Raw genomic sequence first — 72,089 nt, 5'->3', positions numbered from 1 at the left:
GCTTGTCGTGGTAGTGTAGGTTATTTTATGTTTTGATGCATTTTACAGAGTTTTTTTTGGTCAAAGTTAGGGGTACTTTTTTGTACTCCAAGAGACATGTCTTGAGCATCCAATCTCTAATTTGGAAATTCTTTATATTGTTGGAAAGATCTTTCTATTGATGCTGGTTGTTTTTCCAAATTCTACTCCAGGCACATTTTACTTAGTTTTTTGCATTTTTGCATTCTGATGGATATTTTGGTTGGTTCAAATTTGGTGATCAATTTTTTTGCTTTAGATTATTCATCATGGGTTGTACTATCTATTGTATTAGCTTGATGTCTCTTCTAGTCTTTATAAACATCATTTGTATGTATTTTTGCAAATGTACTAAGATAAAGTGCAATATTCCATCTATATTTTTGTTTAAGTTATTTATCCATGTTTTTCCTTCTAATTTGAGCAATGTCATCTGAGGGAGCTTATACATATTTATGTATTCTTGGAATTCATCATATCTTGTGCCTTATTGTACATGCACTTCTCTGATTATGTGCCATGAGGGGGTTGATGTTTTGCCTTTGTTTGCCATCTACCTTTGTCGAGTAGGTGTCCCTTCTATGACATTAGCCTCATGACGTGTCTGAGATTAATCATCTCATAATAATATTATGTACTCTTTTGAGCATCTTGATCGTGGTTCCTTGACATGTAGTTCTTTTGACTCACTTTTCTAGTTGCCTGTCACTTACCCATTGCGGGGGGGGGTGTCTTCTGTTATTTCTTATGCTTCCTTGGTTTGATGGAGTGAGCTATGTATTCAATATTTTGTCATGTCCCCTTTTTAATATAAGATTTTGACAATAATTAAATTTAAAAAAGTATTAAATAAATAATAAAAAATAAAAATTCTAAATTAATGAATAATTAAAATTTAAATAAAAATAAATAAATATTAATAATAAAAAATATTATTATAATAAAATATATATCATTAGTGTAATGATATATTTAATCAATATGATAATATAATGAATGTTAATATACATAAAGTATTATATCTAACTAACCTATTCTAAATATAATAATATAAGTATTTAATAAAAATATTTTATATTGTAATTAAAATATAAAAATATATATTGGTTTGTATATGATTACAAACCAAATTTAATCTTCTATTGCTAAAGTGACTTGATGAAAAGTCTTGATTTTTCACCTACAAGTAAATAATAATATCATGAAGGATCATCGGACTTTTTTTTTGGTTCTCAATTAGAAGGACTTAAATTGGGTCATTGCAAATGGTATCAGAGCATGATCCTACGATCCTGTAGAAAAGAAAAGAAAATTGAGAACAAAAAGATGTTGAATTAGCACTAAAGAGACTTAACAATCATGTCAAAACTTACTGAAGAAATATGATCAATGCTTTCTTTCAAAATTGCACAAATAGAGATGGGTCTGCATTAACTATTAAAGAAGTATCATGTGGCAACCACAATACTCATTTCCAACAAGAAAAATATTCACTTAGACTGATTAAGGGGTCTTATGGTGGTCCCTTAGATTGTTGGTCTCATGGACGTCATTAAAAAAACTTTCTTTCTTTCTTTTTTTTAGCCCTTTGCATCACTAGAGAAGTCAAACGATGTTAGGATTCCATTGAGAAATCACATCTTAGATCTAGTGGTCACTTCACTAAACATAAAGAAAAGACATACCGATAGTCAAGAAAAAGCTTTCATAGTGATTGCGATTGAAAAAACCCTGTTGCAAATTTATCAACATATCAGTCTATGTCCTGACAGAGAACAATATACAAAGAACATATAGGAAGTACACAAGTTATAAAGCAATTCGTATCACCAAGGAACCAATCAACATGCTTGGAGAAGAGGAGAATATCGTGGAACTATAAGTATCATGGGTCGAAAAACATTTTAGTGGTCATGATTGATATTCATTGTGTTATTGTGGAAGACAATTAATACAAACTCGCATATAATCTATTAGAAAATATTTGTTAGATAATAGACAATTATGGTCAAACTTATATCATCCTACAATTAATAATCTATATATTTACTATGGTCAACGATAATATAATAGCTGAATGTAGCAAAGGCGGTCATTATGATAGCGAACAAAATATAGAAGAATAGAATTGGCCCTATATAGAATCTCTATGGGGATACCTCCAAGAAGGTGTTATAAGATTAGCCACATCATCATTGGTATGAGGCGAACAACATGTCATTTTCAAAGACAAAGAAGCATATTGACAATGGAAAAAACTAAGGAAAAGGCAAAAAAGAAACCCTTGCAACAATTCATACACCAAGTGAGAATGAGGAACCCACACTAGATGAGTAAGTATTAAATCAAATGAAGAAGATTTAATAGTATGGAACAAAGTAAGGAGTAAGTGATTAAGTCAAAGCGATGGAGTATCAAAAATCATAGGAAAGAGGTGACAACATCCAATGAGGGAATGTATTAACCCTAAACAACTTATCCTTTGCGAAAATAAAGAGACTTAATTGACAACACTTGCAAAAAAACAATGTTGTTCTTGTACATGATGTAAACATAATTTTCAAATACATAACTTTTAGTCAATTTTTAAGAAACAATGATATTGTAACCTATGGATTAGGGGAATGAATATAAAAACAAAAGATGGGTAAAAAAAGTAACCACAAGAATACTACCAAGTGGAACAATGTGACAATCATGTCATATCGGTCACATCCCATCGGATGACTTAAACATCACACACTAAGACTTGATTCCTAAGCTAAAAGTGTTAAATGGTAAAAGTTGACTTATTTTTCCAAGCTTAATTTTTGCCTTAGTGTGTGATGTTCGTGGCCCTTTCCCACTGGCTTGCGACCCCCAATAACAATGACATTATAAGCATTCATACATTGAGGTAAGTTATTAAAGGTAAGTACTCTTGCGATTATAATTACTTAAGTTTATAAATGAAAATGTAACGAAGTCCTTATGAAATCAATACTTAATATTGATTTAAATTGAGGAACATATTTAATATAGTTATAAACAAGTTTTAAGATAGAATTAGCTTTAAGATATTTGTATAATTAAATTATTATTAAGAATAGAGTAATTTTGACATTACAAGAATAAGAATTTATCTTTTTTATTGTTATATATATAGTTATTCTTTATTGTTTTTAATATTTGATTTTGAATTAAAATATAATTTGAGTCCAATACAATCATTTAATCAATTATGGTTAAGTTTATAAGACCTCTTGCAGTGGATAAGGAGTGTGCACAAGGAAGGAGTAAATAGGTCACATTGGGGCAAGAAAATCCCAATAAGGATTATAGGATCTAAGGGAGCCCCAAGCTAAGCAGGTCCAAAATTGAGCAATAATAGATCTACCATCCATTACAAAATTAAGAACATGCCTAGTGGGTAGGGAGTGTGCATAGGGGGAGGGATAAATTGGCCATGTTGGGGCAAGAGAATCCTAGTATAGATTATAAGATCTGAGGGAGCCCCAAGTTGAGTGTGTCCAGACTTGAGCAACAATAAATCTACCACCCTCTACTGAATTAAGCATGTATCAAGTGGGTAGGGAGTGTGTATAGGGGGCAGAGTAAATTGATCTTGTTGAGGCAAAATAATCCCAATATGGATTATAAGACCTAAGGGAACCCCAAGCTAAGAATGTCCAAACTCAAGCAACAGTAAATCTACCATCCACTACGTAAGTAGGAGCCCTATTGTAGTTCAAGCTAAAGAAAAGTTATTAAAATACACATCTTCAAGAAATTTTGTTTTCAAATAGGAGGGAGGAGCACCACATTCATGATCAAAGTAGGTAAAATATTTCCTTGACCTTTTCTTATTTCCAATTATAAAAAAAAAATCTAACAAAGTTTTAACATTGTACTCTTTGTCTACATCATGTTTGCATCATGTCTTCATGCATTAATGTGTCTACTTTGTGTCTTCATTCATATGTTCTCACACAAGCTATTATGTTCTAACATGTGTACTTTGCAGGTGTTCAAAACATATGCAGAAAAGAGACAAAATTTGTTATATGAATCAATTAAGATCACAACAATTGCTTCAGGACAAGAAAATTTGAGAGAGGTAGACTATTGTGTCTGCATTTTAATATAATATTTTTGATGCAGTGCAAGGCAGGAAAATCCTCAATGGAGATGTCCTAGCCCTTGACAAATAACCACATAGTGGAAACACAACAATTATGCAAGATCTAACACCAAATCACAACTCTTTATTGATAAAATAACTAATTACATGCAATATGCTTGGTTGTAAGGCCTTCTAGGTTAGGGCCAAATACAAACAACAATTACAATACCAATTCTACAAGGTCCCACAAGATCCAACTTACAATCTTAATCCCAACTAGTCTAGAACCACAACTGGATAAGAACACCAAGAAGAATCCACACTTGTACCCTCAAATCCACCAAGCAATCTTTTGGTTCTCAAGTCATAGCTACTAGCTCTTCAAAGTTTGCATCTACCCTTTATCCTCTTCTCCAAGCTGGATGATCGTACTAAAGACTCCACAAAACCCCTGACTTATACAAACTAAGCCACAAGTTGACCCACTTCATTACAGATTAAATTAAATCTCTTACATTAAATATATGTTGAACCACAAGTCGGTTACAAAATAAATTAAATACCCAAAGTCAGCTCACAGACAGCTCAACATCGACAAGAATCAAGACCAAGTTGAGCATTAGAAAGACCAAACTGAGCATCAATATTCTACTAGACATAATCGAGTTCCTTCATTGATTGAGCTAACTTGGGCATTGTTGCAACCCAAACTATGCATGCCAAGCCAAGCTCGCTAATGCAAACCGAGCCAAAGAACACACCAAGTCCTCCAGAAGCAACAAAGCAACTTGAGCAACATTGTAACCAAGCTAAACCAAGCTCCCAGTGTGTGTTGAGCACTCGCAAGCATCACTGAATGTCGATAGTGCATGTTGATCATAGTATCTGTCGAGTAACCATCATATGTCGAGTAATCAATACATGTCGAGCACACAGAAGACATTGAGCACCAACAATGACCAAGCACCACTATTTGTGACTGAGTCCACAACACTTAGTCAAATACCTCCAACCATGTAGGATTGCAAGCCAACTAGGGATGCTCCTACATCAGACACCCTAGGTTCAAAAAGATGTTCTTAATAGTTAGAAGAACATCTTCTCAGATTCAACACATAAATCCCAAACTGGTTCTTCACATACATATCCTCGAAGACTTCAACTTCTACACTCTTTACCTTGTTCTTCTTCTACTTCTTCATATCCATCCTCAGTGTGCTACAAGTCTTCTTTCCATACTGATCTACAACCTTCTTAGAATCTGCCAACTCAACTTGGCTGCCAATACTCAGGTTCCTCCTATTGAGCTCTTCATTCTACAAAGGAATCATGGAATACTTCATGCCACCTTTCTCAACAGTAAACATGTTCTTGACACAATCATGCACATCCCTGCAATCATACCACCAAGGTTTACCAAGCAACACATGACAATTGTTCATGTCCACAATATCACACAACACATGTCCACAATATCACACAACACTTTATCCTTATACTACCCAATCTAAAAATAAAAAAGGAGTTGCTCCCTCACTTCAAACCATGCTCACCTTGCAACCAGCCAATCCTATAAGGATAAGGGTGTCTCACTCTCTTCAAACCAAGTTTCTGAACCATCTCATGAGCAACAAGGTTATTAGTACTACCACTATCCACAATCACATTGCAAACTTTACCACTAGACTTACAACGAGTCCTAAACAAACTAGTACTCTAACAATAATCTAGTGTCCTCTCACCAACTAGTTCTCACTGAGCCAGTAAACTCTCTCCTTTCTTGGGTTGACTATCTTGGACTGTAACCTTATTTACAACAACAACTTTCCTACCAAACCTTGGGCTACCTAGCAAACTAACTAACCCTAGTTCCCATAGGTCTCTCCACATGATCAGTTCTATTCTCACCACTAGATGTAGTAACTTCAAAATCTTCAACTACTTCCTTGTAGCCATATTCAGTACCCACATGCCTAGGTATACCCCCCTAAAGCACTCACAATTTCAGCAATCATGTCACTCTTCATCAATGCAATCTCAGATCTGAATTCTACTCTAATCTTCTCGAAGATCCTTTCCTCCACAGCATCACTAAGATCAATAATTGCCCTAGGGTCCAATCTTCTTAGAGCCATCTTCCAAAATTTTTGCAAACCCAAAGTAATAGATCTACCAATGTAGAAGATCAATCAGCTCCACAAGATCAACCTTCTCCAACCCAAGATCTTGGTGCAAAACTGCCTCAACTTTGGTGACCTATCCACACACACATGAAAAACTAGTCTCTGATACCACCTGATGCAATGCAAGGCAGGAGAACCCCCAATGAAGATGTCCTAGTCCCCAACAAATAACCACATAGTGGAAACACAACATTAATGCAACAACAATGCAATATTTAACACCAAATCACAACTCTTTATTCATAAAATAACTGATTACATGTAATATGCCCAGCTGTAAGGCCTTCTAGGTTAGGGTCAAATACAAACAATAATTACAATACCAATTCTACAAGATCCCACAAGATCCAACTTACAATCTCAATCCCAACAAGTCTAGAACCACAACTGGATAAGAACACCAAGAAGAATCCACACTTGTACCCTCAGGTCCACCAATTAATCGTCTAGTTCTCAAGTCGTAGCTACTAGATCTTCAAAGTTCACATCTACCCTTCATCCTCTTCTCCAAGCTGGATGATCCTGCTAAAGACTACACCAAACCCCCTACTTATATCCAACTAAGCCACAAGTCGGCCCAATTCATTACAAATTAAATTAAATCCCTTACATTAAATATATGTTGAGCCACAAGTCAGCCGAAACACAAATTAAATACTCAAAGTCAGCTCATAGACAACTCAACACCAACAAGAACCAAGACCAAGCTGAGTGCTAGAAAGACCAAGTCGAGCATCAACATTCTACCAGACATAACTGAGTTCCTTCATTAACGGAGGTAACTCGAGCATCACTGCAACCAAAACTATGCAGACAAAGCCGAGTTCACTAGTGCAAATCGAGCCAAAGAACATGTTGAATCCTTCAAAAGCAACCAAACAACTCGGGCAACACAATAACCGAACTTCACTGAGCTCCCAATGTGTGTCGAGCTGCCTCAAGCATCATCGAATGCCAACAATGCATGCTGAGCACAATATCTGCTAAGTGACCATCAAATGTCAAGCAGTCGATACATGCCAAGCACATAAAAGACGTTGATCACCAATAATGATCGAGCACCATTGTTTAGTGACCAAGTCCACAACACTTAGTCAAATAGCTCCAACCATGCAGGATTGCAATCCAACCAGTGATGCTCTTGCATCACTTTTGATATTTATTAAATTAAAAAAATATTAAATTAAAAAAAAAATACTAAATTAATGAATAATTCAAAATCGAATTCAAATAAATAGATATTTATAAAAAAAAAAAATTATTATAATAAAATATATATCATTAGTGTAATGATATATTTAATCAATATGATAATATAATGAATGTTAATATACATAAAGTATTATATCTAACTAACCTATTATAGAAATAATAATATAAGCATTTTATTAAATATTAAATATTATAATTTATATACATACACACACACACACACACACACACACACACACACACACACACACACACACACACGTGTGTGTGTGTGTGTGTGTGTGTGTGTGTGTGTGAGATTACAAGCCAAATATAAGATCTTCTATTGCTAAAGTGACTTAATGAGAAGTTATGATTTTTCACCCACACACATATGTTATAAAGGAACAATATTATAATGAAGGGTAATAAGACATTTTTTTGGTTCTTGATTAGAAGGACCAAAATCGGGTCATTACATATTTGTTCCTATGTACTAGGCGGATGCGGAGGTTAGACCTATGCATTTCAGTGAGATGGATCATTGACCATATATACACTTTTCTTTTCATTCCTACTTTGGTTGTAGCCTTCCATGTTCGATTGATCAACTCTTTAGGCTTTGGTGTTTTATGCCATCTGCACCTTTGAGTTTAGTTGTTTGCCTAGGTGCTTCTCCTTATTCAAGTAGTGTTTTATGTGAGCACTCATGTGGATTATAGTCTTCTCTACCTAGTCAGGTTCTATTTTAGTGGAGATTCTTCAGATCAACTGTTATTTTTTGATAGAGCTTTGCAACTTCTACATGCTTCAGTGGTGTTCTTCATGATCATCTTTTGTTCCTATCTTTTGGGACATTCTTTAGTTTGGAGGCTTCTTTAGTCCTTCACTAGTTCTTTCAACATTATTTCCATCTCTTCTTGGAGTAGGGTTTTTCCCATGTGGTTTTCTCTATTCCTCCTCTTTTCAAAGATTTGGTTGTGCTTGGATACCTCATAAGGCCTTGTTGTCAGGACCTAAATTTACTTTTAGTAATAGTTTCTAGGTTTTTAGCTATTGCCTAATTTTATCTTAAGGGGGGTGTTAGAGTAATACAATATTTTCTTATTATGTCTATTTTAGTTAAGATAAACTTTAGGCGTATAATAATTAATTCTTATCATGCAACCTAGGTTTTATCTTTTCGGGTTTTGGATCTTCTTTTATAAGGATTGATCTATCTTTGTAATTTACAAAATTCATTCACTTTTTGATTGATAACAATTTATCAATTTGCTCATCAAGAATGTCTCCTCTATGGATTTGTGAATTCTAGCCTCCATAGTTTTTTGCTTCTCTCTTTTTGTGATAGGTGTTTGCATGCAAGTGATTCTTGGGAGCTATGGGGATGATCTTTTATCAACTTCAACAGTAATAGATATCCAAAATCATTAACTGTAGTATAATAATAAAAGTGTTTAGCCAACATCATGAGGTACATCATTAATAAGCCAAGGTACATAACTTTAAAATTTAATAAGTTAACTAATCAACATTTTAAGTACAACTACATGTTGACATGAATTCAATAATCATCCATACATAAAACACATCGCACCTTATGTTTTCATTCTCTATAAATGTAGGATAAATTCTTGAATCATTGGTAAAGAAGTCTAACATCTCACATTACAATATTCACTTATCCCTAGGTTCAGAATGAGTTATCCCTCACCTTGAGCACTTCTCATCCTAATGCATAGCCCACCTAAAATTTCCTATTGATTCTACCATGGCTGAGAATCCCTATAGAAATTTACATTAAAATAAGTATCATTTACGAATCTAGCATTTGATTACCATTTCTTCATCATCAATTCATAACTCACGCAATTAAGTAAACTAACACCATCTTGAGGTAACTCCTTGCATGTAATTATATATGCATATAAATGACCTTTAAGTAGTAACATCCAATTTCTACCATGGTCACTTCTCAATGTAATATGAATCTTCTAATAAATTTATGTGAAATATAATTATTCAACAACATCACTAGGGTAAATGCTCAAGCTAACTACTCCTAATGCATGCCTCAACATTTGAGGAGATTTATTGAGATTATCTGTATTGCACACATTGCATGATATTTTTATATTGTATTATTTTATTATATTATATAATGTTGCACCTAGGAGCACCTAGATGGCTGTGCAACATGTAGAGATTCCATGGGATGTACTTGATTAGTTGTATTGAAACATTGTGATAATATTTGATATAATTATTTAATATTGGAGAAAAACAATTAAAAGCCCAATATTAAATGTGGGGACCAATGGGTTAGGTAGCACATGGTTTATGTAATACCACTTGGTTGTTTTGTGGGACTTGCTACTATATAAGCAACCACAAGGGTAGTTGTAGAGGCACAAATAAAAGGCAAAAAGGAAAGTTAAGTGAGAAAAAGCTTGACAATTTAACCAAGGGAGAATTTGTGAAGGTTGGAAACATGGCATGGGATGTGTTGATTCATGTTTATTCACATGGATTGCTTGGTTATGGCTATGGTTTTGAAGGCTTCTATGGTTGTATTGCAATGGTTTTTTGCTAAAAAAACATGGTGATGGATGCTTTTGGAAGTTGGATTTTTCCCCTCAATGAGGGTTTCCCAAGGTATATTTTGTGTCACATTTTTTGTGGGTTTGTTGTTTATTCTCTTGCATGTGGATTTAATTGCATATTTATTTCAAATCTATTATGGGTATGTGGAAACAATTATATTTTTCACTGCAAATTTCCTTACAAGATCATCATTTAAGCATATAACGTTTAAGTTCGATACTCTCACACCCATTCTCATCTCATCATCATACATATCGAGTAAATAATTTCACAACCCTATTCCACACGAAGCATCCAAAATGATGAGTATAACGAGAAATTTACACTTGATATCCAATTAACCTCTAATCTCCTCCAAAATATAGTTTACAATCCAACATGAAATCCAATACTCCTACTGTAGTACCCTAATTTTTTTTTAATGTATATTAGAAGGTCATAATGCATGTACTAAAGTATCATGAATCTACCATCAAGACCAAATCAACTAGAGTCAAATTCCATTATGTATCAACATGATGAGTGTAATAGGAAGTATATGATGAAAGTGATTGAAATACCATAATAGATAAGAATAAGGTCTCACACACTCGAAACCATGTAAGAGATACAAATGTGCCAACATAAACCCTAAGGATCTCCAATTTATCATTATCCTTAAAAAAGTGCATAAAATCAAATCCCCACAAGGATAAAGGTATATGGTTTGTATTTGAGTACTATGAAATCCAATAAGGAAACCATAGCAATGCATCCAATTAATTCCTCATCGAGCACTCTCCTAGTTCATTATATTTTCCTATAGAAAGATATATCTAGAGGGTTAAGATTTAACTAAGTACATGACCTGAAGGGTCTTACGCTTGTTTATCTTCCACTTGCTTGATTGCAGAATGATTAGTCACTGTTCTTATATTATTGCTTATGCATTATGATTAATGGATGCACTTTTATCGTGATGTCTATTCCATGTTAAAAAAATGTTTAGTGCATTTTTGAACCTATTTTTTTGAGGATTCCCTGATAAGGAATACCATTATGTTTCATGGAATTATGGTTATTTTTATTAAGTTTTTAAAATTATTATAAGGACCCAAATAACTTTCATTATTGAATAAAAGGTAAATAAAGCTTTTAGTGTGAACTTATACTAATGTACTTACAAATTTGAATTCAAAGGTTAACCATTAAAGAATGTAATTGTAAACTCAAATAAAGAAAGAGACCAACATGTCATGATTAACATTAGATTTAAGTGGCGAAACCCCTTAGGGAAAAAATGCATGGAAAAGAGAGGGGAACATATTATACTAATCTAATGATATATTATAATATAAATAAACTTCTCTAAAAAACTTTGTAGAATATGCCAACACTTGTTACTTGCACAACTAAATAAAACTTGATAAAAACACCAGTTGAAGGTCCAATTTTACACAAATATGTGGGAGTGAACACCATTAGAATATCACTAAACAATAGGCACTAAATCCAACTAGAAAATTCCCATACCTACCTCCCAAAATAATCACTTATAAATGCTTTGGGAGATCATAAGGCATCTTACTGGTAGAGGTGCGTGTGGACCAAAATAGTAGTCTTTTATCACTGACTCTATTATAGCGACTCATGAAGACTTCCATAACCATCATACATTTACTTACAACCCCTTACAAGTGTCTAAGAACCTCAAATTAGGATATTGCAAAGGAGAAATCTAGGTACTTTATCTTTCTCATAAATGGCAAATGTTAATAGTATTTTTTCCTTGACATGAGCTCTTCACTATCATTAGTCAAATAATTTCACCCCAATGGGTAAATTACACATATTATTAGCCAAATAAAAATATTGAGGGATTCACCAGGTTAATTACACCTAAATCCCAACATGCATAACCCGACTCTTGTAGTTAGTGTACGAAGTTGTTCTACTACCCTAACTTCCTTGCAGGTTCAAACCTCTAGTGCAGAATTGTAAACTATATAATGTACAATAATGAAGAAAATAAAACATCATGCAACTCAGAAGGGTTGAAATTCTAATGAAGTCCCCATTGTACTTAGTGTCATACAAGATCAAACATTTGACCATGCATTTTTGATGCAAGACCAAGAAAATAACAAAGTTCAAGATTATGTTTCTATCGTGCCACTTTAAGAACAAGATTGAAAATATCACCATATCATACATGTGAAGCTATTCTAACATATTTTGGAAACAAAGAAGAGTAAATCATGTAAACAATTGCCATTAACACCTCCTACATGATCCATCTTATATTTTCATTTGTTTATAATGATTTTGGTTTTAGCTAAAATAATATCAACAAAAACAAATTTTATATTGTAACAACAATATACATGCACAACATTGTTGCAAAAATCACATTTTTATGTTTCCTTAGTTAGTAAGCATCTGTAGTTTAGGGGGGCAAAAACTCCCCTGCAACTCTAATACTAAGTCAATTACAAAAGTCATGTAAAGGGAACTTCAACATAGCCTCTTGTTTCACACATTTCATGCTCAACAAGGCCCTTGTAATCCATAGTTTCATACAAGGGGTTACCATCTTTATTTAACACATTCATACAATCACATTGCTTCTATCTAGCTACATACATACCAAACTCTCCTTATTACATCATTCCCTTCCCACCCCTCTAACATTGCTATATGCAACCATTAAATTATTGAAGTAAGTGGCTATTTTATATGGAAACTTCAATGTAATGAGCCATAATAACATTGATCATACAATGCTTTCACTTGTTATTTAACACTCACAACAACTATAATGTAATGCACAATACCTGATTGAGTATGATATTTGCAATCATTATCAAACTTTTCTTATTTTATTTTATTTTGGTAATCCTATTAAACTTATTTACTTATTTGTGGGTATTAATATATAGATCCAAAATTTCAACTAACACTCATATATCTTCCTTGACCATTCAAAATGTGCGTAGGCACAACCAGTGCTTACATTATCAAGAGGACTTATGTGTTTATTAATAAAACACATTTGCATTTATCAATTAAAAGTATTTGGTTGAAATGTGAAAATTTATTTTTTTATAAATGAGATAATTCTAATAATCAAATAATGCTTATGACATTTTACTCATTCATTTACTCATTTAGTAACCATGTAATTTCAAGTCAAAACTTATTAATCAACATTTCACAACTATTGGTTCATGGAAATCCATATCTCATGAATACGAATGACCCATTTAGCACTTATTTCATCTAAGTGGCCTCACATGATTGAAAGATTGAAACTGTAGAAGAGGTCGCCCATCTCATTATTACTCAAATCTCCCATTCCTTCATTACTCTATCTTGAGCACACTTATCCATAAAATTTCTTTCAAGACCAAGTCTACTTAATTTGTTCACCCTTTGCTAAACCTTCAATAAATTTTGTTTATTGTAAACAACTCATTATGTAATCCATTTAGATAATCTACAAACAAGTAGAAAATATTTTCCATACATCACATTACAATATTTAAGAAATTTTAATTATATAAGTGTGACTAAATTTTTTTGATCCATTTTTTTTATAAATTATTATTTCCACAAATACATCTCATGTAATATAAATGGCCTACTAAACCACAAAAAATATTTAATAGTCTACCGTAAAAGACAACTGTATACGTCCGTATGGTTGACTGTATAAATAACACTAAAAAAACTTGCGACCAGGGCAGGCGAAACCCATGAAAAGTTAGGGCCCATTTGGTTGCTGGAATTAACCTGGAATAAGGAAACGAGAATAGGAAAATTGGAAAAAATCTATTTCAATTTTGGTCCAATGCAAGAATAAATCTAATTCCAAAAATTGATTTATTCTTGAAAATATTTAATAGTCTACCATAAAAGACAACTGTATACGTCCGTATGGTTGACTGTATAAATAACACTAAAAAAACTTACGACCAGGACAAGCGAAACCCATGAAAAGTGGAATTAGATTTATTCTTGTATTGGACCAAAATTGAAATAGATATATTCCAATTTTTCTATTCCCGTTTCCTTATTCCAGGTTAATTCTAGCAACCAAATGGGCCCTTTATCGTGTTGAGAATGAGTTTGAACTTACCGACATTCACAAAACGTTGAACGAGGCAACAGTCGCCAAGTTTGCCCGACAGGACCCGTAGGTTTTATCTGCATGATGTTCATTTAAATAAACACGTGTTGCAGCGCTCCTCCTATGTCTCGCGAGCGAATTGAAGGCTTAGGCAGCAGCAGAGGGATTCGATCCATGGACACCGCAGCGGACAAGGATCGCTTATTGCCCATCACAACAGGTGATGCAGATGAAAGTAAACAACCTCCTCTTCGGAAGGGCACCGCAATGACCAAGCGTGGCGCCTTTGCTGCCCTCTCTTATATGGCCAGCGCGGGTAGGACTTCATCTTCCTTAGAGGGTTTGGTCTGAAGTAATTTTTCGTAATAATTGATATATATTTTCTGTTCCTTTAGGACTTAATATGTGCAGGCTCCTGTTGGGGCTAGTATGCACGGCAGTGTCCTTTATTATCCTGGGTCCCATAGGCTGTTTGGTATTGTGAATTTTATTGATTTTTTTTAAAAATTTCATTTCATCTGGAAAAGCTCCGTTGGGTTTCAAAGTGTAAAAGATAAAAATGTTCCTTTATATGTTGGAAAAGATAAAAAGGTTTTGTTTCAGGCAGTCAGAACCAGTCGGGGCTGTAAAAGGCCCTTTGCCGAAATTAACACAGGCATGCCTCGTTGTTTACACTATGTACTCGAATGCTTTTCTGTCATAGTTCAGGATCCACAAAATATACCTAAAATTAATGTATGTGAAGTAGTCACATATCAGAAAGTAAATGCTAGTCTATTTCAATTGATCTGAAGTAACAGTATGAAGATTAGAGTGGAAAGGTGCAGGGCTTTGGGATGAGTGAATTAGAATGACACAAGTCTATGAGGTTACGAGTTCATGTTAATTAGGAGATGATTTAATTCGGTGAAGCAAAACAAACATGGGCCTTGACTAGACTGAAGCAACACTTTATTGCCACTGATCAAGAATTGATGGGGCAGTGAGGCAGTGGTGATAAGGGCAACGCAGTGCCAAATAGAAATGGATCTATGGAAAAGGCCATGCTAAGTACCTTTGTGCCACATACATGTTACACTAAAAGCTCCCGCAAGTGCAATATAGTGAGACCTCCCTTAAGTACAATTTAGTGAGAAATAGAAATGGGTCTTTGCAACAATATCATGCTAGCGACCTATGTAAAAAAATGCTCTTCAAAGAATGAGAGGACTCCCTTGAAGAGAGAGAATACGAAGACAGGTACTAGGTAGTCCCCTCTCATTTTTGCTGCCTTTGATATTAAATAATAAAAATAGAGGGATGATTTTGAATGTTGATGAAGATTCACTTTTGTCAAGCAATATTTCTTTGATTTGCAAAATTTGGTCCTATAGTTACATACAAAAGTTCTTACCAGTTCATGAAGGAATATGAGAGAGAAAAGGATTATCAACTTTGCAATATTTAAATTGGTGTTCACGTCAATGCATGGCTGTGTCAAATATTTGATCAAGAGTAGCAATATCAGCAGAAAATGACAAACTCATGGGCATGTGCTATGTGAGATAGAATGTGTAACAAAGAGGAAATATAGGCGCTTAATTGTGTCCACTATATCTGGAAGGTAAGATTCACAAACAATTTAAATGAAAGATCTATCATGTAGGCAACCCCGCTGCAGTGAATTAGGCAAATATGAATTAGCCTACTTAAAAAAATCATTGCTTGCATTCAGAGAAACAACTCTTAACTTCGTAGAAGCAGCATGAGATGCTGAGATCTCAATGCACACCTTTATAAATTGATAGTTCAGATGACTGGTTTTCTTATCCCATGCTTTACTCATATCGACTATGTGTATATGAACATTTGTAGTCAAGGCATGAGGAGGAGGATTAGTGGTTGTTTCAGTATCATCTACATTTGCAAGGCTTTATGAAAAAAAACATAACAATTATTGAAGGAAACATCAGGGTTATATGGATGAAATGAAAGGGCACTTAGTATGCATTCTGATGTAAATATACTTGGAAATATAGACACAGTTGTTTGTACACCATGCTGTTTTTTATGGCCTTGCATTTTATTGTTCAAGATCATTTGGCTCAGGGTTTAGTCCAAGGATGGTAATAAATCCTGATCAAGGCACTAATTCTTAATTCTTTCACTCCAAATAAATGGTTCTCATCATCCAACATGACAATAAAAGAGAAAATTACTAGAAAACATGATTGAAGCCACCCTAGATTGAACTTCATGTCAATTCATTGCTTACAAGATCCGGGGATTAATGATTTGCATGAACGTTAAAGACAAGGAAAAGAGTGCCACTTTATAAGTGGCGTTATTGATAGTACATCTTAATAATTGTAAGAATGTGTTTTGAAATTTCCTTAACTTGCCTTAAAATAAATAACTCCAACTCAAATAATAATTGGATAGTTTGTTATAAATAATGATTTATTTTAATATAAATATAATTTGGATTTAAAGCTCATGATGCACCTATTGAAAATATTAAACATATCCTTTTAGCCTTTATTGTAATTTTAAAAAAAAGTCGCTGCAATCTCTCTTTTCAGAAATGGCTTTGTTCCTGAATTTTTGCGTAAGTTAGGGGTTTTAGCCCTTTAATTTCTAATCTTTAGGGGTTTTGTCCTCAGGTTACCAAATCCTTAGTTCCTATGCCACAAGGAAACTCGGTAATGTCTTGATCAATTGATGCTTTTTCTTTCCTCTTGGTTTTATCTTCCTTCATATACCTCTAAGATTTTCTTTTTAATTGTTAAGACCCTTCTTTTTGTACCATTGACCCTTTCATAATTCAATTAACTTTTTTATGATATTACTTGTTCCTCCTTGATTGCTCCTAGCATAGGTGCCTGTTAGTGATATATTTTTGTGTGGGGGCATTACAATCTGCCTTCCCAATCTTGCTTGTCCTCCTGCAGTAACAGCTTCAGAAACCTTTATCCACTTCATGCCAAGACATGAACATGGATCCGTGCTCGTTGATCCTGGGGACTGCAATAAATAATTTATCTTCTTTTGCAGTAATACTTTACTAATTTTAGTTTCCACATTGGCCTTGCTTCCTTAATGATCTTATCGTCATATGTATATGCTTCAACACCATGAGCAGATTTTTCTTCCGAAACATTTTTGTGAAGTTTACCTTTTCATTTGTTAATTATGATAACCCATGATGCCCCCTCTGGAAAATGGCTCAACACAGACAGTATTAGTGTGTACAGGTGATTACAACGGTGACATTTTACTTCAAGCTTCACCACTGACACTGTTGACAATCCTGGGATGTACATACCCATACATTTTTAAAAATTTGGTATCAGTTGCTTAACTTTTAGAGGAAAATGTTTCTTTCATATCTGTTGGTATTAAATTGCCTGTTAACTGAAGTATTTTTCTATGGTTGTCATTTTGCTTTTCCTTGCTCAGAAATAAAGAAATGTTCGATGGAAACCGCCTTGCATCATTCCTCAATGCTTCCTCAAGGATTTAAAGTTGGGAGATGCATTTTAAAGTCCTCTGTATGGCTGTCCCAAATGGGCGGGGAAAGCTTAGAATACAAGTAACAGCATTTGGGCATTCATGAAAGAGCAACCATCCCCTTCTCTTGAATAAAACAACAAAGATATACCAAGAGAAAATTCTAATGTTGTTTTGAATTTAAACTAGTGATTGGAAGGCTCAAACGGTTTCTTATGCAATGAAGATGTCTCTCCTTCACCTCTCATTTTAGAAGATGAAGATAGTCATGATCCTAAACCTGAGGTAGCTGACTGCGGCCCTGAAAAGCATATGAGCATAAGAGGAGTTGTAAGAGAAGTTTGGTAAGAAGTGCGACATTCGGGAATCAGAATTGGTCCATCATTTGTTGGAAGAATATGCATTGGAAGCTATGACTCATATTGAGGTAGACCTTTTTTATTGATGCCATTGTGGAGGAAGCGGATGGAGCAGAATGTTTGCAACAAGAATGTTTGGAAAGCCTTGAGGAAAGCTATGAAGATGAGTTGTGCCTAGGAAAGGTAAATGATGTTTCAATTTTGAAGTTTCCTCTTTCTGAAAGTGAAGATATGCAAATTTTACCTTTCTTTCTGGACTTTGATCAAGAATCTCTTTATGAAGAAGAGAATACTATGATGGTGGACAAGTTGATAGTTCTAGTGGATAAAATTGACATTGGCTATTGTCATGATCTATATAAGGGATGTCTTGTTCAAGACGTGCAGGACGCTGTTGTTAATGACTTTCTTTATGTAGATTCTTTTCAGCTTGTGAATGTGATATGGATGCTCTCTTGCTACCTCTAGAAGTGTATTATGAAAGGTGGCTCTTTCATCATGAGTCCTTGCCCCATGTTTTATTCTTTTTTGATAAGTTGGAGATATTTTCCACCACAAGGGAAATTGTGATATTGCTATCGGGATTCAACTATGTAGTTTTTCAGTATGTTTTATGAGTAGTAGTTCACACGAACCCATCTCTCATGAGGATGAATGGGACACGTAGCACTCATTGGATCTAGATGATGCTCATTGAGGTGAAGTTCCAAAACTTCCCGAGAGGTCACCATCCCAGTACTACTATAGCTCTAGCGCGCTTAACTGTGGAGTTTCCTCTATGGTTTAACCCACACCGAGAAACTCCATTGTCAACTAAGCTTGAGCTAGAGTAGCATTGGAATGGGTGACCTCTTGGGAAGTCCTAGAGCTTCAACTCTGTGAGCATCACCTAGATCTAATGAATGCTAAGTATTTGTTCCATTCATTCTCATGCTAGATGGGTTTGTGTGAACCACTACTCGTGAAACATAGGTCAATGAGTTTGACGCAATACTACACATTTGAATCCTGATAACAATATCACAGTTTGACTTGTCGTGGAAAATATCTCCTACTTATCAATTGATGAGCTCAAGGGACTTTCTAATGAATGGTTCATAAGGCACAACACTTGGTGAAGGTTTTGCAAATAGGGTTGCAAGTAAAAGTGTGTTAAACCATGTAGGAAACTCCGTAGTTAAGTGTGCTTAAGCTAGACTAGTACTGGGATGGGTGACCTCTCAGAAGTCCGATACTTTATTGATGTGAGCATCACCTAGATCTTATGATTGCTAAGTGTTCCATTCATTCTCATGAGAGATGGGTTTGTGTGAACCACTACTTATGAAACATCGGTCAATGAGTTTGACTCAAAAGATACATAGTTGAATCTTGATAGCAATATCACAATTATTTGTTTTTGTTGAATGCCCATTTAGTTGCATACCAATCATGCAATGGATCCTACTTCTCCTAGCCCATTAATGGCTTTTCTTGAGTATTTTTTGGTTTGCGGCTTGGGGTAGGGTATCCTTGGCATGTACCTACATTGTAAACAAGTTTTGTTGTGTTGTAGGTATTAGGTTATTTTGTCTTTATGTAAGGTCTATATAAGGGATGTCACATTCATGTTGTGGTGTAGACAATGACTTTCTTTATGTAGATTCTTTTCATCTTGTGAATGTGATATGGATACTCTCTTGCTACCTCCAAACACGTCTGATAGGTGGCTCTTTGGTCACGAGTCCTTGCACCATGATTTGTTGTTTTTGTTGAGTGCCCATTTAGTTTGGATACTAATTTTATGTACACAATTGCTTTATGGGTCTACATTCCTTTCTTACAGTGGATCCTACTTCTCCTAGCCCATTAATGGCTTTGCTTGAGTACTTTTGGGTTTGCACCTTGGGGTAAGGGTGTTTCTGGCATGTACTATATGTAAATAAGTTTTGTTGTGTTGTAGGTGTTAGTTTTTTTTGTTTTTTAATTTTGGTGTGTCTGTTTTTGGCTTGTGCCTAGTCCCCCTCGCCCCGTTGCATAGCAACACCCTGTATTCTTGCTATGCCTTCTAACTCTATTACTCCAATGACTAGACACTGATCTTTGAATGAGACTCCAGGTTCGTTGTATTGTCCTTTGTAGTCCATGTTCCCATTCAAAGCTAGTTGTTGCCAAATTTCTTCTCTTTGTCTTTTTTGAGCTTGAATGAATTTGTTTGTGTTTTATCTCATGCTAGTTGGAGATTTTGGACTCTGACAAGCCATGTGGAACCCTTTCAAGTTGGTGTTTCATTGTAGAATCTTCAATTTGTTAAAGCCTTGTTCAAGCTCAATTCTTTGCATCAGTCCCCAATAAGCTTTTTGGAACTCATTCATACCTTTATTTCTTTGAAAATAAGTCCTTTCAAAGCTCACTTCTAGTGTCACACCCCAACATGGTTCTTGGAAGCATGTAGAAGAAGAAAAACAAACTAAGTGAAGTACTGAAGGGTTTGCGACCAAACATGTCGAATTCCACTTTTAGTTGGTGGACTTTGATGAAGCAAGTTGAGATGTTGAAGACAAAGCATTGTGGCTAATTCTAATTTGAATGTCAATCTTTGATATTTCTTCTTGAACTCATTTTTGTTCAACTTTGCCTTAGTTATTTTCCATTATCTTGTCAGCCTTCGACGAGCTAAATTGAACTACAAAAAGGAAACATTTTTAAAGCATTATAAGGGTTTTTCATTCCGAACAAGACATTTTAATTGTTCCATAATGTGTGTAAGCCTTCAACACCTCTTCTTGAACTTTTAATTGCCCAAATTTGTATAAGTTAGTTCTATTTTCAATGTTAGACTTTGACGCTCTTTTCAAAGTTTAGTGCTTGACTTGAAAGTTGTAAAGATTGCTCTAATGGCAGTGTTGAGTGTTGCCATGCTATCTTTAACTCATTAAAGAGAAGGTATTATGTTTTTTTTCTTCATCAAATTTTTATTTATATTTTGAACTAATGACTAAGGAGATTTAGACCATGTTAGTGGCGTGTATTACTTTTTGAACTAGCTAAAAAGCTTGACAACGTAATATTGATAGCAATCAAAGTAGTTCCACTAGTTTTCTAGAATTTTGACGCTAGCATGGAAGAAATTCGTTGGCAAGGGTCCAAGTGTAATGCCACATCATTTAGGTGAATATATTTATTGCCATCAACAAGCATTTTCTTCTAAACAAATGTGTCAGAGAAATGTGAAGAGTTATGACTTTATTATTTGTAATTGTTTAAAGAATAAAGAAAAGAGAACAATCATGTTTCAAGAAGCAATTACAAAAGCTGAAACCGAAAAGGCTCAGGATGGGAGGATTCTTTAAATATGTAATAAAAAGATGTTACAAGGGTCTGAACTTTTTGATCCTCCTTGTCCTTTGAAGCATGAGTGAGCATTGATTAGAGTCCATGAGATTTTTATTTCAATTTTGTGAAGGGACAACGACATATTTTCTATTCAAGCTTGATCTATGTACAGGGGCAAGATAGTCTTTGAACTATAAGCCTTCATCATGGAAAGAGAGTAATGTATATGGAATCTTTGAGCCGAATATATTTATTTCTAATTGTAGTTGGTCTTTGAGTCAACATGGTCATCTCTGGTGATTTCTTGTACATTTATTATGTTGATGTGTGCTACAAGGTCTTTGAGCCTAAAGTTTGTATACATTTGAATTGGAATACTAATCTTTCCATTGTTTTATCACTTGTGGGTGTGGGGCTGAATGATCTTTGAGTTAGTAGTTTCCATTCCTTTATTCCTAAAGCCCTATCTACATACGTGCCATAGTAATGGGCAGATGTTAGTTTGGCTTGCTTTCCAGTTAGAGGCATATCCTAGAAATTTAGAATTACATCATAAGAGGGAGCTGTACCACTAAAATTCAGATGGAAATTGCTAATCCAATTAACAATTTCTCCAACTGCTAGTGTTGATTAGTCCTTCCTTTTGGGCATATTGAGTCATTTTCCATTGTTATCTCTAAAGGATCATTCTATTTGCTAACAGATGCTTGAGCTCATCAAATTCCATTACAACCACTCTCATTTGCATCATCAATTTCCTTCACCTGCATAGTGCATTTGCAATCTTGTTTGATTTCCCTTTGGCACTTCAAGACAAAGATATATGCCTTTAGTTCAACCTAGCTTGAGTGTTTGGTATTGGAGTTCTTGATGGTTAGTGTATAGCAGAGACTCCTTCCATAACAATAGTGCCTCTATTTCTTTAGGGCTTGAATTATGTTGTAGAATTATTGGTCATAGATTGAGTATCTTCTTTGGGCTCATTTAACTTTTCACTAAAAGATGCAGTTGGCGCTCCTTCTGGACTTAGGATTGCTCTTATAGCACTACCATTGACATCATAATATAGTTGAAAGACCTTGCTGAAATCTGGTAAGGCCAAAACAAAATGCTTCAACTTATGCTTGAATAACTTAAAATTTTTCTGTGCTTTAAATGGTCACTCAAATTCCTTCCAATTTCCCTCATGGTCTCACTCATTGGTGTGCATATGTTATTGAAAGTTTTAATGAACTTCTAGTAAAAATTTCCAGCCCATGAAAATATCCGACCTCTCCAATGTGTATTGGTGTTGGCCATTCCACAATTACCGTCACCTTCTCCGAATCCATCTTCAACCCTTATCTTGAGTTGAAAAGCCTTAGGTAAGCCTACTTTGTTGAAACTATACTTCTTGATTTTATACTACTTCAATTGTTGGAACACTTGTCCGATATGTCGTAGATGTTCATCTCTTGTCTCGCTGAAACTCAGTATATCGTCTAGGTAAACAATGAGGATTATACCTAGGAACTCCTTAAACACCTTATTCATTAACCACATGAATGTGCTTGGTGCATTAGTTAGTCCCAAAGACATGATTGATCACTAATACAACCCTTCATTTGTCTCAAATGCAATCTTTCATTCATCACCTTCTCAGATTCTTATTTGACGATATCCACTCTTGAGATCAATCTTGGTGAAGTATCTTGCTCCGCTTTAACTATCCATAATGTCATCTATCCTTTGCAAAGGAAACTGGTACTTGATAGTGATTGTAGTGGAGGCTTTGGAATTTGTAGAAACCCTCCATTCGCTACCCTTGTTTGGTGCCAAGAGAAAGGTATCACACATCGACCCTAGTTTTCCTTGATTAGTACTACTTCATTAGTTCTTTGGGAATGAGGTCAATCTGATGTCTAATGTGTGTGTGTGTCTGAGAGAGGGAGAGAGGGAGAGAGGGAGAGAGAGAGAGAGAGTAGCTGACAATTAGAAATACACAATCACACCCAGAAGCGAATACAAAATTTTATGGATTGTGGAAATCTGTTACAATTAATTAGAAATATTTGTATTCACATAGTGATAATTGCAAGAGTGTCTACACCATAACAACTAAAGACATCTCTAATAGTAAGAATATAATAATAGGTTACGTTATTCTAACATCCCCATTTATGAGTAAATTGGAAGCAATATCAGGTTTGCTCTATAATTCATTAGTATCAAGAGGTTTAGTCAGACATTAGTGGACTCCTCTTCAGATGTTCAAAAGTGGAGATAACATTTGCATGCTATTATTCTAACATCCCCATTTATGACTAAATTGGAAGTAATAACAGGTTTGCCCTATAATTCGTTAGTATCAAGAGGTTTAGTTATGACATTAGTGGACTCCTCTTTAGATGTTCAAAAGTGGAGATAACATTTGCATGCTATTATTCTAACATCCCCATTTATGACTAAATTGGAAGCAATAACAAGGTTTGCCCTATAATTTGTTAGTATCAAGAGGTTTAGTCATGACATTAGTGGACTCCTCTTCAAATGTTCAAAAGTGGACATAACATTTGCATCAGCAACTATCATGCAATTGCCACTTGAAAAGGATTTGAGAAAAGAGCAAAATGAACATGCTTGGTTATTGAATGACAAATCATCAATTTATTTGCTTGTCCTATGAGTTTATGCATTTGATTGGGGAATTTCATGTAATGCCCTCCCAGGAATCCTTGGAACACAAGGAGAAAACATGCACTAAATAATTTTTTTCTTATAGTAAGCTACCTAAGAACAATATAAAGTAACTAAGTGCAAAAGATAAACATCTAAATATGATATGAAACTTAGGGAATATGGCACAACTAACATGTTCGCATACACAAGTGGAAGTCTTTCCAACAGTCCCAAAGATTCCCAAGCCACTAACTAGATACTTGAAACAGAGAACACTTGTTCTCGAGATGACTCACAGGAAATTTGGATAACATCCACCAATTATAAGAGGGAGGTACTACACTATCTATCCCAAGTAAGATGTTCTTTTTAAGCCCAAATGAAGGTTCCTACAATGGTTAACCATACGAGTTCATTTACCATTCTATCTATAAACCAAAGCATTACTTTTGCATACAAGGAAAAGGTATACTTCACCAACGAATACAAATCCAAAATGTTATGAAAGGGGTGGTCTCTACTCAAAAGAGGGTATTTGGAATGTTAATTAGGTTTCTCGAAAGATGAGCAAAAGTTCCCACTATTCTTGTTACGAATCACAATGGTATGCACTAGAGGCTATAACTTTTGCATCTGGCATTTGATTGACTCCATTCAAATTGCATCAGTATGCTCTTGACGAGCTTTATGACAAAAAGGACCTAAAGCCATCCTAGGACATCAACATTTTTGTGACCACCCCAAAGAATCAAGCAAGGTCTCAGAAAAGACATTGTTGCCAAAAATGCAATGAATTGGGTTCCCAACTCAACAAATGGGTGGCAACATACAGCACGAAAAGAAAGCTAGCTTCACACCATGGAGTATCGGGAACATGCATATTGAGGCATCACTTACTCGGTTGCAAATCAATGACATAGTCATAAGCTATACTAAGAATCAAGTACATGCATGATCAATAAATACCAAGAGCATATATATATCAATGAAACTAAAACTACCATAATTGAAAGCATATAAACACATGCATAATGAGTCAAGTGAAACACTACACGGAGCTCTCAATGCTTGATCACTCTTTAAGTCTAGATTAAGCCCACCACTTGTACATCGGTCCCCAACAATGGTATAGTATTGCAACTCCACCCAAACATGTGGAACCCTTAGGCCCACCTCTTTGTGCTCATGAAGATAGTAGCTCAACAAAAATAAGGCAAACACTCAAGCAAGGCGTGGTTAACACACACGACAAACATATATATAATCTCAAGATATATATATATATATATATATATATAATCTCAAAATAGGTACCATGACCCAAAGCAATACACATAAATGCAGAGTACAATAAAACATGGAGAATACTTAACATGTGGATCAACGTCCAAGGTGCATACTAAGTACACTCATAGTACACTAGGGTCAATACTCAGTACTAAACAAAAGTTCGGTGAAGAGCCTCAAGAGTAGGAGTGTCATTGCATGGCACATGAAGGCCCATGTGGCTTCGAGCAATCCTTCTCTCATCAAGGAAGCTCTACTAATTGTGATGTGAATATCAGGATTTAACTGTGTGATTTTTGAGTCAAACTCGATGACCCATATTTCATGAGTAGTGATTCAACATGAATCCATCTCTCATGAGAATAAATGGAACACTTAGCACTCATTGGATCTAGGTGATGCTCACAGGGGTGAAGCACCGGGACTTCCCGGGAGGTCACCCATCCCAGTACTACTCCAGCCTGAGCGCGCTTAACTACAGAGTTTCCTCCACAGTTAAACCCAAAGCTTGCAACCCCATTTGCAAAACCTTCACCAAGTGTTGTGCCTTATGAACCATTCATTAGAAAGCCCCTTAAGCTCATCAATTGATAAGTAGGAGATGATTTCCACAGCTAGTCAAATTGTGATGTGAATATCAGGATTTAACTGTGTGATTTTTGAGTCAAACTCGATGACCCATATTTCATGAGTAGTGATTCAACATGAATCCATCTCTCATGAGAATAAATGGAACACTTAGCACTCATTGGATCTAGGTGATGCTCACAGGGGTGAAGCACCGGGACTTCCCGGGAGGTCACCCATCCCAGTACTACTCCAGCCTGAGCGCGCTTAACTACAGAGTTTCCTCCACAGTTAAACCCAAAGCTTGCAACCCCATTTGCAAAACCTTCACCAAGTGTTGTGCCTTATGAACCATTCATTAGAAAGCCCCTTAAGCTCATCAATTGATAAGTAGGAGATGATTTCCACAGCTAGTCAAATTGTGATGTGAATATCAGGATTTAACTGTGTGATTTTTGAGTCAAACTCGATGACCCATATTTCATGAGTAGTGATTCAACATGAATCCATCTCTCATGAGAATAAATGGAACACTTAGCACTCATTGGATCTAGGTGATGCTCACAGGGGTGAAGCACCGGGACTTCCCGGGAGGTCACCCATCCCAGTACTACTCCAGCCTGAGCGCGCTTAACTACAGAGTTTCCTCCACAGTTAAACCCAAAGCTTGCAACCCCATTTGCAAAACCTTCACCAAGTGTTGTGCCTTATGAACCATTCATTAGAAAGCCCCTTAAGCTCATCAATTGATAAGTAGGAGATGATTTCCACAGCTAGTCAAATTGTGATGTGAATATCAGGATTTAACTGTGTGATTTTTGAGTCAAACTCGATGACCCATATTTCATGAGTAGTGATTCAACATGAATCCATCTCTCATGAGAATAAATGGAACACTTAGCACTCATTGGATCTAGGTGATGCTCACAGGGGTGAAGCACACAAAAATCACACAGTTAAATCCTGATATTCACATCACAATTTGACTAGCTGTGGAAATCATCTCCTACTTATCAATTGATGAGCTTAAGGGGCTTTCTAACGAATGGTTCATAAGGCACAACACTTGGTGAAGGTTTTGCAAATGGGGTTGCAAGCTTTGGGTTTAACTGTGGAGGAAACTCTGTAGTTAAGCGCGCTCAGGCTGGAGTAGTACTGGGATGGGTGACCTCCCGGGAAGTCCCGGTGCTTCACCCCTGTGAGCATCACCTAGATCCAATGAGTGCTAAGTGTTCCATTTATTCTCATGAGAGATGGATTCATGTTGAATCACTACTCATGAAATATGGGTCATCGAGTTTGACTCAAAAATCACACAGTTAAATCCTGATATTCACATCACAATTTGACTAGCTGTGGAAATCATCTCCTACTTATCAATTGATGAGCTTAAGGGGCTTTCTAATGAATGGTTCATAAGGCACAACACTTGGTGAAGGTTTTGCAAATGGGGTTGCAAGCTTTGGGTTTAACTGTGGAGGAAACTCTGTAGTTAAGCGCGTTCAGGCTGGAGTAGTACTGGGATGGGTGACCTCCCGGGAAGTCCCGGTGCTTCACCCCTGTGAGCATCACCTAGATCCAATGAGTGCTAAGTGTTACATTTATTCTCATGAGAGATGGATTCATGTTGAATCACTACTCATGAAATATGGGTCATCGAGTTTGACTCAAAAATCACACAGTTAAATCCTGATATTCACATCACAATTTGACTAGCTGTGGAAATCATCTCCTACTTATCAAGCTCTACTAAGCCATATCAACATTCGTAGGCGACAAGGCAAAAACATACCATACCAACGTCCTCAAATGACGACAAGGTAGTCACATTAATCCTTTTCATTAAATATTAATCTTAATCAGTTAATTAGTTATCTCTTAATAAAAATTAGTGATTTCTTAATAAAAACTCAACCAAGGGATACCCTAGGACCCCTTTGTGTCCCATCTTGCTTTGGGGAGCCACTCCACTCTACTACTTAAACGCCAACCAGGTTCATCCCTAAAGATAGCAAGGCAGAAAAACAAAGCAAAAAGGGTGTGAATCAAGGTCTTAAGAGTCATAAAAACCATAAGGAACATGGTGAACTCAATTACTCTCAATACCAAGAGTATGGGTCACTTAGACTGTGGCATAGGGGCGTAGCTAAACTACATGTTTGGATATGGTGTCAACACCCTACATCGAAATATCACGTGTGAGCTCAATACCAAGAGTATGGGTCACTCACACTATGGCATAGGAGCGCAGCTTAACTACATGTGTGGATATGGTCTCAACACCCTACATCCACATATCATGTGCGAGCTCTATACCAAGAAAATAGGTCACTTAGGCTGTGGTATAGGAGCACGACTCAACTACATGCCTTGATACAGTCTCAACACCCTACATGCACATATCACGTGCAAGCTCATCCTCAAGCATGGAGTGTGCCAACACAAGGGAAAGAGAACGAAACATAAAGGCAAAACACTCAAGGCAAGAAGATAACATACAACATGCTCTATTGGCCTCATTGCCTAGAGCACAGATCCTGAGGTGGTCCAATATAAAAACATGGGATACCAACATCCCTAAATGTTTCACAAGATATCTTTCATCCCAAAATCAAACAAAGAGCTCCAAAACATAAAATACTAAATTCCGACAAAAGCCAAAATCAATGTTTAAAATCCAACAAGGTATATTCAGATTGTGGTAAAATACAACCAAAATGTCCTTTATTCATTCCATCTTTGCAATTATAAAATAGGCATGGATTCTACCCATCATACTCACTCATTTGTGCCCAACAATTTCTTGATAAAATCTGGGTGACATGCAAAATGAGAAAAAAAACCAAAACACTCAAAATTTAAAATTCTTGAAAAGCAACAAAATTAAAACCCATTTCCTATTTGGCACTCAACATTCCCAAAATCCAATAATAATTCAATTCTGAGCACGTGCGCAAAATCTGACAGTATAATGGGGGGAAACTTCAAAACTCAAGCATGGAAACATAAAATTACTCATACCTGTCCAATCCAGTGATGAAAATAAGCATACTTGCGGGGGAATACTAATTCTCAGCCCACACAACTTTTACAAAAGATATCATTCGAAATAACAAAGTAAATTTAGAGATCCAAGAAGCCCTACCTCTCACAAATGGTAAAAACCAAGAAAGGGTAGAAAATAATGAATACACCACCGAATTGGATGAAACCTTTGGGAAAGCAAAGCAAATCCAATATGATTCCAATGAGTTGCTCCATGCTAAGATCCAACAACATCATCTCACCCAATGAACAAAAGACTGATTTTCTCTAAGAAGGCTTTTGGAGTAAAATCCTTATTCTTTAAAGCATGAAGGTGGAAATGAACTTTTTGCACAATATAAAGTCACTTTCCAAAATGACTCTCAAATAGATTATTTAAATAATTAAATAAACTATTTGACTCTTTTTCCAAATTAAATAAAATTGATTCCAATTAGCTGGAATCCAATCATAGAAAATTAGCCTGTAATTAAAATTAAATAATAAAATTCCCCAAATAACATTAAAACCATCAATTAATTAAATCATCTGAGACAACTGCGGAAACTTCTAAATGTACAGACACACTCACCGGTCTAACTCAAATCCATAATAAATCCGGAATTACCAACACGTACCAGAGGGAATAATGTATTAATTGCAAATATGCTGTCCATACAGGGACAGCATTGGCATATGAAAGGTCAAATCTACTATCTCCTGTATCCACTGCCAGGGATATAGGCACACACAATCCCTGCATCTGACAGTGAATGTGCCTGGTACATGTTTCACTAAAACATGCAAACATCAAGTGTAGCTGTCCTCAATATATATTAACTGCCGAAACACATATAACATCAATGAAAATGCCTCATTTAATAATAGTGAAGGAGAGCGGGACATTGTGCAGATCTCACAAGCGACTATGACTCCCATGTCACTTTGTATCGACACCAAGGACGAAATGCATAGGTGTGGTGTGGCGAGGCAGTACACAGCATATATATATATATATATTAACATGGTATCTAAATCTAAAGGATTTAAATAATCATTTGTAGCAATAAGAGCATATATCAATGTAAATCCCCATAAAACACTCAACTAAATTTAAGGCACAATGCTTACTGTGTTATTCATCCTAACATATTAATCTAGTATTCTTGGATATAAGTCATCTCAGATATTTTCATAAAGCACCATCATGCATACATGATCCAATAGTAAATGGAAACATGATCTAACATCGTAGTATTTCATTTAATGCAACCTATGTTTCTAGCTACATCAAATAATATTTAACATCAAGTATACTTGTTTTCTTGCTCTATTACCTCCTTGTGATGATGGAGTTTTTAGAGGCACTACAGTTCATCCATAAGTATGTCTTCTAAAGTGGAATATTTCCACTTAGATTTTGATGTAAATAGTTGAATCTTATGAGGTGAAGCTGGATCGTAAGTCCACTGAACACCCCTGATTTCGCTTTGAAATATGTTTGCAAGTTTATGGAACCAAGGAAAGTAGTTTTCTGTTTTGTGCAATCAGATTTTCATTCATAACAGAGAATATACACAAGCATGATATAATTGTAACACAATAAATAAGCAATGAGCTGATTACAACTAGTCTTCATTCAATTATCATTAGACTTATTCAAAAATATTTAAATCAGATTCTAAAGTATTGCAGACTTGCTATAGATCCCCAAGCATGAAAGATAACACTTAGAAATTAAATTCAGCACTAGCTTGGTGTTCAAGTATGACAGGGCTGTTTTTTTGAGGGATATTATGCCTGTCCATCAGCTCCAAATTTACTCCAGATATCTGTACTAGCAATCAGCGATGTCAAACTCCAATGCCAGCCCTTTTCCAACGCTCAGAAAACAGATTCAGCACTACCAAGCTGGGTGCTACTTTGTAGGGTTGATTTTGAGCTAGAAAAAATCAACGCTTCAGAAAAACCTTCATGTGATATATCTTTCCCAATTGCCTAGCAGCAAGAAATTCATTTAAACAATACCCAGAAGCAGATTTAAATTTCTCTAAGAGTTATGATAAAAAATGTGCTTCATCCACCTTGAATAAGCATTTCCAGAAATCTGTTAATAAACTCCAGCACACTGAAATGAAGCCAAACATACCTTAACTCCAAAATGAAGAACGATCACCAACACCGAAAACCACGCATGCCAAATTGCTGACTGAAAACACACATCACAACATACTGAAAATATTCAGCTTCACACCCCAAAACACACACCAAAAAACTTCACTCTGCTCTTCTAGCCATGACCAGCTTGAGTGGATCTTTCACCACGAAAACCGGTGTCCCAGCTGAGGGTTCTTGTCCTCAAACCAGCAAATTGTCCTTACTGGAAATACTCCATCAGCACTTTGTTATGTTGTCAAAGACAAGAAAATGAAATGAGAGCTGAAATTCTTCGTTTTATAGAAGAAAGAAGAGGATTAGGGCAACACAAGTATAAAAGTCATTTTTGCTTTAAAACACCACAGCCTCTTTTTGGTCGCTTTTAATTTATGTTTATCTCCTTATGTTTCCCTTCCTAGGCATCCACCCTCATTGGATTGTTAAATTGCATCTTTAAGACATTTTTACCTTTAACATTGGGTTCCCACTCAGAAAGACATAATATCATAGTTACACCACCCTGGGGAACAGGGGGACAAGTTTTTGGGACGAGGGTACAGAGGGGCCTTAATTTGGGTACGGCAGGGGGGGTGGCGAGGGGACTAGGGGGTGTTGTATATACTATACATATGGTACTTAAAATGCTAGTTATGAAAAGATTTATTGCAATAGAAGATAGAAAGATGTAAAAGAGTAAACACTTGAACATTGCATTGAATTGGAACATCAAATATTGAACATAAATAGTCAAATCAACAAATAGTCAACACCAGAAAGATCCCTCATCCTTGGCGAAGGTAGAAATCTGGTGGTGCCATGGAGTCCCCAAGTCCTCGGTGCATCCTTGTCTCTGGGACGTGGGGCAAAAAAGGGGAGAATGCGTCCCTGTGTTACTATGCATAATATTAGCCTCATTTCTATGAAATACATAGGCCCCCTTTTAAAAAAAATGTTGTCTGACTAGGACATGTGGTCGTCTTCCAAGAGGCTTAAAAAAGAACATTTGAAAAGTTTAATAAAGCCATGAATAAAATATTTGGTTGAAACTTTTTCACTCACCAAAGATATAAATAGAAACTTTGTACCATTGAACAACTGGTGGCCCATTGACTTCCTATAAATAGTTTGTGAAATTGCTCCCTGTTTGTCAAAAAGCTCTAGAATCTCTTGCATGAACTCAACTAGGATGCAGAGCCCTTAACCCAAACCCTTAGCCTATTGGGACTTAGGAATAGGCTAATGGATTATCATGGATCTTCAATTTCCTTTGGAAATATGAGATCATTGTGAAGGAAGCCCAAGAATCCATATGAGGGTGGTTTTGGAATTACAAGAAGTTTCAAGATACAAGAAATCCATGAGGAGAAATCATTGAAGAACTACTATGTAAGACATCTATTAAAATGAAGTAATTTGGGAATATCAATCATCATCATTCACAAGAAGATAAGTTTTATAATGTTGAGTATCAAGAGATATTTGCTAGAGATGCAAAGAATTCTTAATGATTATGAATTAGAGTTGAATCAAAGATAAAGAAAGGAGAAATACTTTGAGAATTTTACCAATTGAGGTGGCATTCAATCATTTCCAACCAATAGAAGAAGTTCAACTGGACATTTTCAAGTTAATCCAAGGCAACTCATTCATAAGTGGACATTTAGAAGGCATTTAATGTATTACTACAATCAATTTTCTCATTAGTTCATCCTTGAAGGGATATGTACTTAAAGATTTGTAATCTCCTCAGATGATATTAAATGTTTGTTGGTGGTAGTTGTAACTGCCAAATATGTTAACTGCTAGGGTTGTTGTTTCCCCAAAAGATTGACTTGTTAATAGCCGATACAACCTCTAGACTTATAAGAAACATAGGAGGCTATTAAACCATGTCACGAGTCTAGCAAGGGACATCGACCCATTGCCAACAATCCCCCTCCTACCGTTACTGGCTATGGCTTGCAACTTGTGACCAAACTTTGATGCCAATTGTTAACAACTTGGGTTGCCTTTGCACAAAAAGTATGACCTGTCAATACCTGATACAGCCACTAGACTTGTAGAAGACATGAGAGGCTATTAAACCATGTCACGAACCCAGCGAGGGATAACGATCCACTGCCAACACAATCAAGGTTTCTACTGAATTATCTTGTTTATTGATTTCAAATCAGTCTGGACCCTTCATTTGTAATTGAGAGGTCTATAAAAGGCCCCACCTTGTCATTGGTAAATCAATAGACAAAGTATTAGGAGCAATAGTGGCAGTAGGAGGAGATTAAAGATTGTTGCTAAGACAATGTTGACGTCAATATACAATATTTATTGAAGATATGCTAGATCTTTGTGGGTTGTTTCAATGTCTTGCGTGGTTTTTACTTTGAAAAATTTAGTTGAAGTTCATTGGTTTTATTGGAGAACTGTGACAATTCGTGGTGAATTCCTTGGTTCATACCATTTTTAGTTTTTTGATTGCAAATTGTAGTGTATCATTGGTTTGAACCCATTAAGTGCAAGTTCGATTGTGAATGTTCATCGGGATTGCATTAGTATTGGGTATTTGTATGAATGCTTACAATATGAAAATCCTTTGCTATCTTTGGAGGTTGCATCTAGTTTTATGTAGCTGTTTCCTCATGGCTATTGAAAGCTTGGTGTAAGGAATTCTAATATCCAAGCATCATCCATTGTTATCATTATCCTTAGGTGTTAGCTTAGATTCACTAAACCCTTTCCTCTTATCGTTTATTTGAAGATCTAGTTAGTTTAATTCAAGTTCCAACCACTTTGAGGGCAAAGAGTTGATAAATCTAAAAAGAATAGCATAAGTCTCTTTGTGTGTAACAAACAATATTGCATCAATCCTTTGAATCCTATATAACACAAAGTTGCTAGTTCGCAGTGTAAACTTGGGGGTTGTCTTATTTGATCCCATATAGTTACATTGTTTAGAATTGAGGTTTCTTTGTTCAAGAGAGGGTATAGCCTTAGTAACATGGAGACGCGTCACCCCCCTTTTTGCCCTATGTCTCGGAGACATGGATTCACCGAGAACTTGGGGACTCCCTCCCCTTGTCCCCAGCAGTGCCACCAAATTCCACCACCTCCGTTGAGAATGGGGGATGTCTCAATGTTGACTATTTGCTGATTTGACTATTTATGATCAATGTTCTAATTCAATGCAATGTTCAAGTATTTACTTATATATCTTTATATCTTATATTCCAATACATATTTACATAATTAGCATTTTAAGTACCATATGTATAGTATTTACAACACCCCCTGTTCCCCGCCATCATCCCCATGCCGTCCCCAAATTAAGGCTCCTCAATCCCCTTGTCCCAGAAACTTGTCCCCCCGTTCCACTGTCCCCCTATACCGCAAGGCGGTGTAACTACGGGAATCATGTAGCACTTGGTATTTTATTTTGTGTTGGTGAGTGTTACAAAACACACACCAACACATATCTTGAGATATTTTCTTTGTCATCCTCTATATGGTCAACTCAAATGCTGATGTAAAATTCTTTTATATGAGTTTGCAATCATCTGATCCTAGGATTTGATTTTATTCGTTTGTACATTATTCCATGACATTGATATATGACCATTTAACTTTGTTTATGCAAATTTTACTTTCATTGCATCCTTTCTAGATTAGATCTTTGAAACCCAATTTATAAATTCTCTTGAGACTAAACTTTGACTAAAGAAGGTAGTATATGATTTTGGTTTTCTTTGTTATAGCTCTCAAAAATCCACCTTTCAGTACATTCACTAAGTCTTCTACTTCCAATTGTTATTCTTTTGCTTCCAACTCATCTTTACTTATGTTGTCTGCATGCATTTCTTTTCTCTGTGTTTTCTTCATTGCATCTAATCTAGCTATTCTTCTCAGCATCTTTGCTATATCAGCAGCCTTAGGCGCTCTCTGCCTTCCTCTTATGTGTCATACCTCCTCCTCAAGCTCGCTGTACTTATAGGACTTTTCATTCACAATAACAAATTACCCACAGCCTCTTCCTGATGCAACCCACCAAGAATCCTGCTTTGATACCACTTGAGGCAGCTAGTATTTTGGGAGGGTCTATTTAAAATAACGTAAGTTTTTAGTACAATACTGAATCAAATTATACACATGCATTATGGAAGCAATAACTGAATGACAATATTTTTTTTGAGCCCAACACAATGTGCTTAAGAAATTGTATAGTGCTTAAGAACTGCTTGGAAGCTTCTGTAGTGAGCCCTCTTTTATACCACTTGTATTTTTTAAACATAATCTCCCTACGTATCATTTTTTACTAGTTCCTCTTCTTTCTAGCCAAGTCCATTACATACCTTTTGCCACTAGCTGTCTCTGTTACCTCATTCTATATACCCCTGTTCTATTTTCATTTGTTCATCTCTGCTCTTTTCTTTTCAACCTCTCTTCTCTCTCCTTTTGAGTTTATTTTTCCTCTTGCTTTTTTTTGTTTGAAGCATAGAGATCATCTTGCCTGTATAGACACGGCTGGAGAACACTTTTTGGTCTCTGCAAATCCTTTCACCTGCCAACCAATATTACACATGTGGCCTCAAGAAGAGAAGAATGGTGGTTGTTATAAATTAAAATGATCAAGAAAGAATGTTGAACTCACAAGATGAAAAGAAAACATCAAGAAAGTTTTTGATGAACTGTTGAACATTCTCTCTCTGAGCTAGCTCAAATGCCATGAGTAGACGGGAAAGTGAAAGGTCTTGGCCGGGTGTCATATAAGTAATTCTGCAACAAATCAAGGGGAAGATCCTGCAAGTTGACCGCATCGTAGGCAACAGTAATTGTTTGTAACTGCTTGACCCGTGGCACCATGTTGGAAAAAGACATAAAAGTCCTTTCGGAATACAAAGCTATAGGTGGTGTTTTTTTATTGCTCATTATGTATCTTTTAGATTTAATTTGTATTCAGTTTCACATAGGCAATAATGACGCATCATCTTGCAGCCAATATATAATTCAGCTTTTAAGATACAACACAATGTCGCGGCCATCACCAACACCAAGCATTTAGTGATACATGCATTCAGCCTGGAGCATGATATACAGCCTTGAGTTTTTCAAAGAGCTCCTGTTGCCTTTGTTGTAGAAGCCCATATACAAGGACTGTCCTCTTGGTTTGAGTTTTCAAAAACATGATAATGATTTGAAGCACTGTTACAGATGAATTGAAACAGATAAGAGCATCTGTAAGAAGGCAAGCTGATATGATCAACTAAAGTGACATGCACACAAACTAAAGGGAAGGGTGAAAAGATTAGCCGCTAACAATTTGGGTGTGCAAAGATTGTACTTGTACCCGGATGGTCTTGTATCATCTTGTCTTGTGGGACAGGATATATATCTCAAAATGTTGCAATTTTAGGCTTATAAAAGTTCAGTGCATAACTCATCACTATATGTTGCAATAATTTCCTCACTACGTGTGACTTGGTTCAGTAGAATCTTTTTAATTTGCAACTGATATCTAATCTATCTGAGTCCATAATTTCTTTGTGTTTGAATGCAGAATTCTCATTAAGTGCTTGGACTTTTCCTGTTAGCAATAAACTTACCTTCTATAATCTATTTAATCTCTTTAATTGAGAGTATATGGCAGATAAATTTTGGTGGTATTTTCTTTTAATTTTTTATGTGTTTGTGAGCTCATATCATAAACAGGAAACTTGAAGAAAAATTGTTTATGCCTAGTCTTATTTCTTTTGGGTGTTAAGTTGTTGAACATATCTTATGGGTCTCTTGGAGGAACTTACCGATTTCCGTGGCTTTGCAGTAATGCTGGTGATGTTTAACAAAGCAGTTCTATCGTCATACAACTTTCCTTCTGCTAATGTCATCACATTGCTTCAGGTAAATCCCGTTTTTGCAATCTAGTGAATTAATCCTGCAAGTGAATAATTGCTGTTTCTGAAATTCAAGTGAACTTACATTTATCAAATATCTCCTTGTTGTAATCTTTAATATGATCCTTGCAAAATGTGATGACATAGTTGATTACAGTGGGCATGACATCAGCTCACATAAAATCCATGTTGTAGCGAAAGATTTAAATCCCTCGAGAAAGTTTCACAAAGTTTACTTTGTAAATGTTGTGTTAATCATTCAATGTAAAGAATGGTGTAGTTTATTGAGATCTTCTGTTTGAGTTTATTCATTTCTATAAAAAAACAACAATAGCCAGTTTTGGGAAGTCTTGTTTTGGCTTGAGTCTTGACAATCAAACCAATGTTTTTTATTGCCTGTTTATTATTTGAGAGGAATATATGATTATGCCTAGACAGCATGGATTTTTCTTGTCATGTTCACTGATAGTTTTTTCCTCAATATTTTGTTGAATGTTTGCATTTCATTTCAGTAATGCTTTTCACCAAAATATTATATAATATGCTTAAGCTTTTATGATTTGCAATAAGTCACTTACGAAGCTTTATAGATTTGATATGTAATTTGCAGGAATCATAGATAACATTTAGTTTAGTCCTTTTACAAAGCCGAACTTGGTTATCTGTTAAAACAATTGCTAATTAATTAATCACGCTACATTAGCTTTCACCATTTTCTTCAATAGAATTTTGGACTCTTTGTCATTGCATCTTTAACCGAGAATTGGTATTGTATATATCTGCAGATGATCTCTTCAACTATATTTTTATATGTGATGAGGTCGTGGAATATAATTTCCTTCAGGACAGTTGAAGGAAGAAATACTATTACGGACACATCTTCTAAGTTGTTTTTGTCTCTAGAAACTTTTTGGCGCACATCTCCTCTTTCAATTGCCTATTTACTATACATGGTAAAGAACTGCAAATCTTCAAATTTTTTAGTAACTGTTGTTAAAGTTGCCTCTTCTATACAGTTAGTTGAGGTATTAGGCGAATTGCTTCTCACTGGATGTTTGAAGCTTTGATCTTCTTGCAAGCAGATTGTTGGCATGGCCTCGATTCGTGGGGTTAATGTGCCAATGTACACAACACTGAGACGGACAACTGTGTTCTTTACAATGATCATGGAATACTTTCTTTCACCACAGAAGCATTCTCCTCCTATAGTTGGAAGGTATATAATAGTTTCTGTGCTTCTGTGCTATCTAATAATTTATGTCAAGGCTTTCCAAGAAATCATTTTGTTTTTAAATATATTCATTTATAGCTAATTCCAGGAATTAATTGATCACTTTCCTTGTGGCTTATACCAAGGTTTTCATCAGTGTGGGCTTGATTTTGCTGGGAGCATTTGTTGCTGGGGCTAGGGACTTGTCCTTTGATTTTTACAGCTATATGATAGTTATAATTTCCAACATAACTACAGCAATATACCTAATCACCATAGCCCGCATTGGTAGTATCTTATGCCTCAAAAATTCCTTGAGTTTGTTTCTGTTTATTCATTTTGTGCTGACAGTGCTTCAAGAGTTCTGTTGTTCAAGTTAGTAACATAAATTATAAACTCTGTGATGCTATACAGGGAAATCTAGTGGACTCAACAGCTTTGGCCTAATGTGGTGTAATGGTAAAGCAAGTCTGCTGATTATTTTCTTTAAGAAGCCAAAAGATTAATGCTTCTTAGTATTAATGGCTTCTACAAGTGTGAGAAAATGCTTATTTGTATCATAAAAGGGACCTAAACGGTTTTTTATATGTTCAGGAGAAACTTATTCTATCCCGTTTTAATAGTCTATTCTTGTTTTCAGGGTTGATTTGTGGACCTCTACTTCTATTATGGACATTCTTTAGTGGTGAACTAGAAATGACGATCCAATTTACTCATTTCTATTCTCCAGTGTTTCAGGTATGTTGGTCTCACTGGCTAGACTTTGAGAAAATATCGTTCTTTTCTCGACTGGGAGGAATATGTATGCATGTTCAAGTGTATATGAATTTAATTTTGATTGTAGTGTTGATAAGAAATATCTGACATTGGTTTTGGGAAAATGTTGATGAGCCACGTAGAGTTCTTATTTATGTGGGAGCGGGTGAATCAGTACATTGCAAAAACTTCAAAACTTCTTTCAACCTTACTTCATACCGGTCTGCTGAAATGGGAAACTACAACTTAATTGGTTAGGATTAAGCAAAAACTATTAATACACAAGTAGCATAACACATATATTTACCTTGTGGAACCCAACTAGGGTGAAAACCATGCTGTGTGAGAGGATCCTCACAGAACATGCACTCTTCCAAAGTGTGCCTTGTGAAGAGCTTATCTCTGCTAGAACATTACAAAGGCACTGTCAAGTGTCACTCGGTTAAGGGATTTAGTAAAGACCTCTTGTCCGGTTAAGAGTAACATGGTTAAAGGACTTAGAACACAATATGATATGTCACCCTGTTAGGGGATTTGATACAAAGAACTTGTTAAAGTTCACCCTTGATAGGATTGTCTGTTGTAGTGATTAGAAAACAACAGAGAGATTGATCTAGCATCACATAACACAAAGATTTATCTCGTGGAAACTCAACTAGGGTGAAAACCATGGTGTGTGAGACGATCCCTACAAAGCTTGCACTGTCCTAAAGTGCGCCTGGTTAAGAGCTTATCTCTGTTAAAAGATTGCGAACACACTGTTGAGTGTCACCTGGTTAAAGGATTTAGTAAAGACCTACAAGAGTTGCCTAGTTAAGGATAGCCGGTTATGGGATTTAGTAAAGACCTACAAGAGTTGCTTGGTTAAGGGTAGCATGGTTAAAGGACTTAGAACACAAAATGATGTGTTTTTGTGTTAGGGTGGGTGGGAGCGAGTGAATTAGTACATTGCAAAAACTTCAAAACTTCTTTCAACCTTACTTCACCCCAGTTTACTGAAATGGGAAACTATAACTTAACCAATTAGGAGTAAGCAAAAACTATTAATACACAAGTAGCACCACATAACGCACATATTTACCTTGTGGAACCCAACTAGGGTGAAAACCATGGTGTGTGAGAGGATCCGCATAAAACTTGCACTCTTCTAAAGTGTGCCTGATTAAGAGCTTATCTCTACTAGAAGATTACAAAGGCACTGTCAAGTGTCACTTGGTAAAGAGATTTAGTAAAGACCTACAAGAGTCTTGCCCAGTTAAGAGTAGCATGGTTAAGGACTTAGAACACAAAATAATGTGTCACCCTGTTTGGGGATTTGATACGAAGAACTTGTTAAAGTTCACCCTCGACAAGATTTTCTGTTGTAGTGATTAGAAAACAACAGAGAGATTGATCTAGCATCACATAACACAAAGATTTATCTCGTGGAATTTCAATTAGGGTGAAAATCATGGTGTGTGAGACGATCCTCATAACCTTCTTGGTTAAGAGCTTATCTCTGCTAGAAGATTACAAAGACACTGTCAAGTGTCACTTAGTTAAGGGATTTAGTAAATACTTACATGAGTTGCTTGGTTAAGGGTAGCATGGTTAAAGGACTTAGAACACAAAATGATGTGTCACCGTGTTAGGGGATTTGATACAAGGAACTTGTTAAAGCTCACCCTCAATAGGATTTGCTGTTGTAGTGATTAGAAAACAACAGAGAGATTGATCTAAACATAATAGCTACTTCACTTTGCTTGATGTAGATCACTTTGATACTCCTTGGACCTATTTGCAACTTGCTTTGTTCTCTCTCGACTCTGCAACTCATACATGATCGCTAATGTGCTCGGTTCCGTGGGCTACAACACATGTCGTCACTATGTTATTTGGCACATTGGCTCTTGTCAACACACTTCACCTTCACATCTTGCTCTTCTCTATTCCTTGTCTCCTTTTCCTCGAGATTGCACTTAGTTAAGCTCTTTGGCATTATTCTGATGAATTTGCAATCTAACCTTCTTTGAAATAATATCCTTTTATATGATCCTTGATCACTCAACTACAATCCATACTTCGAGAATTCAAAATTTGAATTCATCAGCCTATGTTTAGCATGTGCTCATGTCATTGTTGTGTGTCGTTCTTGTCAAATGTACCTTGTACAAACATAAGTCACAGATGTTCTGTGACTTCGATAGCTTGTCCGTTGGAAATAATTCAAATACAAATTCTTTTGTCTCCCCTTGATGTGATTGTACCAACTTCATTAGTTGGGATGTTAGGCGTGATCCACCTGCTTCATGACATGTCAATCACGTGTATCTTTCTTCTGTACTTCATCCAGTTGCCTTGCCTCAAACTTGTCTTCGTGACCACCAGTCTCTTTATCCTTGTGCTTCCTTGACATCTTGCAAGTTGTGCTTACATAGCCCACTTTGTGTAAGTGAATGTCCTTATTATTTCCTTCACTTGTCATATTCTTGTCGTATCTTCAGTCACTTGTGGACAGGAGATGCACTCATGTGCACACACTACATCATTGGTCACAACCTTGTACCAGTTGATACTATGTCTTAGTCTTTGACATCAATGACAACCAACTCAGAACTGACCACACCAATAAGCTCCTCCGATCTTGTTCCTTAGTCTTTTTGACAATTATGCCAACAATCTCCCCCTTAGCACTGATGATAACACTTGTATGTTGATAATTGTCCTTTGTCATCTTTGTGGTTGACTACTTAATTCTTAACAAATAGATTCATGACTTTACCTTATTCTATTCTTGATCCACATCTCGTCCTGGGATGATGCTACTTGTTGCAAGTTTGTTGCTTGCCATTTTTGCATTGCTTGTCTATATGCTTTTTGACTTGTTCTACCTTTTTTTGTCGTGCCCTCTTACTACTCCCCTTGCTTCACTCAGGTTCCTCTTCTACTTCTCCTGCAGTGTCACTCCCTTCTTGTTAGGCATCACTTGCTTAACTTCTCCCCTTCACTGTCTTCTTCCTCTTTTTGCCTTGCTTACTTCTACCCCTTTGACAACAATGCCAAAGGTGCATATTTTGTCTTAATGATTGCTCCCCCTATGGATTAGCCCCAACTTTTTCATCAATCCACTTTATGGTTGGTCATCGAGGATCATGGATTGATGCTTGAACCTTTATTCTACTTCAGGCTTGATAGGGGTAACACCCCTACATACTCAAAGTTGTCCGTTTGAAGAGGTTTTGTGAATATGTTTGCTAATTGTTCTTTGGTTGGTGCAGATTTCAACCTTAACTCTTTCTCTTGTACTTGCTCCCTGAGAAAATAATATTTGATGGATATGTGCTTTGTTGTAGATTGTATAACCGAGTTCTTTGAAATGTTTATCACACTTGTGTTATCACAATTGATAACCATCGTTTCTTTTACTTTCTCTTGAATTTGTTCAAGTAGTTGTTTAAATCAAACAACCCGAGTGTAGTTCATTGCTGCTACGACATACTCTACTTCTGCTTTTGATTGAGATATGCAGTTCTGCTTCTTATTGGTCCAAGCTACTAAACTTCCTCCAAGAAAGAATGCACCTCCAGTCATGCTCTTTCTGTCATCTATGTTCCCTGCCTAGTCTGTATTGATGAAAACACTAAGCTCAAATTTACTCATGTGGGGATACCATAGACCATACTCTTTTGTACCCTTAAGGCATTTGAAGATTCTTTTCACAACAACTAAGCGTGATTCCTTTGGATTGGTTGAGAATCTAGTCACTATCCCAACAACTTGTGCAATGTCTGGTCTACCATGTACTACATGCTGAAGTTTACCAATCATAGATTGGTAAATAGCTTCATTTACCTCCGGGGTCTCATCTTCCTTTGATAATTTACAACCGGTCACCATTGGGGTGCCCATTAGTTTGGCCTCCTCCAGACTGAATGTCTTCATAATCTCCCTCACATACTTTGTCTGTCCTACGAAGATTCCTCCCTTCAGTCGGGACACTTGTAACTCAATGAAGAACTTGATCTCATCGATCATGGACATTTCAAATTCCTTCTTCATTGCTTCTGCAAACTCTGTGCTCATCTTGTCCTCTCCTCCAAAGATGATGTCGTCCATGGATATTTCTACAATTAGTAGCCCAACCCCTATCTCCTTCTTCAGGTAGATGTTGCTATTGTCACTCATTCTCACAAATGCAATCTTGATTAAGTATGAATGCAATCTCTCATACCAAGCTCTTGGTGCCTATTTCAGTCCATATAGGGCTTTCTTTAGTCTGCATACTTTGTTCTTGCCTTCTTCAGTCTCAAACCCTTATGGTTTCTGTATGTAGTACACTTCTTCCTCTTTACTCCATTCAAGAATGCGGATTTCACATCCATTTGGTACACTTTACACTTTAAATTTCTTATAGGCCATGAAGGCTAGGAGTATCCCGACTCCTTCCAATGTTGCCATTGGTGTAAAGGTTCATCCATAGTATATTCCTTCCTCTCGTGCATACCCTTTGCAAACAAGTTTGGCCTTGTCTGTTTTTACTTCTCCGTCCTTATTCATCTGGTTCCTAAATATCCACTTTGTGCCAATGACATTTTTATCCCTTGATCGGGCGACCAAGGTCCGTGTTTTTCTTTTACCTATCCGGTCAATCTCTTCCTCCATGGCCTTTCTCCAGTCGTCATCCTTTAAGGCTTCCCTTGTGGCTTTGGGTGAAGCATGTGAGAGCAGGCATATTGTCTTTCTCACTTTTCTTTTCCTCATCACAACACCATTCTTGTCTCCAATGATCTGATATGCTAAGTGGTGCCTTCTTACATATTTTGCTAGCACTGTTTCCTCTCCCGGGGCTTCAATTGCTTGTTCTTCAGGGTGAACTGCTTTTGCCTGTGCTGACGCTTGCTCTTGTATTGCCTCTAATCAGTCAATGGTGAGTATGCAAATTGCTTATAATGTTCTGATTCTTTCTTGCTTTCTTCTTCATTCTTCTCAGAGAACTCATCTACCTTTACATTAACAGAGTCCACAATCTTATTTGTTCGAGTTTTACAAACACCAATAAGGATTTGCACTTTGTAGAGTATCCCAAAATGACACCATCACTTTTTGGCTCAAACTTCCCTTGGTACTCATCTCTCTTTATTTAGCACTTGCTTCCAAACAATTTGAAGTAACTCATTGAGGTTGAGTGTCCAAACCATAGCTCATATGTTGCATTTTGTGTGCCTTTCTTCACTTGTACCCTATTCAAGGTGTTCATAGTTGTGCTCACGACTTCTTTCCAATAGACTTGTGCAACATTGTTTCAGATCATTAATGTTTTGGTGCAATCTATGATTGTTCAGTTCCTTCTTTTTGCAAAACTATTTTGCTGCAGTCTTATGGGAGCTGACATCTGCCTTTTGATTCTATGTTCCTCGCAATAGCTCTCAAATTCTTGTGAGGCGAACTCACCTCCCTAGTTTGGTCTCAGGCACTTCAATGCCTTACCTATCTCCCTTTCTACTTTGGCATTAAAGGCTTTGAACATGTGAAAGGCTTTTGACTTTCCTTCAAATAAACAGTCCACATCATCCTAGATAAATCATTAGCCGATAGGGTATTATATGGAAGAGTTTGATTGTAAAATAAGATGTCTTACCCAGGAAAAGTCATTCGATTGTCAGAACAAAATCTGACTGAGTTTTTCGGTGGTTCATGGGTTTCTCATCCGAGGAAGGTTTTTGGGGTCTTCCACTAATCTGCAAAATCCATGTCATTTTGTTATGTTTGGAAAGACACATAGGTTGTGAAGACACATCAATTCCGATTTAATATTTTTACTTTTTGGACTGTGCTGATGCAACACAAATCTGATGGATTGTTGACAAAAAATAATTATCCGCTTAGCAAAATTTATTCTTTTATTGTATTTCTTCAAATCTATAATTTATTACATTGTAAAATTTTACATGTCAAATTTAATTTAATTTTTATCAAGAATCTCATTTCTTATATATGTCTATATTATATTGTATATAATTCAACTATTTATATTATATATTTTCTTAATAATTTAATAATTGAAAAAAAGGTTGTTGATTTAATGGATACAATTTAGAATCAATATTATTTAAATTCTATTTTTTAAATTTTTTTAAAGAAACGTTTCTTAGAGTTTAGTTAACATTTCAATGATCTTCTTTATAACAAAGATGGAGTTTATATTATAAATTTATTTTGATAAAAATAAAATATTATTGTAAAAATTAATTAACAAATTAAATATATAAATAAATGTTTCTTTGGTATACCTTTTTAATTTATGATTTATTTATTTTTGGTGATTTGAAAAAAGATCTTCAACAAATAATTTTTTGTTATTTATTTTGTTAGAAATACTTTCGAAAATAAGATGTTTATGATATTCTTTTCAACTATTTCAAAGAAATGAGACACAAAATAACTTAATGAAAACTTTGAAATGTATAATTTGTAATTCTTGGGAATAGATTGTGCATAAATTATTCTTGGGAATAGATTGTGCATATATTTATTAGTAAGATATATATGTTGAATAGTATATTGAAAAATATAGTTTGAAAAAACATCAAAGATTTAAGAAAAAATATTAAGAAAATACATTGTTCTTTACTTTTCAAAAATAATGAAATGGATTGACATAATATACTTATAATGAAAATGACATTGTCTATTTACTAAATGACATCTTAATTAAGAATTTTTGACATCTATTTTGAAGTAAATTGAATATCATAAAATGACTTAAATAAACCTATTTCTTATTATAAAATTTATAATGATATATCTATGAGTTATTATTTTTGAAATGAACATGTCAAAGGGTCGTATTATAAGTTGTTAAAATTAAACTATGCAATTATTATCATGAAGGAATTGGTAAATACTTGCCTATCATTAATAGAGACCAAAAGTTCACTATATACAAAAGAATAAAATGATGTTTCCTTAGGAAACAATTGTAAAAGATAGAAACATTCTATTGTAGCTGAGAAAGCTAAAAAAGCTACAGCGAACTAAAGCTAACTAGATATTTATAATGGATTACCATTAACTAATAATAGATGATTATCTATTATTGTAATACCCTCCCTTAATGGTTAATCTATCTAGAACACCAAGCTGTCCTCTGAATTTGACAAACTTATCAAGACCAAGAGGCTTTGTGAGAATGTCTCTAGTCTGATTTGTGGTAGGAACATACTGCAAGTCTATTGTCCTGTCTTCAACTAGCTGGCCTATGTGTGACTGTAAACATCACATGCTTGGTTCGTTCATGGAAGACTGGATTTCGGGCTAACTTGATAATGCCTTCGTTATCAACAAATATAGTAGTCGGTCCTGCTGGTGACATCTACATATCCCCAAGCATTTGACGAAGCCAAACAACTTCACATCCTGCCTTGACAATCCCTCTATATTCGACCTCTGTAGAGGAGAGAGAAACTGCTTGCTGCTTCTTACTGGTCCATGTGACTGCACCGGATCCCAAACTGAAGACATATCCAGAAGTTTACTTTTTATCATCAACAGAGCTCGCCCAATCTGAATTTGTGAACACTGAGTTTAGTATTAGAACTTTTAGAGTACAAAAGTCGATAATTGGAAGTGCCCTTCACATAACGAAGCACACGCTTTGCTGCCATCCAATGATCAGCCTTAGGAGCTGTCATAAAACATGAGATATAGCTGATTGCGAAGCTGATATCAGACTTGGTAGCAGAGAGGTAGATGAGGTTGCCTACTAGTTACATGTATGTAGTTATCATCAACGGTAGGAGAATCAAACTTTGCAGATAACTTGAGACCTTTCTCCATAGGTGTAGATGTAGGCTTGCAATCCTGTATACGAAGTTTGTCCAACAAAGCCATGGCATATTTAGACTGAGAGATGAATATACCAGAAGATTGTTGCCAAACCTCAACACCTAGGCAATAATGCATGAGCCCAAGGCAAGTCATATCAAAATATTGGCATAGATTTTGTTTGATTTCCTGAATCAAAGATGCTGAACTACTAGTGATGATCAAATCATTTACATAAATAACCAGAAGGATGATGTCACTGTCAGTAGTCTTGATGTACAGATTTGAGTTTGAAGAACTCCTTGTGAAGCCTTGATCACTGAGGTACTTATCAATTTTTATGTACCATGCCCGAGGGCCCGCTTCAAGCCATAGAGAGCTTTTACCAATCTGAGAACCTGATGGTCTTTACTAGCAACCTTGAAACTAGGAGGCTACGTCATGTAGACCTCTTCATGGAGATCACCATTTAGGAAAGCACTCTTTACGTCCATCTAATGGACCTTCCATCCAAATTGTGCTGCCATGGCTAGGACTAATTTGATGGTGCTCATCTTTGTAGTAGGAGCAAATGTGTCCTCATAATCAATGCCTTGACACTGAGAAAAGCCCTTTGCAACTAAATGAGCTTTGTACTTATCCAAAGTACCATCTGATTTGTATTTGATTTTGTAAACCCATTTGCAGCCAGTGGGTTTCTTCCCTGGTGGAAGATCAGAAAGGACCCATGTGTTGTTCTTTAGCAGGCTTTGGTGTTTAGATGTCATGGCGTATTCCCACTCTAGAATTCTTATAGCCTTGAAATACGTTTGAGGTTCAAACACACTGCGAATGTTGGCCATGAGAGCAAAGTTAACAAACTCTATAGGTTTGCTCTTTTTCCAAGCAGTTCTCCTATCATTGAGCTCATCATCATGAAGATCAACACGTGTCTTAGCCCACCACTTAGGTCGGAGAGGAGAACGACCAACATTAGTATCAGGAGATGCTTGGTGATCAGGGTCCTCATCAGAAGAATTTGGATCAAACTCAGGTGAAGCATCTACAAATCGAGGTGATCCTGCACGAGAAGTTGGAGGTGTTTGTACTGGGATCACTGGTGTAATTGGAGTTGCAGGAGCTACTGGAGGCCTCCCATTAGGTGGACCTAGTGGAAGCCGAACTCCCAAATCATGAGCCTTCATAGGCTAGTATGCTAAATTAGGAACAAGAGAAACAGGTTTGAAAGGTCCTTGTTGCTCATCAAAGACTACATCATGACTGTAGATGAGACGAGATGTCTCAACATCAATTAGGTGGTAGGCTTTATGACGACTGTTGTATCCAGCAAGCTTGAGTTTTAGACTCTTGGCATCGAACTTGGTGCATGACGCATCAGAGATCTAAACAAAAGCAAGGGAACCAAAAACCTTCAGGTGATTGATTCTGGGCTTGCGACTTGACTAGGCCTCTTTTGGAGTTTTACCTTTGATTGCCACTGTGGGTGACGGGTTCGACAGATAAACTGCAGTGTTAACTACTTCTGCCCAAAACTTCTTCGGAACATGTATGTGTTCGAGCATGGATCGAGCCATCTCGGTGATTGTTCGGTTCCGACATTCAACTACACTGTTTTGTTGTGGCGTGTGGGGTGTGGTTAACTTGTGTTTGATGCCATGTGTATCCAAGAAGCTAGAGAAAACATTAGAACAAAATTCCCCTTCATTGTTTAATCTAAGAGTAATAATAGATTTCCTAAACTCTTTTTGAACTAAATGTTTAAAACTCCTGAAATACAGGAGATGCATTTGATTTCTTTTTAAAGAAATACACCCACATTTTTGTACTGAAATCATCAACAAACAACAGAAAATACCTAGACCCAAGAACAGAAGGAGTGGCCATAGAGATGCAGATGTCGGCATGAACAAGCTGAAGTACCCGAGAAGCACGCCATGAATCGCCACTAGTGAAAGGTGTGTGATGTTGCTTCCTAGCCTAGCATGCATCACAATCTCCAAGTTGTTGAGTCTGAATCTCTGGCAATCCAAGAACAAGCTCATCTCGAGCAAGCTGTGAGAGAAAATGCACATTTAAGTGCCCATATCATTGATGCCAAAGTGTGCTAACAGAAGACCGCCAAGTAGCCATAGCTAAGTCCTGAGAATCACCAGAATTAGTAAGTTTGAAAAGACCATGATCCTCAAGACCCACTACAACAGTAGACTGAGTCGCTTGATCAGTGATGGTGCACTGATGTGAACTGAAGGTGACATCCAAGTGTGGAGAATGTCGCAACAACTGACTGACTGAGAGTAGATTTAGTTCCATCCTTGGAACGTAGTACACATCGAGGAAAATGAGATTCCTCCCAACAGATTGAATCTGAATGTTGCCTTTGCTAACAATCGTGTACTTTTCTCCGCCACCAAAAATAACATCTGAATAAGGCTGGGAGTCAGTAAACTAGTCTTTGCGGTGAGTGAAATGACGAGAGGCACCTGAATCAATGTACCAGGCAGATGACTTGACATGATCTGCAGGCCTTTAAGCTATGAAGGTGTAAAAGGTAGACTTTGTATGCTCAGTGTGCTTTGCATTGTTCACTTTGGGCTGCGAACTTGATTGCTTAGATTGTGCAGCTAAGTGTTTTTGACATTCAACCTTCATGTGTCCAAACTTGTGGCAGTAGTTGCATTGAATGTTCTTCTTTCGGGAATTTATAACCAATCAGTCATCCCTTCCATGTATCAGTCAAATAGTTTACACTAACATAAAAAGGTAAATGAAATATATTCTACAAAATGGAATGTTAGTTATATATCTCTCTATCGGCCTAACTATTGCACATCCTTTTGGTGCAAATGCTAGTCTATGAACATCATGAAATATCTATCACCAGATACACTCTTAGCCCTCATAGGATCGCACAGGTCAGAGTGCACTAACTTTAATAATACTACCTTAATAATGCTTTCAAAATTTACATGGCATAACCTTTTACGAAACAACCTGCTATTATCAAACTGAGCTATCAAGCAATTACAAAAGTATTGAGATAAAATAGATTACCTTTGCTTTGCTCACCAGTAGCTTGTAGTTTACTTGTCTTGTCAAGAATCCTGCAAGACCCTTTCTTAAACTCAAACCTATAACCTTTATTTCTTAGTTGAGCTACACTCAACAGGATTTATTTTCGACCTTCCACTAGATAGACATCTTCACAATCAATTGAGTCATTCAGGGATATGGTACCCTTACTTATTTGTGCATGATGAACCATTGCCAAATCTTACCATTCCTCTATCATACTTTACACTTCGTGGAACTTGCTTCGATCACCAGTTTTGTGATGAGAACAACCACTTTTTATGATCTAGTTTTTGTTGTGGCTGATGCTTGATATTAGAGCTCTCTCGACCCATTTTTCCTTTGCAACAACAAATGCTATCTTGTCTTCATCAGAGTAGGTTAACTCCTCATCAGTCACACCTTCAACAATGTAGCAATGCTGCTTCTCTTTTCGTTTGAAGTTTGTCCATCTCTTTTCTTGATGGGCATGGGACATCTAGCAGCTATGTGACCTATATTGCTGCAGTCAAAACACTTGAAAGGAAGTTTACCTTGTACTTCCCTTTACCTCTTGGTAGTCTTTTTGCGAACAAAGCCTCCAACTCTTCTTGCTCAACTTCCTCAGCGAAGAGACTTTCAAGATCTCTTTTGTTTTTAGAAGTGCTTTCCACTACTTTTCCTTTCTTGGGTGCAACAAGTGCAATTGAAGCTTTGAATGCAGCTTCACCCTTGGGTTGACTGTTGTCAAAGTTGCTCAACTTGCATGCAGTCAACTTTCCTATCAAGGCATCAAGAGATGCCTCACCTTTCTCTAGTGTTCTTAGTTCCTGAAAGGATGAGCCCCTTATTGTAACTGAGGTTGTAGAGTCCTTAGTATTTTTCTCACTACATCATCCTCTTCTAATCTGCCTCCAACAACTCTTATGCCAATCAAAATGGCTTTTATTCTCTTGCTATATTGCCCAATGTTTTCTCCTTTCTACATCCTCACGTCGTTGTATTTTCCTCTTAGACAACTTTTGCCTTTTTGACGTGCTTGTCTCCTCCATACAGTGTTAAGCTTCTCCCAAATTTCATAAGCAGTCTCAATGTCCTCTACATCAGCATAGTCAACATATGAAAGAGTACTTGCTAGTGCTTCGATGGTGGTTATATGGGCTTCCTTTTCTTTTGTTTGATCTGCATCGAGCAGTCCTACAGGTTGAACATACTTGGTTTCAACATGCTTCTAGTATACATCTCTCAGTGTTCTGAGACGTAGCTTCACTTTCCACACCATAGGGCATAGTTTTCCTTAGAAAACTTTGGTGCTTCCCTCTTCATCATTTTGATCTTTTCCTCGAGCTGTTAAACTCTTGCTTTCAGAGGACAAGGCTCCGATACCAATTGTTGGTCCACTCACTAATGGATACATTGAGAGGGGGGTGGGGGCAGGGGCAGAGGGTGTGGGTGAATCAGTATATTGCAAAAACTTCAAAACTTCTTTCAACCTCACTTCACAGCGGTTTACTGAAATAGGAAAATGCAACTTAACTGGTTACGATCAAGCAAAAACTATTAAGACACAAGTAGCATTACATAACACATATTTATCTCGTGAAACCCAATTAATGTGTGAACCACGGTTTGTGAAACAATCCTCACAAAATTTGCACTGTCTTGAATTGTGCCCGGTTAAGAGCTTGACTCTGCTAGAAGATTACAAAGGCATTGTCACGTGTCACCCGGTTAAGGGATTTGGTAAAGAACTGTGAGAGTCTTGCCCGGTTAAGAGCAATCTGGTTAAAGAACTTAGAACACAAAATGATGTGTCACCTTGTTAGGGGATTTGATACAAAGAACTTGTTGAAGTTCACCCTCGATGCGATTTTCTGTTATAGTGATTAGAAAAAAAAAGAGAGATTGATGTAATGTGCTCGGCTTTTCTGGCAACGACATGCTTTGTCACTGTTTTGTTTGGCACACTGGTTCTTGTCAACACACTACGCCTTCACACCTTGCTCTTATCTATTTCTCTTCTCCTTTTCCTCGAGATTACATTCAGCTCAGCTCTCTAGTGTTTTGCTTATCAATCTGCAATCTAACCTCCTTTCAAATAACAGTTTTTAATATGATCCTTGATCACTCAGCTACAATCCATACTTCGAGAATTCAAAGTTTGAATTCACCAGCCTATATTTAGCATGTACTCATGGCATTGTTGTGCGCCACTCTTGTTAGATGTACCTTGTATGAACAAAAGTCATAGATGTTCTGTGACTTTGATAGCTTGTCCGTTTCGAAAGAATTCAAATTCAAATTCTTTTGTCTCCCCTTGATGTGATAGTTCCAACTTCATTAATTGGGATGTCAGTCGTGATTCACTTCCTCCATGACATGTCAATCACATGTATCTTCCTTCTATACTTCATCCGGCTCGCTTGCCTCAACCTGTCTTAACCTGTCTTCATGACCACCAGTCACTTCATCCTTCGTGCTTCGTTGACATCTTGCAACTTGTGCTTACATACTTGGCCCAATTTGTTTAATTGAATGTCCTTATGACTTCCTTTGCTTGTCATATTCTTGCCTTTTCTCCAATCACCTGTGACCGAGAGATGCACTCATGTGCACACACTACATCATTGGTCACAACCTTGTACCAATTGATACATAATTGGCCACACCGGTAAGCTCTACCTGTCTTGTTCCTTAGTCTTTTTGACGTACTCATGCCAACAAATTCTTCATGGATTATTTTCTTGTGTCCCCGACCTAAAAACCCCGCCCCTGTACCAGAAACGTTTTGGGGCCTTGGGGATGTCCCCACTCTGTCCCCCTTTTCTGAAAATTCCTAGGAAATGTCCCGGAAACTTGGGGACTTAAGGATATTTGTTTGGGGACATTCATACGTCTCAGGGACAGTTGGGGATGCTTTAGAAGTTCCCGAGATGGATGGGCGTTGCCAATTTTATAGACAACATCAACACTCATAAAATATTTTTCTTTTAGAAAACATCTTTTTAAATTTTAACCTTCCAAGTTACCCTAACATGCTTATTACTGTTTGGTAGTTAATTCTTGCTATTTGGGGCCCTCTGATTAGTATTTGACAATATTATGTTAAGAATTATGGAATTAATATTGCTGTTACAGTCACACTACACGCTCTTAATTATATAGGAGACTGTTTGCAAGGTGCGGGGAAAGTCTGAAAAGTGCATTATAGACCTAGATCTTGTATCCTTATGTCATTTTCCAGCAATGCATTTGTGCTTTGTTGGTCTTGGTTTGATCTGGGTCCTTTGTGAGAGATATGGTGAATATTGGAAGTTGCATCAAGACCGTGTCTTACTGTAACAAACCTATATCATGATCATAATTGTATAGAAGATCTTTTGTGTTAATATCAGTCCACTTACAATGAATAGTTAGTGTAGTTTCAAAATTGAATGATAGTAGTGCATTTCAACTTGGAAGATGGGTTATTATTCTTGTTGCTATCGAAAATGAATTCTAAATTATGTTCTTTGGTTTATTTCAAAATTTTATGTTATTATTTTAATATGACATGCACATTGACAATAATTCCAAATTATGAATGCATTATAACATATTGAGCATTGAGTTTGATTATTGAAATGTTGTATATAAGGTTCTATTATTTAAATGGTATGGTTTATTCATGTCTTCATATGAATGTAATGTATATATGCAAATTTTCCTATATATTTTATATTTTCTCTATATTTATATAGCCACCCCCAATTTGCTGTACCCCTCCTATCCCCAAAATCGGCAATTTTTTTTTGCTGTCTCAGAAACCCATTCTGAAAGCTCAGGGAAACATAGTTATTTCCGGGTTCTGATTATAGGGCGAATGTTTTATATTTCTAATTCAGAATTTGCATTAATGTTTTATATTTCTAATTCAGAATTTGCAAAATGCATGAGCACTAGTTCCTTTCCTGTGAATGCATTCCTTGGCTTTGAATCTTGCAGTAATTGAGCAATCCTTAATTTTGCAGGTTATGATGCTGCTATCCTGTACAATGGCATTTTGTATTAACTATGCCATATTCCTAAATACGACTCTTAATTCTGCCCTCACACAAACTATATGTGGTAATTTGAAGGTAAGTTTTGTTATACTTCGTTTTTATTTACTTCTTGGTAGGTCCATTTAATATTTCCTTTAAAGAATTATGTTTTTAAAAAAGATTACTAAGTTATTCTCATGTTGTGCAAGTTTTAGTAATCCCTTTAAACTGTTGGAATTTCAGGATTTTTTCACTGTAGCCATTGGCTGGCTTTTGTTTGGTGGATTACCTTTTGATTGGGTAAATATATCTCATTTTTTCTATATTCCAGAATTTTTAAATTGTTTTCCGCCCCTTTCAGAGAGATTAATAGAATTTGGTGACAATTGATTGCGAATAATGGTTTAGACATATCTTGGAATTATTGGTACAAATACAGTTATTTGAAGCCTGCTCATATTGTACTTTCCTTGAGCAGTTGAATGTTGTTGGCCAGTCTCTTGGGTTCTTTGGATCGGGTGTATATGCTTACTGCAAAATCAAGGGGAAATGACGATGATCACTATGGTCTTCTACATGTTTGGATGGAAATAGGTATTAGTACTTTGACTATTGTGTCGCATACAGAAAATCACGACCTTGTAATAGCATGAACTTAATTGCTAACAAACTGCACCTGCTGGTGATGTGTAAAATGACTGCCCAAGTTGGATAATATATATGCTCATTACGAGTCATCCTTCAGGTCACATCTTTCACTTATTACGAAGTAGCATGTGTCAAAGCTTTTTGCCTCCCCTTTGTTTGCCATATGAACATGGAATATCTACTAGTCATCGGTTGTTTTTCAATATACCCAGGTTTCAAGGTTAATTTAACAATAACAAGAGTTGATTATTCACCATGAATAGGGATGACAGTTATTTTACTAGGATTATTCCTCATTTATTTTCATCTCACGTTAATGAATCTTGACATCCTTTTTTCATGGCTATTCCTTTAATTCATCTAAGAATATTTATTGCAATCCAGGGATAACTTTAAGAAATCTCTTTCGAGAAAAATATGTAAAATGCTGGCGAATTCAACATTTAATGTGAAGAAAAATTTTCTAATCGAGGGTGTAGAGTGTTTTTTTTCTTCGAGGCAAGGCAGAAAATTATTTTCTATTAGCGATTTTTTATTTATTTTATTTTATTAAAATTTAATAATAATTGTGGCGATTTTTTTTTGGATGCAAATAAATTTAGGTGATTATTTTTGTTGGTCATAAACATTTTGTAATGTAAGAGGTGAATTAATTGTTTTATATAGTGCAAAATATTAATATAGTTGGCTAATTTGTTAGTTGCTATAGAGAGATTTAATTTTTTAGTGAATTTTACATTGTAGTATGCCAATCCATTAAGATTCAATTAATAGTGTGTCCTTTCTTGTTGCCAACTAGGTCATCATCACTTTGCATGTATCATTGTTATCATGAAAGGAATTGATGTAGACCTCGATGTAAGATAGAGCAATGGCCTCAACTCTATTCACTCGTGTCCCAAAGTCCAAAATATAAAATAGTTGGTTAAATGGGGGTAGTTGGAGATGCACATCGGTAAAAATATTATTTTATTCTAAGGGCAAAATAACAATGTCCAATAAGAAGACATTAGGTAAAGGCTGGCAAATATTTTATAATAAGTGTGTTGTAAATATAGATTACATTGGCTATTAGATTGGGAGTTGGGACCAATTATGTGCACACTAATGGGTGATTAGCTTGGGATTTGGATCCAAAGAATTTAATATCTTGGCGACCGATTTGACCCCATGTGTAGGTTTTATTTGCCAAATTGCGATTTCCCAACGAGACAAAATTGCCAGTTGGTGAAAATTCGCCACTAAAAAAATCATTGTTGCAATCTCTTGCATGGTCTATTCAACCTCCTCACTTTTTGGGAAACATGCAGAGTCATCCAAGCGATTTGGAAAGTGTAAATTCAAAGTTAACGTGTCTTTAATTAGAAGGATATTGGAACTAATCATATTCTATTGATTTGCTCAAGCCTTTTATTTTCTAATTTTTTTTTAGCAAATTCACATGTGGCATCACTCATTGGACATTTTGTTGCTTTTATCTTAAATAATGTATTACAAAAAATTACTTCAAAGTACAAATTGCACATCAAATAAGATAATACTTTTGAAGATCCGTTTTTAATGTATAAGAAGAGTTAATATGCATGGGGCCAACTATTTGAGTAATCCTAAAGCTAAAATAAAAATTATTAGAATTCTAAAATATTTTTTTCTAAAGTACAACAAATATTTAAAATATCGTTTCAGATGTATCAAACCTTCAGTCTTCAATTGATTACTTTATGGTCTTTCATGTTGATTTTTTTGTTTAACTTGGAAGGTGGAGTGAGTTACTTTAAAGCAACTTGAGCTGGATACTTTTAACATTAGCTTTGTTTTCTAATTCTTTAATAGAATATTTCAAAGTTTGTGAGGTTGAGTAAATCTAAAGTGACAAGCTAAGTAAAACAATTAGACTCTCCATATGCAAGATTGATGTAGCAAATTTTTATTATATTTTGAAGAGAAAGTTGGTTGTTAAGTTGAATAGAAGATCCTTTTTCCCATGCGGGGTTTCTTGAGTATTCTATGTTAGTATTTTTTGTGATTGACTTCTGCTATTATTTTTGCTTCAGCTATTAATTGTTGTTAAGAGTATTGATTATTACAAATCTCATAGAGTTTCCGTTCTCCAAGTTTATTATGCAATTAATCTGTAGCTGGGTTATGAGCATTTAACATGGTATCAAAGCTGTATTCTCTCAATACAAAGTTAAGATTCGTGACAAATTTTAGAAAATAAAATTCAGATTTGTCTTCAATTGCTTTTGTGACTGACCATTTGTGTTTGAGATAACAAAAAAAAAGAGGTTTGCTAGGGTTGTGCTCTTGGAAAATATGCCAGGACTAATTTTCTAGGCAGCCATAGTAGTTCTAATGGGATTTTGGATCTCATACACTTAGATGTGTGTGGGCCTATGTCAATAGGATCCTTAAGTGGGTATGAGTGAGATGAAGTACTTGGGGTTGATGCTCTTCTTTTTGGGGTTTGAGTTGTGGTAGAAAGAGGGAGAGATCTTCCTTGGCCAAGGGAAATACTTAATTGACATTTTGAAGGAGAACTGCAAGCCCATGTCAACACCGCTTATGACCTATCACAAGAAGTTTGTATAGGAAGTCTCTTATGTATTTGATCAACCTTAGGCCAAACATTTGTTTTGTAATGAACTCTCTTAGTTTATGTTGAAACCTAAACATGTGTATTGGATAGTTGCAAAATATGTTTTGAGATATCTTTGAGAAAATTGAATATGGGATGAAGTATGTTCAATAGGATAGAGACGTTGAGAGGAAGAGAGTTTCTTAAACATTTAGATGAAGATATTTCTTGAAGACACTAAAGGAAAAGATTTCTTGAAGACAGAGAGAGGAAAGAGATTTTTTCAAGAGTACAATGTAAGGAAGAGATTTCCAAGAGAAATTGTGTAATGAAATAACTTACACAATAGAAGAAATAATATGGAATATTATATAAATACTTGATAATAACTGAGAGTAATAGGCCACTTCAAGGGGGCAACCTCCAAATATCTCCAATGAGAACACACTTCACCATATGATGTTGAAATAAGACTCACAACTTCCTATATATAGCTAATTATGCGCAGGTTGAATAAACACAACCCTACCTAACACCTAGGCCGACCTACCTACCTAAATAATAATATAATAATGATAACATGACTTAAATAAGGATTAAGATAGCCACAAGTTGACTATTCAGAACCCTATATACACCAATATTAAGGGCGTAGCATGCCCCCTCTCTTGAAAGAAGCATTGTCCTCAATGCTAACCAAGTTGTGGATTCGTTTGAATGAACTCCTCGTCCTCCCATGTGGCCTCTTCAACTAGTAAGTTCTTCCATTGGATGAGATACTAAGTCAGGGTTCTGCTCCTCAACTTCTTCGTGTGTGTTTGAAGAATGCACTCTGGTTCCAAAATTATTCTTCCTTCTCCATCAAGTTCTGGTAGTACATTTTAAGTAGGAATATTCTGCCCAATTACCTTCTTCAAACAAGAAACATGAAAAACTAGATGTATCTTTGTTGTTGGTGGCAACTCAAGCTTGTAGGAAACACTACCAATCTTTCGCATGATATGGTGTGGTCCATAATAACTTGGAGCAACTTATTATTCTTTTTTTGTTGTTGCTTCATTGAGATTTGTTTATAAGTCTGTAATCTCAAGAAGGCTCAGTCCCCAATTTCAAAATTTCTTTTAGTATGATGTTGGTCTGCTTGGTGTTTCATTCAATTTTGTGCTATAGCTAAATTCTCCATGACTCTTGAAAGTACCTGTTGTTGATGAAGCAAGTGGTCCTCTACTGCCTGAACTCTTGGTGACACCTTTAAGGATGATGTGATGGAAGGAGGATGATATCCATAAAGTGCCAAAAATGGAGACATTTTTGATGAGCTATGAAAAGAAGTATTGTACCACCATTAGCCAATCTACCCATTGAGATTGTTTTTCTGAAGTGAAACAACGTAGATATCCTTCCAAACATTTATTAACAACCTCAGTTTGTCCATCTGATTGAGGATGCTATGAAAAATTATCAGCCAATTGAGTACCCAAACATGAGAATAAATCTTTTCAAAAGTGACTAGTAAAGATAGGACCACGATCACTAACAATAACCTTAGGTCTACCATGTAGCTTTTGGATATTCTCCAAGAAAACTTTTTCCACTATACTTGCTATAAAAGGATGTGATAATGCAATGAAATGTGCATATTTAGTGAGGCGATCAACTACTACCATGATGACATTATGACCTTTAGATTTGAGAAGCCCCGTGATGAAGTCCATGGATACCGCTTCCCAACGTTGGCTAGGAATAGATAAAGGATGCAAGAGACCTGGTGCCTTGATTGTTCCCCCCTTATTTCTTTGACAAACCAAACATTCAACCACAAATTTTTGAACATCACCTTTTAGCCCTTCCCAAAAAAAATCTTGCTTCACCAAATGATATGTCTTCAAAAATTCTGAATGACCACCAATTGGGGACTCATGTAGTTCTTTGAGAATCTTGTGTTTAAGAGTAGAATTCTTGTAGAGATACAAGTGCTCTTCATACCAAAGAATATCCCCCTTTAAACAAAACTTATCTAAACTACTAGGGTCACTTTTTATTTGCTGGATGAGATTACTTGTTGCAACATCATTTTGCCACTCTTCTTTAGCGTCTACCACCCAATTTTCTTGTAATATTAAAAGGGCACACAATAAGGCATCAGCCACAATATTTTCCTTCCCTTTCTTGTATACAATTTCAGTCATATCCCAACATTTTAGTAACCCATTTTTGTTGCTCTTCTAACGATAGTCTTTGTCCCAACAAATATTTTAGGCTATCATGATCTGTCTTAACCTTGAAGTGTCGACCCATTAAATAAGGCCCCCATTTTTTATCTGCATGAAAAATTGCTAGCATTTCCTTCTCGTAAATAGGTTTGAGTTGATTTTTACCTTTTAATTGATGACTCTCAAAAGCAATTGGTCGACCTTCTTGCATAAGAACTACTCCTATCCCATTTCCAGAAGCATCACATTCCACAACGAATTCCTTGGTGAAGTTTGGAGTGGCAAGCACTGGAGTTGTACACATAGCCTTCTTCAATTTCTCAAATGATACATTAGAAGATTCATTTTGATAAAAAGAATCCTTCTTCAATAGAGTGGTAAGGGGTGTTGTTATATGACCATATTTTTTCACAAATCTTCTATAGTACCCTGTCAATCCCAAGAAACCCCTCAACTTCTTAATAGTTTTTGGAATAGGCCATTCCATGATAGCGTTAATTTTGTTAGGGTCCACCTTTACTCCTTCATGTGAAACTATGTGTCCCAAATACTCCACCTCCTTAAGACCAAAAGCACACTTGGATGGCTTAGCATAAAGTTGATGATCTTTGAGTGATTGTAATGCTTGATCTACATGCTACAAATGTTCTTCCCAAGTCTTACTATAAATTAATATATCATTAAAAAAAACTAACACAAACTTTCTCAAGAACTTAAAAATAGAATTCATCAAACTTTCGAATGTAGATGGTGCATTGGTAAGATCGAATGACATCACCAAAAATTCATAAAGACCCTCATGAGTTCAAAATGCTATCTTACAAATATCTTTCTCCTTAACCCGAATTTGGTGATAACCTGATCTAAGATCTAACTTGGTAAAATACATAGCTCCATTTAATTCATCTAGAAGATCATCGATGATTGGAATATGAAACTTATCTTTAATGGTGTACTTGTTGAGCACTCTATAATTTGGACATATGCGCCAAGTTTCATCCTTCTTACATACCATCACAACAGGTGAGAAGTAAGCACTTTGGCTATGCCTAATAATTCTTGCCTCTAGCATTTCCTCAAATTTTTTTTCTATCTCACTTTTTTGTATGTGTAGGTACCTATAAGGCCTGATGTTTGGTGAATGGCTCCCTGAAATTAGTTGTATGGCATGGTCATAATCTCCCTTAGGAGGAAGTTCTTTAGGCATATCTCTAAGAATCACTGAGTGACGATCAATTATTGCTTGTAAATTTGGATGACTAAGAGCATTAGATTGAGAGACTTCTAATAAACATAGTTGGGCTACAAATCCATCTGTGCCTTTCTTAAGAAATTTTTGCATTGGATGAGAGCTTACCATTTGTGGGGATTTTGCCTTCAATCCCCTTAGCTCCACTACCTTTCCTTTTGATTGAAATCACATGAATAGTTCTTGGAAGTTCATCTCAGTTGTTCTCAATGTAGTAAGCCATTGTACTCCCAAAACAATATCTGTCGCACCCATGTATATCACATACATTAGGGTATCAAGTTGATAATCTCCCATGGATAATTTGATGCTATGACACTTCCCTAAACAACTAACTGTGCTCCCATCTGCAATCAAAACCTGAAACTCTGGGGCCGGATATATAAAATAATTTAGAAGAGTTGCCAACTTTTTGTTGATGAAATTATGAGTACTATCCGAGTCAATCAACACTATTACTTTTTGCTTCTTTAAGAAACTCACTACCTTGAGAGTTTGTGGTGCACTGAAACCTGAAAGTGCATGACAGGAAATGATTGATTGAGAATCATGTGATTCCTCACCTAACTCCCTATCCTCCTCTGATATGGGTTCATCCTCTTCTTCCTTACTTGGACCTTCAATACACAACAGTTTCTTTTCACTACATTTATGTCCTCGACTATATTTGCTATCACAATTGAAACACAATCCTTTTGCTCTTTTCTCCTCAATTTTTTGTGGAGTCAACCTAATAGGTTGAGGAAGATAAGGTGTTGAATAACCTTTTTCTCTTGTCAAATTAGCCCCTTGCTTTCTAGGAATCAAGAACTTCTCCTCTACCTTGCGTGCCAATATAAAAGACTCATTTACTGAGCTAGGACTAAACATGCGTACCTCATGTTGAATGTGATTCTTGAGACCACCCAAGAATAAATCATTCAAGTTCTCTGTAATTGTATCCACTCTTAAGGATAGACTTTGGAATTTTTGAATATAATCCTTAATTGATCTTGTTTATTGAAGCTTGGCAAGTTGGCTAAAGAAGTTTTCTATCACACTATTGCTATACTGTGCTTGGAGTTCTGTAAAAATTGACCATGATACAGTGAGACCCTTTTTCCTCCTGTGAGTACAAAGCCAACGATATCAAATGAATTGATCTGGTTCTAGATATAAGGAAGCCATTGTGACCTTTTTTCCATATGGGGTTTGAGGTACCTCAAACAAATTCTCCGTTTGATTTATCCATGTTAGAGGATCCCTTCCATCAACTTTGCACATATCCACCTTTGGAAAAAATTTCTAGATCCCGTAGGAGTATTAAAATTTGTGTCATTATTAGTCCACTTGAAGGTTTCACCTTGATTGCTTGACAACTCCTTACTAGTTTCATTCATATATGTGCTTAACATGCTTCGTATATATGATATATCTCCTCGTAGGTCACATAATTCCCCCTTAACCTCTTCCTTGAAATTACTTATTTCCTAATTGGGATTACTATTCTCTCTTGTTTCCCAATCCTGATCAAAGGATTTCCCTGGTATAGTAGCATTCTTTTTGCCTCTTGTTGGAAGCCCCACAATGATGGAAATCAATATTTTTGAAATAAATGACACAAATGAAATTTAAATTCTTTGATTTTTTAATTTATTTTTTACTGTAACTTACTAGGGCCAAGATACCCTTATTCAGGAAAATCCCAAAAAATTGGCAGATTTGCTACCTTGAAAGCGAATTTTCCTAATTTTGACTTGCTTATTTTTGCTTCAATTTCTCCAAGTTTTGAAATGTAGCATCCTCTACTATGTAAATTCAAAAACCCAATACAAGTTATACTCCAATTCAGCAGGATGTGAGAGATAGGTAGATCTCAATAAATTGTGTAAAAATAATAATTCTACAATAATTTGCTCCAATTTGTTTGAATTTTGGACTATAGCATCTTTAATATAGTCTTCAAAAACCCTTTAAAAATCTTTCAAAAATTTGCTAAAATTTGAAAGTTATGCTCTTCCCAAAATCACCCCAATGTTGAGAAAAAATCTTGCCTCTATGGTGCCAAGATCATGCTTTGATACCACTTGTAATGAAATAACTTGCACAATAGAAGAAATAATATGGAATATTATATAAATACTTGATAATAACTGAGAGTAATAGGCCACTTCGAGGGGGAAACCTCAAAATATCTCCAATGAGAACACACTTCACCATATGATGTTGAAATAAGACTCACAACCTCCTATATATACCTAATAATGCTTAGGTTGATTAGACACAAGCCTACATAACACCTAGGTTGACCTACCTACCTAAATAATAATATAATAATGATAACATGACTTAAATAAGGATTAAGATAGCCACAAGTTGACTATTCATAACCCTATATACACCAATAGTAAAGGCGTAGGAAATTACAGAAGAAGGGGAAAACAAATTCAATAAGGGAAGCTGAGGGGATTATTCTTGTAAATAGAAATTGTTATACTTTTTGTTGTGATTTTTAGATTTCTCTAAAGACAAATTTTCACAAGATATTGTGCACAAGTTGAGAGTGGGTGTTTGGACAGAGAGGAGATTGTGATGCTGAAATAATTTTTGTGACAATCTTGTAATTTGTTAAACGAGTTCTTGTTCTTGAAGCTGAATACAATGTGTGGTTGTCTTTCAAACAAATAAATAGAAGACATCTTGACAAAGGCTATGATATGTTTGTATTCTTCAGGGATAAATTGGGTGTTACAGAACACCTTCCTCGCTAAGAGAGAGTGTTGATTTTTTTGCTAGTGTAAATTATTATTTACACTTTACTTAAGTTTACTTAGTTAAATGCATTATTTATTAATTTTTTATCTAGGAGTAAGCGTACTCTTACGTGGTGATTTTTTGACAACATAAGAGTTTGCATCTACCTTGTCATATTTATCCTCTCGTCTACATGGAGGATAATCCACCTTTTTTGGATGTATGCTTAGTTGTCATACTTATCTCCTAGCACTTTCTAGCTCATTCTAGAAGCTTCTTAGAGGCCTTTATAAAGAGGCTCTCATATCATATTGTACAACAATTTACATTTTATTTGAGAATATAATTTTCTTATTTTCAGACCAAACCCTTGCCTCTTCTTGTCTTTTTCTTCTCTATGACAGGTTTTCTATGTGCAGGTGATTCAAGGGCTTCTAGATTTGATTTGCGTATTTTCTCAAATCCAACATAGTATCAGAGCGAGATCTGTTGTAGCTTGTTCAATATTTGGAGAAAAAAGAGAAAGAGGGTTTGACATAATAGATATGACATATTTTTGGGCTTTTTTCTTTATTTTTTGGAGGTGTGATGACGGCTATTCAGAAAAAAAACTACAGAGGCGATTTTCAAATAGCAATATCTCCCCCATACAGAATCCTTTTTCCGAGCAATTGTTTTTGGTTTTGGAGTAGGATTTCGTGATCTACACATTGGTGCAGTTTGTTTGAGATCTATGTTCTTGAATTTTCCCAGAAATTGCAAATTTTATTTTTTGCACCTTTAAAGGCTTCGTTTGGGCTCATATAGACACATATTTCAATGCTATTTTTAAAAAAAGTGCATGATTTATCGTCTACTTTCTAGATATAGAATCAGTTTGGAGTAATATTGAGCTCCTATTTTTGGCATTGAAGTAGAGGCTTCAGTTTCCTCCCTCTCTGCATCTGGCATCTAGGTTTTTATTCTCAATTTTTATGATTTTAGTAGTTGTTTCTTTGGCTTTCGAGGGATATATTTCTACGTTGTAGGGGGAGCATTTTATTTTCTATAATTTACTTTAGAATCAACCCTTCTACTTCTGTCTTCTTCTCTCAATGTTGGATCCCTCTGTGGCCCGACTAACGACAAACAACTATCACACTTGGAAAGCACAAATGACTCGACTTCTTATGTCACGAGGCTTATGGTCATGTCTGGATGAGAACCAACCTATTTTGTAGTGCCCTTTTGAAGTTCTTCAACATAGAAACAAAATGGATGAAGTCATGGGATTGATTGCATTGAACATCTCCGATAGTCTACTATTTCACTTGGATGGTTTGACCACTCCTCGGGCTATTTGGACCAAGTTCCACAACTTGTTTGGCACAATGAATGAATTTCAGGCATTGTAGCTTGATGTAGAGTTGACTTCTTTGACTCCTACCAGCTTCCCCACCATTGAAAACTTCTTGGTGAAGTTCAAATCTTTGCATACAATTTTGCAAGGATGTGGGAAGAAAAAAATAGATGACTTTTTTTTTGATAGGACAGTATCAGATCTTTTCTTCCACTTTCTACTCCACTATGGATGCCTTGGGTAATAGACATTAGATGCCCCCTTTTGAGACATTTTGTGATAGGTTAACTCGTGAGTAGTCCAAGCTCACTCAGATGGATTCACTTACAGGTTCATAGTCACAGGCATTGCTTGCCAAGGATACACAAGAGTAGAAGCTAAAGCAGATATCAGATTCCTCACATCACTCTACTGGTCCATCATCTTCTTCTATGAAGAAGGCAAAAAAGAAGACTAAGATTCCTACCTATTCCTATTGTCAGAAGGGACCTCATGATGAGTCACATTGTTTTCAGAAGAGATTTGATGGCTATGAGAAACAGATTGCAGATTTGTAAGCTCTTCTTTAGAAGAGCACTGTTTCCTCTCCATCCCCTTCTACCTCACAGGGGTTTGCCTTTCAGTCTTCTTCCATCTCGTTGACATCTACACTGAATTTTGGACAGGGTCATGCATTACGGGCATCCATTGCATTCCCTTCCCAAGTCCCTTGGATACTGGATTCAGATGCTTCTCAACATATGACATCTTCTCACGGTGTCTTCTCTACTCTTGAGGCTTCTCCCATTCCTCATATTCTCATGGGAAATAACACCGTCCTACTAGTCTGTAGGAAAGGTTTAGTTAGCATTTAGGATGACACCTTCAATGATGTATTTGTTAGAGTAAATAATTAATATTTAATTATTTATTCTATTTCTTAAGTTTACTTAGGTCATGCATTTATTTAATATTTTATATTTAATGCATGTTGTGACAACACGGGAGTTTGTTCCCTTCTAGTTGTCACACTTATCTTCTAGCTTGTTCTACAAGCTTCCATGAGCTCTTTATATTCGGGCTCTCTCTCATTGTATCATAACATTTGTGAAGCCATTTCTTATTGTAAATACATTTTCTTATTGTGTTTGCATTTTTGGCTCTCATGTCCGTTTAGGGTTTTTGCCCATGCTCCATGCTTTTCCCCTTCTTGGCTTCTCTTTGACAGGTTCGCATGCAGGTGATCTTGGCGTCTTCGGAGTTGGCTTTCCTCAACTCCAACATGGTATCAGAGCCTTCCTGCTGCAGCTTCGTTGAAGAAATTTTGAAGCCGTGATTTGAAGTCACAAACCCTAGTTTGTTTGTGCATTTTTTCTTCAAATCAGGGGATCAGCAAATTTTCGGAGCACTTTGGGCCCAAACGGACATCACCATTGGATTCGGAAGGCCGTTTGCAGTCAGGATTCATATAAAGCTTGTCGTTTTTGGAGACAGGGCAATTTTGGCAAATTTTTGAGGCCTCCAGGAGTCTGCCGTACGGTCGTACGGACGCTGCGACGATTTTTTTTTAAAAAAATATATATTCAGCAGCGCCGCCGCCGCGCCACCGCGGGGCCACCACCTCGCCACCGGCGCGCCGCCCGCAGCGGCCGCAGCTGGCAGCGCCGCCCGTTCTCCGCCGCTGCCCGGCCACCGCTCGTCCGCCGCCCTCCGCCGGCGGCGCCTCTCCAGCCCGCCGCCCTGCGGCCACCTCAGCCGGCGGCTCCTCCCGGCTCCTCCGCCCGTGCTCCGCCTCCGCCCGCCGACAGCTCAGCCAGCCACTCTGCAGCACCGTCAGCCGAGCAGGCCACTGCGGGGGTGACACGTGGCATGGGCGCCACGTGGCACCTTGCCACGTGGACCCGCCACGTCACCCCTGCCACGTCATCACTGCCACGTGGCTATGCCACGTGGCTTTTTTTTTGCTGCGACGGCTGACGGGCCGTCAATTTTAAACCAGCGGTTTGCTGACGTCAGCATGACGTCATCCCTATGTCATCAACCTTGCTTGCACTCTCCTTCAAGTTCTCTTTTGGACCTACTTGTGGTTTTTTGGCCATAACTCTTGCATACGGAGGAATTTTTCCGATCCGAAAGAAGCGCCGGAAAGCTGGTTCCGAGACGGAGATTTTGGTGCAGGTATTTTTAGGTTTTGATGCTTTTTTATTGCCTGTTTTTTCAGTTAAAGTCCGAAGTCCTGTTTTTGACTCCGGCATGCATATCTTTTGCGTCCCATGTCTGTTTTTGGAAAACTTTATATTTTTGGAAAGCTGGTTCTGTGTACTTTTCAGAACTGTCATCTTTTTTTCTCACTTTTGGCCTCTTCTCTTTCTATCATAGTTTTGGCGTTTTTGCTCTATGGTTGATATTTTGAGTGTTTTAGGCCCGAGGATCGTTTTCCTGGCATGGTTTGCTTTATTTTAGGCTGTACTTTCTTTTGGTTCAGCTCTTTTTCAGTTTTGATCATTGTAGCTATCCTTTTGAAGCATTTTTCTTTTTCGCACTGAGATAAACTGTCACTTTTACATTCTGGGAGTCATGAACGTTGTTTTGAGTCAGGTGTACTTGCACTATTTCATAAAGCACCATGGGGGGGATTATTTGTTTGCTGTTTTAGGCATTCTCCCTTTGTCAAGTGAGTGTCCCTTCCACGACATTAGCCCATGCAGAGTCAGTTAGACCGTGTCTTTATCGGTGTCTGTACTTCTTTTCCTCTCTCCTCGTTCTTGGTTCGTTTGCAGAAGATTTTGGCTCACCTTCTCAGTTGCCTGTCATCACACCCCGTCTGCATTAAGGGGGGATTATGCTGTGTTCTAATGCATCCATGGTTCGATGGTTCGATAGTGTGAACTATGTATTCAGTGGTTGATCCTACATACAAGGCGATTGCAGTGGCTGGCTACCTATGCATTTCGGTGAGATGGATCATCTACCATATAGACATGCTCGACTCGTGCCTTCTTCTTCCATGGAGGTTTCTTCAGATCAGCAGTTTGACAGATTTGCGGCTCTTCATGCTTCAGTGATGCTGCTTCTTCATGATCACTCATTGTTCCTGTTTTAGGGGACAATTTCCCTAGTTGGAGACTTCTTCAGCTCTTCACTGGGTTCTTACCTCTTTTTAGGGGAGGGTTTTTCCCATGTGGTTTTCTCTCTTTCCCCGTTTACAGAGGTTGCATTTTTCTTGCATTGTACTTGGGTACCTAAAATGGCCTCGTTGCCGGGACCCATTATGCATTTCATCTTTGTTTTGTGAGCTTAAGGCATTTCCCTAAGTTGCACTTAAGGGGGGGTGTTAGAGTAAATAATTAATATTTAATTATTTATTCTATTTCTTAAGTTTACTTAGGTCATGCATTTATTTAATATTTTATATTTAATGCATGTTGTGACAACACGGGAGTTTGTTCCCTTCTAGTTGTCACACTTATCTTCTAGCTTGTTCTACAAGCTTCCATGAGCTCTTTATATTCGGGCTCTCTCTCATTGTATCATAACATTTGTGAAGCCATTTCTTATTGTAAATACATTTTCTTATTGTGTTTGCATTTTTGGCTCTCATGTCCGTTTAGGGTTTTTGCCCATGCTCCATGCTTTTCCCCTTCTTGGCTTCTCTTTGACAGGTTCGCATGCAGGTGATCTTGGCGTCTTCGGAGTTGGCTTTCCTCAACTCCAACAGTATTGCATGTTCCGTCTTTATCTGCAAACTTTCTCTCAATTTCTCATATTACACCCAATGGATGGGAAGACAGTTGAGTTCACTGCAGATTCAGTCTTCATTCGGGATTGTGCAATAGGATGCCTTATTGCTATAGGGATAGTTGATCATACCACCCATCTCTACACTTTCTCACAATTTGGTTCTCCATCTCCATTGTCGAAGCACAACTCTTCTCTTTCACGAGAACATAATGTGGTACAATTAGAGTACTTGAATCTTTGTATTGTTCTTGAGATCACCACACCACATCTAGTTGAAGTTTTTTTCTCTTCAGCAGGGTTCTTCTTCAACTCTGTCTAACCCTTTAGCTCCATTCATTGAGCCTCTAGGTGCACCTATTGTGGATTCTACCAAGGAAATTCATCTCCTCTTTCATGACAGTGTCAACACACCTGCATTGGGGATTCCCTTTCAGGATCCTCATTTTTTTGCTTTGAGCATCAGTTAGACCTTCCAGTTTCACCTCTCATTTAGGGGTTTCCTTGTTCTGTGCTTTTGTTTCTTTTGTATTGGAGTTTCATTTGTTCGATTATTTCTAGAGGGACTCCATCATTTTGGGGGGACTTTGGTGTCTCTTCTCTCTCTCATGGGGAGGTTGGTTGTACTTATGGTTTTGAGAGAGTCTCTTGAGCCATTTCGGGTCTATGCTTCAGATTACAAAAATTGTCCTTGGGGGGTCTTATTGAGGCCTTCCTTCATATATATTTTAGCTTGTTTATACTTATCTCTTTTTGGGGGAGGGTTTTTCCCATGCGGTTTTCCCTCTTTCCCCATTTTCAGAGGTTGCATTTCTTTGCATTTGTACATAAGTACCTAACATGGACTAGTTGCTTGGACCCATTCTGCATTTCATCTTAGCTTTTGTGAGCTTAAGTGCATTCCCCTAAGTTGTACTTAAGGGGAGGTGTTAGTGTAAATCATTATTTACACTTTACTGAAGTTTACTTAGTTAAATGCATTATTTATTAGTTTTTTTAATCTAGGAGTAAGCATACTCTTACATGTTGATTTGTTGACAACACAGGAGTTTGCACCAACCTTTTCATACTTATCCTCTCATCTACATGGAGGATAATCCACCTTTTGTGAACGTATGCTTAGTTGCCATGCTTATCTCCTAGTGCTTTCTAGCTCATTCTAGAAACTTCCTAGAGGCCTTTATAAACATGCTCTCATATCATATTGTACATCAATTTATATTTTATCTGAGAATACAATTTTCTTATTTTCACACCAAACCCTTGGCTCTTCTTGTCTTTTTCTTCTCCGTGACAGGTTTTCTACGTGTAGGTGATTCGAGGGCTTGTGGATTTGAGTTGCATATTTGTTCAAATCCAACATTTTTGTGTTTAGCTTTGAAGGTGGAGTGGACTTTTTTAAAGCAACTCAAGTTGGATATTTAACAACTTTGATTTTTTATTCATTAATAGAATATATTTAAGTTTGTCAGGTTGAATAAATCAAGAGTGATTTTATATATAATATAAAGCCAAAGAAAATAAGAAAAGATTCTTTTTGTTGCAAGCTAAGTAAAGTAGTTAGGCACCATATATGTAAGATTGTTGTAACAAATTTGTCTCGATTTTAAAGAGAAGTGGTCTGTTTTTGATTAAGTAAAACATGTTTTGAAGGGGCCCTAAAACCCTATACATAACACTAAAAGTTTAAACCATTGACCCCACCTAAAAAAACTATTAAAGCTGATGAAAAATCAACCTTGTAACTCCCAAGAATCACTTGCATGCAAAAACTTATCATAGAAAGAGAGGAGAAAAAGCTATGGAAGCTAAAACTCTCAGATCCATAGATGAGACATTCTTGATAAGAAAAAAAAATTACTATTAATCAAAAATGAATGAATTAAATTACAAAGAGAGACTATCCTTATAAAGGAGATAAAAATCCTAAAAGGGAAAACCTAGGTTACATTAAAAGAATTGATTATTATATGCCAAAAGTTTAGCTTAAGTAAAATAGAGTAAATTAAAAAATATCTAATTACTTTAACACCTCCCCTTAAGATAAACTTAGGGACTAGCTAAAATCCTATAAACTACTATTGAAAGTAGATTTGGGTCCTGACAACAAGACCTAATGAGGTACCCAAGCATAACCAAATATCTGTAAAGAGGAGAAATAGAGAAAACCACATGGAAAAAACTCCATTCTAAAAAGAGATCAAAAGAATGCTGAAAGACTAGTGAAGGACTGAAGAAGCCTCCAAATTAGAGAATGTCCCAGAAGATAGGAGCAAAAGGACAATCATGTAGAACACAACTGAAGCATGTGGAAGCTACAAAGCTCTGTCAAAAAGTAATTGTTGATATGAAGAACCTCCACTGAAATAGAACTTGACCAGATAAAAAAGACTACAATCTGCACGAGTGCTCTCATAAGACACTACTAGAATCAAGAGACACACAAACAAACAACCGAACTCGAAGATACAAATGATAAAAAACACCAAAGCCTAAAGAGTTGATCAATCGAACATGGAAGCCTACAATGATAGTAGGAACAAAAAGAAGAGTGTCTATATGGTAAATGATCCATCTTATCAAAATGCATAGGTACCCAACCATTGCATCCATCTAGTACATAGGAACAAATATTGAATACATAGCCCACTCCATCGAACCAAGAAAGTATGAGAAACAATAGAAGCACCCCCCTAATGCAAATAAGGGTGAGGTGATAGACAATTGAAAAAGTGGGCCAAAAGAACTCCATGTCAAGGAATCACGATCAAGATGCACAAAAGAATACATATGTGTGTACTAAGGTAATCAATCTTAGACACGTCATGAGGCTAATGTCATAGAAGGGAAACTTAATGGACAAAGGAAGATGACAAAAAAAGACAAAACATCAGCCCCCCATGGCACTTTAATAAGAGTAGTACATGTGAAGAATTCACAAACTGCTTGAAGGTATAAATTGTCGAAAATTTAGTTGTGAATATATGTGCCAAGTGGTGCTAAGAGGCACATCATAGAAAAAAAGGCCGTCTAAGGTCCTTTTAAGGTTGAGTACGGGTATAAAGAGCATGAACAATAAAAAAGGTGCAATCTCCCATAAAAAACACCTTATCATTGCAAACAACCACAAATTGTGGCTTGAATGATGAAAGCCAAGCACAAAAAAATGCTAGTTTCCAAGCAAAATTGCCAGTCAACACTTAAGAACTAAGAAGCATGGTGCATGGGCCAAAGACAAAAAATGTTAGCTTTGGAGAGTGTGCAAGGTCTTGAGAATAAACCAATATGTAGTGGCAAGTGGTGGGTTGACGAGCACGAGGCTTATCCAAAATGTAGACCTTCCATATAACAATGCCCACCAGAAACAACACACAGTATGAGCAGTAGACCCAAGGTCAAAGCATGGGTCCCAAAAACCAATTCCATTTCCAACTCTGTGAGGTGCTGATAGTCATTTGGGAAAAGAGCCAAGGTTGGAGTATGGGTCACAGGTGAAAAGACCAAGTTTTGCAAAAATAAGTCTGCAATATATTTTTTTTGATAAAAAACTAAAAAATATTGTCACCTAGATTTGCATGCCCATGTCAATATGACCTAGGTGTAAATTTTTTTTGCCTTGGAAGCCAGTTGTGTCTAAATTGGACAAATTTTATATGAAAATAGGGGTTTTCAAGAGCTCTGAGCTTAACGGTGATGTTTATTTGGGCTCAAAGTGCTATGAAAATAGCCCCCAGATCCAATACAAAATCATCTGAAAGCTAAAACCCTCTAAAAGAAAAATCATAGATTTGAAAACCAAGCCAAACCTCTCCCAAACAAAACATGGGCA

At 36.4% G+C, this 72,089-nt stretch overlaps 1 protein-coding gene across 1 annotated transcript; it reads left to right on the top strand.

Annotated features, from left to right (window-relative positions):
- Nucleotides 1-14,201: 14,201 nt before the first annotated feature.
- On the top strand, nucleotides 14,202-54,714 carry LOC149529148 (UDP-N-acetylglucosamine transporter UGNT1-like). Its single transcript, XM_089808460.1, has 10 exons — nucleotides 14,202-14,522; nucleotides 36,875-36,951; nucleotides 37,730-37,897; nucleotides 38,027-38,160; nucleotides 38,312-38,442; nucleotides 38,569-38,613; nucleotides 38,795-38,892; nucleotides 53,772-53,879; nucleotides 54,027-54,083; nucleotides 54,262-54,714. Exons 1-10 carry the CDS (start codon nucleotides 14,330-14,332, stop codon nucleotides 54,334-54,336), a joined length of 1,086 nt encoding a protein of 361 aa, XP_089664586.1. The 5' UTR covers nucleotides 14,202-14,329; the 3' UTR covers nucleotides 54,337-54,714.
- Nucleotides 54,715-72,089: the final 17,375 nt, after the last annotated feature.

This window comes from Cupressus sempervirens, chromosome 11, assembly GCF_028749045.1.
Source record: "Cupressus sempervirens isolate cs-2001-9-10 chromosome 11, ASM2874904v1, whole genome shotgun sequence".
NCBI classification, from domain to species: domain Eukaryota; kingdom Viridiplantae; phylum Streptophyta; class Pinopsida; order Cupressales; family Cupressaceae; genus Cupressus; species Cupressus sempervirens.
Note: the sequence above shows the minus strand (reverse complement) of the source record. Positions and strands in the feature narration are given on the sequence as shown.

Bases quoted from the DNA above. Each gene is read 5' to 3' on its own strand.
- LOC149529148 (XM_089808460.1), top strand. From the start codon at position 14,330: ATGTCTCGCGAGCGAATTGAAGGCTTAGGCAGCAGCAGAGGGATTCGA. The intron at 37,898-38,026 runs GTAAAGAACTGC...TCTTGCAAGCAG, and splicing joins TTGCCTATTTACTATACATG to ATTGTTGGCATGGCCTCGAT. The intron at 38,161-38,311 runs GTATATAATAGT...GGTTTTCATCAG, and splicing joins TCTCCTCCTATAGTTGGAAG to TGTGGGCTTGATTTTGCTGG.